The sequence below is a fragment of the Adiantum capillus-veneris genome, chromosome 25, assembly GCF_014529385.1.
Source record: "Adiantum capillus-veneris isolate H3 chromosome 25, ASM1452938v2, whole genome shotgun sequence".
Lineage (NCBI taxonomy): Eukaryota > Viridiplantae > Streptophyta > Polypodiopsida > Polypodiales > Pteridaceae > Adiantum > Adiantum capillus-veneris.
The window spans coordinates 70,907,861-70,979,949 of NC_140955.1; the positions used below are offsets into that span (position 1 = coordinate 70,907,861).

The 72,089-nt window shown below is 41.7% G+C and overlaps 1 protein-coding gene across 4 annotated transcripts; it reads left to right on the forward strand.

Annotated features, from left to right (window-relative positions):
• Positions 1-22,503: 22,503 nt before the first annotated feature.
• On the forward strand, positions 22,504-43,495 carry LOC147425078 (dynamin-2B-like). 4 transcript variants are annotated; one of them, XM_086500461.1, is made up of 6 exons: positions 22,566-22,910; positions 23,085-23,389; positions 23,553-23,616; positions 23,708-23,831; positions 37,113-37,287; positions 43,308-43,495. In XM_086500461.1, exons 3-6 carry the CDS (start codon positions 23,575-23,577, stop codon positions 43,309-43,311), a joined length of 345 nt encoding a protein of 114 aa, XP_086356587.1. In that variant the 5' UTR covers positions 22,566-22,910; positions 23,085-23,389; positions 23,553-23,574; the 3' UTR covers positions 43,312-43,495. The 4 variants fall into 4 exon arrangements, with proteins under 4 accessions (XP_086356584.1, XP_086356587.1, XP_086356588.1 ...); XM_086500462.1 differs by lacking the exon at positions 37,113-37,287 and having other exon boundaries at positions 22,586-22,910; XM_086500458.1 differs by lacking the exons at positions 23,553-23,616; positions 37,113-37,287; positions 43,308-43,495 and adding an exon at positions 25,030-26,347 and having other exon boundaries at positions 22,504-22,910.
• Positions 43,496-72,089: the final 28,594 nt, after the last annotated feature.

Consider the following 72,089-nt stretch of genomic DNA (forward strand, 5'->3'; position numbering starts at 1 on the left):
CCCAAGGGTGTAGAGGTCATGCTTAAGATGAGCATGGTGATTGCGGTGATGGTGATGGTGTGGGTGTGTGTGTGTGCACTAGGCACACACAGTGCATAGTGTACTCTTTGGTGATGGTGTGTGTCCTTAGTGTGATGGTGACCCCTCTTTATATAGGGGAGGAGGGGGGAGAAATTCTAGAATTTAGAAATGAAGAAATCATTATCTACATAGGCCATGTCACTGTGGGCCCCACTTGTCTGGTTGTGTGTATATGTGCCAGAACAGCAGTCTCATGAGAGAGAGACTAAGAGAGAGAGATGGGTTGATGAAAAAAGTGAGAGGTGACATGGAGAATAAAGTAATTACAAGAGGGGAGAGAGGGGAGTGTGTTCAGAGGTGAATCTGTGTGCAAATGTGTGTGAACACAAGAAAAATCAGGTAACCACCGGGTGGGGATGGGTCTGTGGGCACCTTTTTCAGTGAAACTGAGTGTGTGTGAGTGTGGGGGAGGTTATTTAGCTACAAGACAAGAGACATGGCGCCCTTTAGAGAGAAAGGGGGGTATTTGGGTCATGGGATATGATAGGAGAGAGAAAGAGGGGGTGGGGTATACTATTTTGGAAGATAGGGTAAGTTGCATGTGAGTTAGGGTGCATTATTGGTGAGCTATAATGCATTATTGGTGAGAGGTGGGGTAGCTTGAAGGGAGAGAGAAAGGAGAAAGGACAAGGGGAAGAGAGAGGGGGTTGACCTTTTGAGTGGAGGAGAGGAAAAGGGACACCCGGCGGGGCAACAGTGAAGAAAAAGGAGGCAAGGTGGGGATGGGCTACCCCGCAGGCATGAGGTGGCCTATTTTACCTTTTTTATATATTTACATAATCATACTTTATTTTTTTTCTTACTTTTTCCAATGCCTTTTATCACTCCCTCCCTAAGAGGGGGTTTTCATGGGGTGGGGACGAGAGAAGAGGGGTATGGGAGCTTGGCTTGTGAAAAGACCCCATCATTAGCCCTCCCCTTTTGGCTAGAGGCATTCATGTCTCTAGCTCATCTGTTTGATCATTATCGTCAGAGGTGGCGGCTGATCGTGTTTCCTCATCTGGAATGTCAATTGGTGGAGCCTGGTCAAATCGAAGAAAATAAGGTTTAAGTCGCCAACCATTTACCCTGGTTTTATGAAGTTTTCTATCAGCCTCCATAAGCTGGTAGATTCCATTGGCATACTTTTTCCTGATGATGAAAGGGCCTTCCCATCGGAGTAGGAGTTTCTTATCCTTGCACGTGTCGAAGCGATTGTCGTAGCGGAGCACCAACATTCCTTTCTTCAATTCTTTTTTCCGGAGATGCTCGTTAAAGCTAAGCCGTCTATGCTCTGCTTGTGCTGCATAATAATTTATTTCTTCTTCTCTGTCCAGATGCAGTCTTTCCAAGTTGATGATGTGATCTCTCAAATGCATGTTGGGTTGTTGAAGTTGGCTTGCCATTACTCTGAGACTTTGTAGTTGCACTTCAATGGGCAAGATTGCTTCCTTACCAAATACTAGATGATACGGTGTGAATCCCAAGGATGTACGAAATGAAGTTCTGTAGGCCCATAAAGCTGGTAGTAGATACTTATCTCAGTCTCCGGGATGATTGTTTACCTGCTTGGTAATAATTTTAGAAACCATTCCATTTACCTTTTCAACTAGGCCATTACATTGAGGGTAATATGGTGAAGAGTGCCTCCTTGTAATGCCCAGTTTTTGTATTAATTCTCCTACCAAGTCTGCTCTGAAACCTGGCCCTCTATCAGAGATGATCTCTAAAGGTGTGCCAAACCTACAGCATATGTGCTCGTAGATAAATTTAGCTACCTCTACCACTGTGATTCTAGTGGTGGCTGTAGCCTCTGCCCATCTAGTCATGTAGTCGACCCCCATGATAATGTAGAATTTTCCTGAGTTGGCCCTAGGTAATGGCCCAATGGCATCGATACCCCATTTTTCAAATGGGCCATATGAGAGAATAGGTGTCTGTGGCGGCATAAGTGACCTACTGCCGGCCTTTTGACACAACTTACACGTTTTGCACCAATGGTGTACATCACGGTTGAGGCTAGGCTATATGAAGCCTGCCTGCAAGATTTTCCTGCTTGTTATGTCTAGGGCAAAGTGACCACCACAAACCCCGTCGTGACAGCTAGCAATTACTCCCGTGATTTCGTGAGAGAGAGGGACCATTCTGAGTATTTGGTCCTTACCCTTACAGTACAAACCATCATTGATGAGTCGATACCTTGTGGCCTTCCTCGTCAACCATTGCTGCTGTCCCTTTGTTAAATCTGATGGGCATTCCCCTGTTTCCAAAAAATGCATGATGTCAGGCAAGGCATCACTGCCTTGAAATAGAGGGAGCTTTAGTTTTATTGCTCCAACCACCACTTCCTGTAGTCTTTCACTTGCTAGGGCATCTGCTTCTTGGTTTTGAGCCCTTGGGATATGGTGTATTTGAACTTCTTCAAACTTACCCAACAAGGTTTTACACCACTTAAGTGAGTCCTTAAACTAGGATTCTTGCATGTCCATGATCCATTTACTTGCCTTACCAGAAGTAGAGCATCCCCAAATACATTAAGGCGTTGTACACCTTGCGAAACGCACCATTGTAGACCCTTGGTTAGTGCTGCATACTCAGCTTCATTGTAAAAATGTGAATCTAACAATTGGCCCAACGAAAATACCTTTGTCCCTTTGTCATCAAAGACCACTATGCCTGCAACTGCTTTGTCAGGCGCTCGCTTGTAGGCTCCATCAAAGTAGAGAGAGTATGCTCCTTCTACCATCGGTGGTAGAAGGAGCATACTGGAGGTAATCGGACTTCTGCTTCCTTAGATTGCTTCTCCTTCCTTTCAAAGACTTGGTAGGTCATGAGTCCCCCCAAACTTGCCCTTGTCGTGCTTTCTACCTGTACCGTGTAGTCAAACTCTTGCAGACGAGCTAGCCATTTAGTAATTCTAGCAGACACATCCATGTGTTGTACAACATAGGGAAATATTTCATCCGTGGTTAGAATCACAAATTGCTTAGGCAGCAAATATGACCTAAACTTTGTAGTTGCAAATCTAAGAGCTAGGACTAAGTGTTCCACATGTGTGAAACCTTTCTCTCCTGCTGTCATCATTCGACTAGAGAAGTAGATTGGCCTCATGAAAGATGTCGTCGTATCCTTTTGGAGTAGCACAGCCCCCAATGAGTCATCACCAACACTTGAGGTGACATAGAATTTTTCATCCCACTTAGGTGGTGAGATAGTTGGCAGAGTGGCTAAGTCCTCCTTTACCTTGTTGTAGTGATGTTCGCTTTCCTCGTCCCAAGTGAAAGTTGATCTTTGAGTGAGTTGTTGCAGTGGTAGAACAAGTTGTGATATTAGATGTATGAATCTACTTAAGTACCTCACCTTCTGTAGAAAAGAGACCAGTTGACGTGCGATCGTTGGTGAAGGTAGGGCTATGAGTACGGACACCTTACTTGGGTCGGCGCTGATACCTTTTGCTGAAATTTCATGGCCTAGTAGAATGACTTTACTCTCCCTAATGTGGCATTTATCCACATTTAATTGCCCACCTAGGCTTTGCAACCTGGCCAAACCTTCAGTTACCTTTTCTAAATGTGAAATACGGGAGCTATATATACAAAAATCATCAATGAACACTCTTATGGATGTTCCAAAGAACGGTTGAAAAACATATGTGACATATCTTTGGAATGTGGCAGGTGCATTTGTGAGACCAAATGGCATAACCCTGTATGCAAAACAACCCCATGGCGTGATAAAAGTGGTTTTTAGCTGATCTTCCAAAGCTATGTGTATTTGAAAGTATCCAGAATAACCATCACAGACGGTATAGCATTCAAAACCCGCTACTTCATTCAGAATTTCATCCAAGAAAGGGAGAGGAAAGTGGTCTCTTTTTGTAGCTGCATTTAGTGGTTTGTAGTCAACACAGACCCTCCACTTACCATTCTTTTTAGGAGTCACCACTACGGGTGACACCCATTCTGAGTTTTCTACAGGATAGATGAATCCCGCCTCCAGCAGTTTCCTTACCTCGGCAAAGAGTGCCTTTTCTTGTATGACCCCCAGTCGTCGTAGCTTTTGCACAACTGGTTTTACCCCTTCCTTCAGCTTAATATGATGTTCCACCACTGTAATGCCTGTGATTCTTTCATAATTGTCAATGAACAGGTTAGGAAATCCCATCAACATTTGCAAAAAACTATCTTTCTCCTCAAGTGTTAATTTCGTAGACAACATACCCTTCAACCTACTTCCTCCTAGGCCAGGTGATTTGCTCTCTTCTTCATTGGGTTGCCCTTTTGGTGATGGATCACCAGTTGTGCTTACCCTTTGTGGATCCTTCATAATGATACCCATCACATCAATGGAACTGTCACTTTCGTCGGTGGATGTGGTCTCCTCCTCAGAACTGGAAGATTCACTAGTGGTTTCATCTGCCGATGTTTCCAGATTCATTTGCTTCTGCTTGCCAATCCTCATGTCGTAGTAGATTGTCTCCCCTTTCTTACCGGTCATGCATAGAAGGCCGGTACCCCAGTCCTGTTTTGCCTTCATGGCCATCAACCATGGCCTTCCCAAAATTAGTGGATAGCCCTCCCCCTTAGTAGGCATTACAAAAGCATCTACCTCTACCTCAGTGTTGAAATCTTTGATTTTCACGGCACTTACCACGCCCACACACTTTACTTTTGTGTTGTTTTCCATCTTTGCCTTGCATGGAGAAGGCCTGTCAACCTCGAGCCCTAAGCGAAGCATCATAGCTTCGCTCATTACACAGATTTGTGCACCTCCATCAATGTAGGTGTTTCCAACCCTCTTTCCTTTTATGTTTACGTCGACAATTGGAAGGATGTCATCCATGTTGCATCCCGAAATTGCTCCGGCTACCTTTGTTTTGGAGTGTCTTGTACTTACCATTTTAGACCATTGTCACCTTACTTTAGGTACAAGATGTAGCAGTTGTGGCCATGTAATCTTCGGTCCTTGCTCTGCCACATCCAATGTTAGATCATAGGGCTTAGAACTTTCCCCTAGCTGGAAGTCGGTGATGCCCAATTTCCGTCGTGGCCTGGATGGCCTCTTGCTAGTTTCTCCTCTCATGCTTCTCTCATCATCTGATTGTGTAGCCTTCTCCCTCCTAGCTCTTTTCACAGTCATGGCCTCAAGTGGTTCTAAAAAGGTTACCTTCTCCTTACCCTTGTCCCTCTCCTTTGCTCTGGGTGGATCCACTGCTACAGCTTTTCCTTTCTCTTCTGGCCTTATGATGTTTACAGGGCGATCAGGTGGTGGGGCTGGTGGAAGAGGTGGAATGGATGCTTGTAGTGGTGTCTGGGGTGGACGTAGAATTTGTGTTGGTGGGGTTGGTGCTCGGGGTGGGGGTGTTCTTTCTCTAGGGGGTGACAATTGGTTCCTCCTACCTCCTCTATTATAGTTTTGTCGTGGTTTGGAACAATAGTACATACCGTGACCGTCTTCTCCGCAGTTGTAGCAATGATACTCCCTGTTTTGTCGTCGTGCTCTTCCAGGGTCTTGATCTCTTTCTTGACTCCTCCCTTGTTGTATTAAGTGGACAGAAAAATTCTGCAGTTGGTCAGTAATATGGGCCAACATATCTTGTTGGTCATCTCTTACCCCAAGAGCCGGTGGTGGTGGTGGAATGGTGGTTGTCGTAGTTGCTGGTCGACGTGATGTTGCTGTTTCTGTTGACTCGGTTTCTTTGGCTTTCATTCGCAGCTTCTTGTCCTTAAGGCGAGCAATCTCAACGGCTAACTCGTACGTAGCCGGAAATCTACCTTTCACCTTCTCCTTGAGAAGCGGCCATAAGCCATGCGTGAACTGATCTTTTTTTAGGAAATTGGGTGCAGCTTCCCCCCTTGCCAATGACTCAACCCACCGTTCCCACAAATCCACAAATTTGGACTCATAGGTGGCATATTCTAAAAGACCCTCCTGCTTCAAGTCTCTCAACTTGTCCCACAACTTTTCTGAAGTGGTACCTCCCCCAAAGCGCCTCTTAAAAGCGGTTTTTAAGGGTTCCCAGTCATCCTTGGTTGCTTGTGGAAGTGCATTGTACCATGATTTAGCTTCTAGCTTCATGAGATGCTTAAAGATTCTAACCCGAGATTCATCTGTATCTTTGTTGCTCACTACACATGCTACTTCAAAGTCATCTAGGAAGTCTGTTACCAAATCCTCCCCCTTCTTTCCTTTAAATGTTGGAAATGCTACACTTGCCATGATTACTGAGAGAGAGCTACAAAGACACACTGCTTAACTTGCAAAAGTTTTTTTCTTCTTTACAAGGAGGTGTGTATACCCTCTTATACTAGGACATAGATTAAAACTTCAAACGGTACATTGCCTTGTACCAAAGGTAGGACAAATGGTTGATCTAATGCCAAAACCTCAAAAAATCGCTCCCCACCCAGCATGGTGTCAATGACGTGCTGGTAGTGAGCCTTCAAATCCAGTATTACCTTGATTGAGCGTACACGTGTTGGTATGTGTGATCTATCTTGAGGTAGGTTGTACTGATTCATGTGAAGCTTAGAGGTGCTTTGTCAATGTCCAAGCTTGTGGGAGAGGGTGGTGTTCTTTCCTAAAACAAACTCAGTAGATCCCTAGTTTCTCTAGTGAGAGTGTGAGCCAATGATTCCGTTATCTATGCTGCAGCATCAGGTGCGACTTGAAAACTGATTGTGATAATTACCTCAGTGACTTGAGTTACCCGATTCTCAAACTAGAATAGTGTTGATTCTCTATTGTGTAGAGCTCCTTCCATTTTGTTGTTGTGGGTTGGTTGTAGGTTGCGGACATGGTTTCGACCTTCTACTTCTTCTTCTTGGCACTTGGCCTATGTATATCCACTGGGTTTGGCGTGTTCGTTGACTCTCCCACTGCAAATCGATTACCGTTATGCCTGGCACTCGAGCTTCGATGGAGATGCGGAGATCGTCTAGTTGTGCTTGGAGCTCTTCTTGTTCTGTCGTCCAATTAGAAAATCCTGCTAGCCATTCATCCATTCACAATAGTTTAGGGGTTTCAGTCTTGTAAACTGAAGGGTTTCATGAAAAGATCCTCCGTGGGGGCACCAAATGACAGGAGCAAAGCGAACCCCGAACCCCGACGGCCTCTAAAACACCGAGGACCGAATGGCACGCCTCGAGCCTGTCATGGTAAAGCAAACAGGGGGCACCACCTAGCTTCAGCGGCTAGGACGCAAACAACACACCACCATAACAAAGTTTTCATCCAAGAGAGATGGATGCTTGGGAGCAATGATGAAGAGGAAAGGAAATAAGATCAAGTGAGTGAGAGAGAGAGAGAGAGAGAGAGAGAGAGAGTGAGGGAGGGGGTATAGCGGCTTAGTACTTAGGCACCACAAAAGGATGGCGAATCCGCACACCCTTCACACATACACAAGCTCACTTCAAACACAAGACTAGGTGGCGATTCCGCACACCTCACATGGGCAAAACATTGCAAGAAAAAAAATACTCACAAAACCTCAAGCTTTATTTAGAGAATAAGGCGATGAAATGGGGAGCATAGGGTAGGGGAATGAGAAGGGAGAGCGTGGTAGAGCACATGGCGGATAGGTGGGAGTTGATGGCGAAGACTCGCACGAGGGTTACGGCCATCATCCTTCATTTAGTTTCCCTTCATCTTCCATAGCCCAAGGGTGTAGAGGTCATGCTTAAGATGAGCATGGTGATTGCGGTGATGGTGATGGTGTGGGTGTGTGTGTGTGCACTAGGCACACACAGTGCATAGTGTACTCTTTGGTGATGGTGTGTGTCCTTAGTGTGATGGTGACCCCTCTTTATATAGGGGAGGAGGGGGGAGAAATTCTAGAATTTAGAAATGAAGAAATCATTATCTACATAGGCCATGTCACTGTGGGCCCCACTTGTCTGGTTGTGTGTATATGTGCCAGAACAACAGTCTCATGAGAGAGAGACTAAGAGAGAGAGATGGGTTGATGAAAAAAAGTGAGAGGTGACATGGAGAATAAAGTAATTACAAGAGGGGAGAGAGGGGAGTGTGTTCAGAGGTGAATCTGTGTGCAGATGTGTGTGAACACAAGAAAAATCAGGTAACCACCGGGTGGGGATGGGTCTGTGGGTACCTTTTTCAGTGAAACTGAGTGTGTGTGAGTGTGGGGGAGGTTATTTAGCTACAAGACAAGAGACATGGCGCCCTTTAGAAAGAGGGGGGGGTATTTGGGTCATGGGATATGATAGGAGAGAGAAAGAGGGGGTGGGGTATACTATTTTGGAAGATAGGGTAAGTTGCATGTGAGTTAGGGTGCATTATTGGTGAGTTATAATGCATTATTGGTGAGAGGTGGGGTAGCTTGAGGGGAGAGAGAAAGGAGAAAGGACAAGGGGAAGAGAGAGGGGGTTGACCTTTTGAGTGGAGGAGAGGAAAAGGGACACCCGGCGGGGCAATAGTGAAGAAAAAGGAGGCAAGGTGGGCATGGGCTACCCCGCAGGCATGAGGTGGCCTATTTTACCTTTCTTATATATTTACATAATCATACTTTATTTTTTTTCTTACTTTTTCCAATGCCTTTTATCACTCCCTCCCTAAGAGGGGGTTTTCATGGGGTGGGGACGAGAGAAGAGGGGTATGGGAGCTTGGCTTGTGAAAAGCCCCCATCAGCATTAACTTGGAACTTGAGACTCGACTTACAATATCGAAACAATCATGAAGCCGAAATTGGAAATCGATTGTCAATTAGTAGCCGATTTGCTGCCAATTGATGACCAAGAAAAATTTTGTTTGCAAATTTGACCAATTAAGTTTTGAATTACCACGAATCCTTGAACCTGGGAATTGCAAGTCGATGAATTGCAGTTTGAATTTTGTCGATTCGAGGAATTCCTTCTTGAGCTTGAAATCTAGTGCCAATTTTATCCTCGAGCCTGAAGCTCTGATACCATTGTTGGGAGAAGAGATGGGGAGACTGATTGCTTAGATTATTCAACACATGCTCAAAAACATCACCATCAACCTGTCCACCTCTTTTCCCAATTTCCAAGCAGACACACACATCCCTAGACTATGACACACACACATAGAGAACATAGAATTGACATAGACATGCTTGTAAGAGAGTATAAGAGAATTGTAAGAGATGGAAACTAGACAGTACACAACAAATATCACTTAGCATAAGAAAGTAGAGAAGAGAATCTACAAGAGAAAGGCCTAAATCTAACCCCAAACTCCACGGCATCGCTCTTGTGGAGTTGGTATTTAACATATTATTTTTGAGTTTAAGGTGCCAAAAATTGAGGCCCCTCTTTTTAAAACCACTTCACTTTTGTAAATGAGTGAAGCTCATTAGTTCTTACATGCCCATAAGGGGAGTTCCCACTACAATTATTTACAGAGCCATAGTGGCTTATTGAAATGAGATTCTAAAATATTGTGCAAATATAAAATGGCCAAGAGTAATCCCCGGCGCCTCTTCATCAACTCCCCACATTCCACTCTACAAAATCATCATCAACTCAATTAGAAAATAAATAGACAGCACAGAATTAACCATTACGCCAGCTATCTCAATTGCAGCTAACCACTACAACAGGAGGGTGCCCAGTCTTGTAACACGTTCACCACATCACTCCTAAAGGGATTTGTTACCATATTCAAGTGGTAGTGATGTGTGTGAATACACTTAGGACCGCCGGGGCATTTTTTGCCTCACTAGGAGGTTTTTCCCCCCATGCGTTGTATATATGCCCATCACTCTAGGGATATCTTATCTTTCTATTGTACACTAAGTAATACACTCTCTGTTGTGTGCCTTTGAGCTTCCTTTGTCTTCTCCAAGCTGTGTGTGTTTCCTTGCAACCCTAATTCCAATAAATTTGCTATTGGATTTGCATGTTGATGCATGAATGGATCATTGAGAGAAAGACCAAGTTTTCCATGGGTAGAGCATACACAGATAGTTTTAACAGATTTTATTTTGTTTGAACAAGAGATTGACACCCTCTTGGCATACCTCCCTGCCCTAGTCGAGTCATTTGTTTCCTAGGATTGACATTATAGTCTTGGTTCTATCTCTTAGTGGAGATGTGATAGGTGATAAACCCCTAGACATTGGCACCATTGGTGCAACCTAAGTTGGTCAATGCTGGGAAGTGTGATGTGCAAGGATATGCATGTTGATAGATGTAGGACAGAGTGCTAAAAAAGGTGTAAACGACCTAGGCAAACAAGTGATAGTGGAGATGTATGCTTGATGTGGTTTCATAGGCAAAAAGGGCTTTGGAATGGGCCAAATGGGATGATAGTTAAAGGTGTCTAGAGTGCTAGATTTCTGCTCGGGGATGTAGTTCTTGAGATGCTGTATGAGCCAGTCCAAATGACTCCCCAAACGGACCTATGGAGTGAAAGTTATGGTAGTTCAAAGATTGGAGTGGTTTGCAAATTCTCAACGGATAAGGTAGGTAGGGATAGGTGGTCAAAGTTGGTATGAGTGCATGTGCCTGAAGTACTCATCATATGGTGCATGTCAATATTTTTGAAACATTAATCGGAGCTCGAATGTGAAACATATTGCGAATTGAAGTTCAATTGGGGGCCAATTTTGTGCCAGTTTGGTCGCCTCAATTGGTGTGCCATCTGAGTTTTTTGTAGCCTTGCCAGGGTTTGTATGAGAAGTATGCGATAGGTGAACGCCATAAAAGTTGACAGCACATCAACGAAATCCGGATCGGCAAGATATTGCAAGTTGAAGTCGCAGGTATTTGCCAGTCGAACGGTGCTAGATGGATTTTCCCAGGTTTGGTCACATCGGTTGGAGTGCTTGACAAAGTCAAAAGAGAGATGGGTCCAGCATGGATTGAAGCTAATAAAGAGGGCTTTTGGTTGGAATTTGCATCTTGGTCGTTGCTTCACAGAGCACCAAATGGCAAGCAATGGAAATGGGGGGAATTTTCTTTTGGAGATTTTCAAGTGGTTTTTTTGTGGACTTTGGATGCCCTTGGAGGGGAATCAACCTAAGGTTTCCACATGGAATTTGGGAGTAGTCACATATGGGGAGTTTGGAGGCAACATAGAAGGGTATAAGGCCTAGACCGCAAGGCTCATAGGAAGCAACAAAGAGGAGAGAGAGAGAGAGAGAGAGAGAGAGAGAGAGAGAGAGAGAGAGAGAGAGAGAGAGAGAGAGAGAGCTTGGGAGCTCTCTCGTGGTGGCTATGGAGGTTGGCACACTATGGTGTTGCCTGTGGTGGTGATGGTTGAAGCCCATGGTGGCTTTGGTGGCCGACAACGGTGCACGATAGAGTGCGGTGACAATGGTGTTGTCCATGGTGATCACATGGCATGTAGGTTGCTCCCACGGCCCTTAGGGGCGCCTAATTTTTGAAGGTAAAGGGGGGGTTTCCAGGTTCCCAGCCATAGTGTCAGGTGTTGATTCCCTACATGGGGGACCCTCACACGCAACTTGAGGCTCAAGTAAAACCGAGCTTAGAAGGAGGTTTATATGCAAGAAAAGCAAGCTAAAAGTGGGAGTTTGACATATGGTTTACACACAGCCATATAGGGCCGAAGTTTTTCCGTTTTTGTGAGGAGTCTTTTGGGGTAGTGAAGGCTTCTACAGGAGTCTTTTGTGGCAGTGAAGGCTCTATTGATGGGCAAGCATGCACCTGCCTTCCTCTGTCTTACTCATAACAGAGCAGGCTTTCCTCCTACGGTAACCCTCTTCCCTTTCTGCAACATCACCTCCAATAAGTCTCTTGCACCAGGCACACAGAAGCTTGCAGCAGTGCACTTGTGCTTTTGAGCTATCAAGCATAATATTGTTGAAGATGGCGATTTTTTTGGTATTAGCGTTACACACTCTAATCCTTGAATAAATCACTTGGTGTTATTGACGTGCATCCGTTCTCTCACACATCGCATACACCCACACATAAGAAATTGAATTAGTACACCAAGATTCCTGCATGCAAGCACATGCATGTCAAGTGGAGATTGTTTAGCTTGCATGAACACCTTTATGCTACTTTGTGAACTGATCATTCCTTGCAGCTATGCAAAGCTCTAATTCTCAAGCTCCTACTTACAAAAAATGGGTAACTTATGCAATTTATGGATTTTTATGATGATGTTAGAGAAGTGTGTTGATGTTGTTTATTGAGAACAGATCATTTGAGTCCATGTCTACAAGCATACTGTTGTAGGGAGTAACTTCTATTGTCTACTCTTAATCATTTTAGCTTTAAACAAATAGACATACGGTCTAATTTATAGATATATGCCGTCTTTCTCATAGAATAGTCATTTGCACCTACACTGGGATTGTCTACAAGTCTTAATCTAGGATTGAATCTTACCAGTTTTTAATCCATGTTTGCATGCATCAGCATAGTTGTGCATCTAGCAAATAGAATAAGGAATGCTTTATGGAACATGCAATGGGCAGATAAGTCCTGTTAAATAGTGTGTATTGAAAGTAACCATCTCTTCTTGTATCCTCTCTTAGCTTGTTACAAATTGTTCTGCTTGCTCTGACTAGGATGTGAATTGTGAATTTCAAGCTCTCTTACCTTGTTGTCTTCTATTTTGCTCGCAATGTATAGTATGGTTCAAAAGGTTGTGAATTGCAAGATCTCTTACCTTTCTCCACATTTCAGTAAAGGCATCATTTAATTTTAGGGATTGACAGTTAATTTAAAACTCTTCACATAAGATTAGGTGAGTTTTATACAGATTCATAACCAAAAAGGCACTCATTCTCTACATGAAATAATAACTTATTTGATTGTTTACTACTGTACCATAAGCTAGCAAGGGTAAACTAGCATTTGTTCTGGGCACCTCCCATGCTCACAAATATTTTCAGTCCGTAGATCTTTCACAAATAAATTAAGATGTTCTGTTGCAAGTGTGTGGACTCTCTGTGCCATTAATGCCTTTGGAGTTGGTCCATCTATTGGTGCAATTTTGTTGGACTATTTCTTTGTATTGCCTAACAAAAGCTTGACATCTTGAGAGCAATTCTTGGTTCTTAGATTCTATTTACTGATCCTATGATTTGACAAGGGTAGGAATGCAAGTTTGATATTTTATTCACTATTGTCACCGATTGATAAACACACAGAACCCTTTTCACCTTAAAAAGTGTTAGTAGAAGGACCATCTGTCAAGCTCTATGTAATAGGATTTGTTCATGAATTAGTTTCAATATACGTAAACGCATGTTACTCATTTTAATACAAGTCACATACAAGTGGTACTTGTACATACTAGAATCTCTAAGTCCCACTTTACAAGCACTTGATTACTGTATACCACTTCCACTGTAGTACAGACTCGCCGATTGAGGCATTACTAGCTGGAGTACAGCCTCGCCAATTGAGGCAATACTCGCTGATACATAGAGTACAGACTCGCCTACTGAGGCAGTACTCCTTCCTAATGTAGACTCGCCGATTGAGACAGCATTAGAGGCATCTCCTAAAATCAAGGAAGCTCCAAAGACTTGGTCAACAAGTCCTATTGACTTGGTCAAGAGGCCCAGTGAAGTCTACATATGAGATTGAGGGTACCAAGAGCCTTGTTGGGCACCAAAAGAGACCACCCTAAATTATAGGGGTTAGACGCTACCCCGAGGCGGTCGCATCAATATCCCTATGATATGTCTAATTTATGTTTTTAATGTTTTTTTTATCAAGGTCGAGACTAAGCAAGACTTGATGGAGCCAAAGACCCTCGGGTTAGCGTCATTAATGACTCCAAATGGTTTTGTGTAAAAGTCTTTAGGTTTAGGACCCTTAGACAGGAAGCACGCGGTAGTGGGGATTGTCATCTTGAATCTCCTTGATTTTAGGAACATCTCCTAAAATCAAGGAAGCTCCAGAGACTTGGTCAACAAGTCCTATTGACTTGGTCAAGAGGCCCATTGAAGTCTACATATGAGACCGAGGGTACCAGGAGCCTGTCAGGCACCAAAAGGGTCCACCCTAAATTATAGGGGGTAGACGCTACCCCGAGACGATCGCATCAATATCCGTATGATATGTCTATTTTTTTTTTTTTTGAATGTTTTGTTTATCAAGGTCGAGACTATGGTTCTCTAAAAGACCATAGTGACCGGGTCAATGCCAGCTAGGCATGCCACATGGGATGGGCACACAGGCAAAACCTGGGAATTAATGCCTGGACATACCCAAGGTCTATGTCCAGATAGTAACTAAGGTCCTAATGTTTGTATACTCTCCAATAGGATTTAGGAATATCTAGTCTAGTCAATCATGCATACCTACTCTAGCTAAGGTACGTAAGAGGAGAAGGAGCCTTAGGCTACCAATTCTCAAGGTGGGAAAGGGGGAGGAAGGTGGGCTGCATTGACCATCTCTCTCTCTCTCTCTCTCTCTCTCTCTCTCTCTCTCTCTCTCTCTCTCTCTCTCTCTCTCTCTAAAGATTTGACACTCACTGTGTGTGTGAGTGAGTGAAGTCTCACCTCACACACCACACACACACACACACACACACACACACACACACACACACACACACACACACACACAAGCAAGACTGAGAACTGGTCTTTTCAGCTAGAGACCCTTTCCAAGGCTTGGTACGAGAGAGAGAGAGAGAGAGAGAGAGAGAGAGAGAGAGAGAGAGAGAGAGAGAGAGAGAGAGAGAGAGAGAGAGAGAGAGAGAGGAGTGAATCAAGTTGGGGGGGGGGGGGGGGGTGGGGGGGGGGGGGGGGGGGGGTTTTTTGAATGAGCACACTCTCTAGTATGTGTGGGAAAAAGTAAGCACACTCACATACTCCCACAACCTAGTCCTTGGATCAAAACTAACTCAAGCTAGTGTATTTTGGATCAATCTTCTCATTTGGCTTGGGCTAAGCTTGAATCAAGAGTAGCTCTCTCTTCCTCTCTCACACACTCTCTTGTGAGCAAGAAGCTTGAAAAGCCACCATCTCCTTCTCCAAGCTTGAGAAGCGAAGATGTGGCAACACAACTCTTGCGAATTGGAATGCAAATCCAAGCAAGATCATGCTCAAAGTGCTGGCACCTCTTCTCTATTAATCCTATTACTATGCTATGCTAAGATATGCTAATCAAAAGCTATGCTTTAAGTGATAAGGCGAGGACATACTTCTTTCTCGTAGTGTACTTCTTCTTCCTCTCAATCTCCCTTTGTCCCTGCTAGCTCTCTCCACGTGGAATGGGTGTTTGAGGTCTTGGGATGGAGGGTAATCTATACTATTATAATGGGGGAAGGGATTCCGGCCCCTCCCCCCGGACACATGGTGTTTCCTCATCAATCCGACGCCTTTGGACTGTGAACTGTGCGCAAAGAGAGAGAGAGAGAGAGAGAGAGAGAGAGAGAGAGCTAGCCCATTAGCCTATGTGTGGTCTGTCAGGGGGGGGGGGGTTGAGCTCACTGTGCACCGCCGGCGGTGGTCCGGAGAGGTGGATTGCAGGTTTAACACACCCTGCCCTGAATATTCTCATGCTAATTTCCATGTCGTACGTTGGCGCTGAGAGTGGTGCGACCTCTTCAATAGAAATGCTTGCAAGTCCCGACACTACTGTCACAAATAACGGTTGGGGGGGACTTAAAGGAGGAAGGAAGCGCAAAGCTGAGGAAGGCGGCAGGGGTGGTGCGAAGAGGGTTGTGTGTGTGTGTGTGTCTGACAGCGGCAAGCAGCTTGGTTTTTTGCACTCTAGAGCTTGGCTCTTGAATGCCTGAAAAGTTGAAAACGCACCAAGTCATTTCGGACCCTGCAGAGCCGTCGGGCCTTCAAGGAAGGCATTGGCTTGAAGTTGGTGTGCACCTCAAACTGGGTAGTGGCACTACAAACCTTTGTCAGTTATCGTCTCTCTCTCTCTCTCTCTCACACACACACACACACACACACACACACACACACACACACACACACATTGTCAGGTTGACGCCCAGTCCGCAAAGCAGCCACTTCACCATGTGGCACATGCATGCAGTAACTACTAATGGAGAAGAGCATTCTCGATCGCTTGCTAGCCGTCAATGTGCAGTTCTATTGCCGCCTCCTGAGTCCTCCCCCTTTGCCTCCGTCGACTGCTGCCCTATTTTCCCTCCCCTCCTTGAGCTCATGTAGGACTGCATACTCTCTCTCTCTCTCTCTCTCTCTCTCTTATACGATATCCTGTGCACAGCTCTTCTTCCTTATCACCTTTGAATCCAATGAATCCTCTCAACTTCCTCTTCTCTTAATTCTCTTAATTACAATGCTGATAAGTCCCACCTCCTCCAAGAGTTGTCGGTAGCAGTCGACGTCAGCAGGAGAAGTTGATCGACAGGGGCAAGTGAATCGCAGGTGGCGACATCAGCAGGTGTAATTGTCGGTAGTTAGACAGGGGCAAGAGGAGGGTCATCGGCAGCAGGGGAAAGAGTCAGGTCGTCGACAACAGGCATTCAGCAGGCGGGGGGTCGTCATCACCAGGCGGCTCAGGCAGTCGACGAAAGAGAGAGAGAGAGAGAGAGAGAGAGAGAGAGAGAGAGAGTCGTGATTTAGTTGGAGAAAATGCATTACTATGTGTGTGGGAGGCATTAATGCAATCATATGCATCTAACCTCCAAACTACTCTTGCAGCCATCCTCTCCAAGAAAGAGAAGTGGTAGGACCAGCTGCATCATGTTGAGAAACCTGTTTATGACCTTGAAACCTATAGGAATGTCCTGTCCCTGCCCGCCCCGCCTCCCTCCCCTCCCCTCGATGGAGAGTTGTTTCGATGGAGGGAAGAGGATGTATTGGCAATGACATAGGACAACCCAACATATGGCATTGACCATGCTTTTGAGGCCGGTTGGAATTGTAGCATGTGTGCACAATAAGAGAGACGTGCCGATACACACACACACACACACACACACACACACACACGCACACACACACACAGACACACAGAAAGAGAGAGAGAGGCCGCCGAATGCGGCCGGCCATACTAGTGTCTATTAAAGTTTATAATTGATTGATTGTGCAGAAGAAGGACAAGGAGTGCGTGAAGTTTTCCATCTTCATGACACTCAAAGTGAGATACAACAAAGATTGTATTGTATCAAGTCTCTCATTAAGAGAATAATACAAATGCCCATTGGAGGGGGGACTGACTCCAAGAAATGTGGTCCCCAATATTGTGTTCATTTTTCTATACTCTAGCTCTTAATTCAAGTATTGTTGTAGTCGCCGTCTAACTAAGAAGTGTGTATGCTAAGCGCTTGCTAGCTCTCTCTCTCTCTCTCTCTCTCTCTCTCTCTCTCTCTCTATATATATATATATATATATATATATATATATATATATATATATATATATATATATATATATTATATATATATATATATATATATATATATATATATATATATATATATATATATATATATATATATATATATATATATATATATATATATATATATATATATATAGATCTCTATAACTCTCTATAGTCTCTGTAGATCTTTACAATGTCCATCCAATTTCATAAACTTCCACTACGCCATAAAACTCTAAAAGTACCAAATAACTTACAACACGGTTGCCTTTTGTCCAAGAAATAGAGGGGGAGAGAGAGAGAAACTAATGGGGCATGGATTTGGGGCCTTGTTTTTAGCAGAAAGCACACAAGGGAGGGGGGGTACCCTTTTTCTTGGGCCCCATCCTCCTTGGCTTGAGTCCCAAGCTAACCCTTCTGAGCCTTATTCCCACCTCCTAAGCCTTATTCCTTGGCTTATGGCCCTTATCTCTCTTGCCAGACCTTAGAGTAGCCATGTTTGACTATAAATTTGAACCATCCAGGGCACATGTGACCTCATAATGAAGTGTCGTAAATTTCTCCTTGTGCTTGGAACGATTCCTTAGCCTCTTGTGAACTCCCAGCTTCCATGTTGGCCTTTCAGTCCTTTGAACCCGTGATTCTAGCCTCTTTGAAGCTTCTGTCATTTAACTGTTGTGATGAGAAACACAAGTAGAGTGACCAATTCTAGCAGTGTTTATCCATGTTAAAAGTATGCATTTCATCCAATATTCAATTTGATCACATACACACAACCACATGCAAACACACACAAGCGCATGTGTACAAAATAATTTCAACACAATGTGATTAGAGAAGCAATCGAAATTGGATACACTATATCCTTCTTTCTGAGGCTTGAGTGCTACCATCTCTTTTGGCTATTCACACGATATCATCTCACTTTGGTAAATCCCTCTCTCAGTGTCTCTTGGTTGAGCTTGGTGGGAAGCTGACATCTCTCTCTGTCTCTCTCTATCTCTTAGACCTGTGGCAACTCGCAAGGCCTCTCTCTCTCTCTCTCTCTCTCTCTCTCTCTCTCTCTCTCTCTCTCTCTCTCTCTCTCTCTCTCTCTCTCTCTCCGAATAACATGACGAAAGGAAGCCCTTTGTCACAACGGGGGTTTTAGGTCATCTCAGATAGGGGGCTAGAAGGCGAAGGTGAGATAGGGTGGGCAGGGAGACGTAGCAGCCTGCAGCACTTTGCGTGGAGAGCCGAGGGAGGGTCTTGTTCCTTTTCTTTAAGGGGTTGGGGGGGCAGTGGAGATCCTTTGGAATCTCCAAAAAAAGGGTGTTCTCGTCTTTTGAAGCCCCAGTAGGAGAATGATGGAAAGCATCACTCACTCAATTACTCACTATATCATGTGTGTGTCCTTGTTTGTATGCATGTATACGTGTGCATGTGTGCGTGAGAAAATTCTCTCTCTCTCTCTCTCTCTCTCTCTCTCTCTCTCTCTCTCTCTCTCTCTCTCTCTCTCTCTCAATGGTTAGCTCCATGTTGCTATGTGTGCACATCGTAGGTTTTAATTTATTAATAAAGAGATTCAAGGGGAAATGCAAACCTGAAGAGTAGGGGTAGGTGGAATTAATGGTAAGTTCCTCTCTCTCCCTCCCTTGCTATATGTCACACATGACGAGGCACTCTCTGTTCTCTCCGCATGGTCATGCCATGGCCAACATGCGGAGGTTCTCTCTCTCTCTCTCTCTCTCTCTCTCTCTCTCTCTCTCTCTCTCTCTCTCTCTCTCTCTCTCTCTCTCAACTGGACTGCAGCACAAGCATTGAAAGCTCGTCCCTCTCTCTATGTCTCTCTGGTTGAGCTTGGTGGGAGGGTGAACCCCGTCTCTCTCTTCCGCATTGTAGAAAGCATGGTGTCTCCTTCCCTCCCACACTCTCTCACTTTATCTCTGTCTGTCAGACCTGCAGAAACTCGCAAGGCCACTCTCTCTCTCTCTCTCTGACTGAATAGCATGACAGAAGGAAGCCCTTTTTTGCACAAGGTGTTTTAGGTCGTCTGCGGTAGGGGACTAGAAGGCGGAGGTGAGATAGGGTGGGCAACGAGACGTACTAGCGTGCAATGCTTTGGGTGTAGAGCAGAGGGAGGGTCTACTCCCTTTTCTTTAAGGGGATGCGGGGACAGTGGAGTTGGGACCCTGGGCAGTCAATCACAGACCAACACGCTAGCAGACTTGTTCACATCGAGGAGGCAGAAGAGCTGGAGTGGCATGCCACATAGTGGAAGCTTTCTTTTGGTTTTTCTTCCGACCCCTCCCCACCCCCCCCTCGTTGATAACTGACACGGGACACGGTCACAACTCGCGGGATCAACGGCAGGGGGAAGATCGGTCGTTGATCGCGCGCCCAGTTAAATAAAAAAGTAGCGTCCCCTGCTGCGCGTCCGCCCCCTTCGAACCCACGACCTCCCGCTTCGTAGCCCACAGTCTTAACCATTTGCCCTATCACAAGTTGCTGATAGCATTGCGACTTTGCGCAATCAAAAGCCTACCCCCCCTTGTTGCGTCGATCCGACGGCCCAAATCGCGCGCCCGGCCGTCCACTCGCCCCTGCCGTTGATCTCGCGAATTGGACTCCGTGTTATATATAAACGAGCCCCCCCCCCCCCCCCCCGAGTTGCCCATTGGAACTTCCACCCTCGACGTATGCAAAAGTGGAGGCCCTCACGTGCCACCTCCCAAAAGTCTCGCCCTTAGAAAAGCCTTCCACACACAAATTACCATCCACTCATGCAAAAGCAGATGCCACCCTTGGTTACTTTTCCAACTTTGGTGTGAACAGACGGGTGGTAGAAGAGACTGCCCTTTCTTTCTTCCACCTGGAGAGTCACTTTTGGGGATCATCTTCTGTTGCTTTGATGTGAACCCACCTAAGACTCAATAAGGGAACCAACATGGTTGAAGTTGGATATATTCATTAGCACTTTCTAAAACCAGAAGGGGGTACCAGCTGGAAACAATTTAAAAAAAACTCAAAATCTTAAGTGATGCAAGCACATGCCGAGATGTCACGTGAGAAATTGAAGGCGAAGGCAGTTGATGGGGGCCCATTTACCTCCTTCAAGTGTCTAGCCACACACGTGTGGAAGTGGTAGGTAGGCCGAGAGCACTCAGAGCAGACAAGCAAGTTCTCGAGAAGGCGGAGAGCAGCGAACGACGAGTGTGCCGTGGAGATGTGTAGGATTACCTTTTTTGTATTTATGTTGATGAATTGCAGACAACGAACTACATTGGGTGAAATGGGAAGTGCAGCGTCCATAGTTCAAAGAAATTTCCCGCAAGAGTTTGCACCCTCTCTGATCAGGGGAGTTTTTGGCTGGCACCCATACAAGGGCTGGTTGAGGCATGGAGCATTGGTTGAGGTGTGGAGCATCTACCAAGATTCCCCAATTGAAATAAACACGAGCCAGTAGGGGGTACCAACTGGAAACAATTCAAAAAAAACTCAGAATCTTAATTGATGCGAGCACATGCAGAGATGTCACGTGAGAAATTGAAGGCGAAGGTAGCTGATGGGGGCCCATTTACGTCCTTCAAGTGTCTAGCCACACACGTGTGGAAGTGGCAGGTAGGCCGAGAGCACTCAGAGCAGACAAGCGAGTTCTCGAGAGGGCGGAGAGCAGCGAACGACGAGTGTGCCGTGGAGATGTGTAGGATTACCTTTTTTATATTTATGTTGATGAATTGCAGACAACAAACTGCATTGGGTGAAATGGGTAGTGCAGCGTCCATAGTTCAAAGAACTTTCCCGTAAGAGTTCGCACCCTCTTTGATCAGGGGAGTTTTGGCTGGCACCCATACAAGGGCTGGTTGAGGCATGGAGCATTGGTTGAGGCGTGGAGCATCTACCAAGATTCCCCAATTGAAATAAACACGAGCCAGTAGTGTGTGTAGACAATGTTGGTTTTTAAAAAAATATTAAAGAGAATCTGACTACAAGAATTAATTAGGTTTAATAAGGTTGTATTAAACTTATAGAAGTGTGCCTTCCTTATAGTACGTGATGGCAAGGTGGCTGCTATTTCGAGCAGGCGAACTGCACAGGCCACACGTGGGACATGCATGGTCTCTCTCTCATGCATGCGAGCACCCAACTGAAGAGAGCTTCACATCTCTCTCTCTCTCTCTCTCTCTCTCTCTCTCTCTCTCTCTCCTCTAGCCTCAGAGTGATGCAAGGGGAAAGCTACACCTAGCTCTCTCTCGCCTTCTCTCACACAACATGTAGTATAGATGGTTACTCTCCCCTCAAAGTTAAGACGCCTTCTCTCACAGCTTGCATTAGGTAGAAGAAGTAAGTGGAGTGGGCAATAGACAGGCATGCGGGCGAGGTAGAGAGGTGAGAAAGATGCAGGAGGAGGGCGGGGAGATTAGCAAGGAAGATCCCAGTAGGGTTGGCGAGCAATTGCCAAAAAAAGAAAAAAACTTTTCCAGAGACAATAGGAACTTTGAAATTACAACACACACCCAACCCTCGTAGCTGGAGGCACACCAACTCGTAAGGTGGGATCATCCCGGCAAGAAGGCAGTCAACCATCATAAGGGAATAGCCCCTACGGGCTTAGAAAATGTCTTCCAGGTTGCCAAGGAGGGTTTGAACCCACAACCTTAGGCACATAGGCTATGACCCCTACTAACATACTACTACTACTCTCTCTCTCTCTCTCTCTCTCTCTCTCTCTCAAACTAGAATTCTTTTGATGATTCCTTAGAATTTGCCCCTCTCCTCTCACCTTAGCCTGTCATCACCAACCCCACGTGCTCATCCTCTCTCTCTCTCTCTCTCTCTCTCTCTCTCTCTCTCTCTCTCTCCCCCCCTGTGTGTGTGCGCGCCCGCGTGCGCGTCGCACTCAACCCATCGCTTCTTTGAGCCGATATCTCTCTCTCTCTCTCTCTCTCTCTCAATTGCCCACTACTCCACCCCCTTCGCCACTCCTTGGTAGCGCATTGTATCAATGATAGCAGACCTACTATTTATACACGAACTGAGTCGGTTATTAGCGCGAAGCTGTCTGAAGATTCTCGTTCCCCCACTGTTCTGCCACTTCTTTGAGACCCACCTGGTCGTCATCCGAGGGTTGAGGACTCCAACCCTCACTGGCGCGCTCCTAGGAATGGAAGATGCTTTCAACATCTCTCTTTATTCCCAATACTAAAAACAATAGCACCTAGGCCTACTCGAGTGGGGGAAGGGGGAGGGGAGATTTCCCAAGAAAGTCGTTTTCTTTAGAAAGGACCCACGCCTCTCTCGCAGTTGATTTATCTCGATCTCTCTCTCTCTCTTGCTGTGAGGCGTCTCTCCATCTTCACGACCGCCGCAGAGAGGTTCCCGTCCTTTTCTTTCGTTGGCCTGCTACCGGATCTTGTGAGCCTATTTCACCTTCTTCCACGTCGTCGGCGGGGGAGACTTCCCAACAGAGTCTTTTTCTTTAAAAAGGACCCAGGCCTCTCTTGCAGTTGAAGAAGCTCCATCGCTTTACCTCCTTGCTCTTGATCTCTTTCTTGATGTGAGGCGCCTCTCCATCTTCACGACAACAGACAGGTACCCTTCGTTTTCTTTTGTTGGCCTACTACCGGATCTTGTGAGCCTCTTTCACCTTCTTCCACGTCATCGCCGATTCTTTGACCTTGTTTTTGATGACGTCTTCTGACTAGTGATTGCTAACTGGTCTGATTGTTGCTCATCTTTTTTATTGTCTTCTTCTGCTGTCTTCAGGCACCGAGCATCAGGTGCCTTAGTCGGTGCTAGTCACTTCTCATTTGAGATCACCTTCAGGGACACGACATGTGTGCTAGGACTGCGTCTTTTGAGAAAATTGCAATTCCTTGCACTATTCAGCACATCCCGTGCTTGCTAATACAAACGGCAGCCTACAGTATCAACTTTCCAATTGTCATGGAGAATCTTACTCAGTTAGCTGAGTCGATTGGTAAGAAGCAACATTGTTATCAGATGAAGATCTTGATGACTCCTCACAACCGAGTTCTGGATTTCTTAGCGTGGTGGCTTTGGGAAATGTTGTGAGTTCTCAAACTATTTTTTATCTCAGTTGCTGCTTGAGGAGATGGTATATTAGTCTTGGGATCATCCTTTAGCTTTGATCTGAGTGAATCATTCACTATGTTCTTCGAGATGCTACCTCTTATTTTTAATTTCATAATTGTAAACTGTTTTCTTTGTCAGTATTCCTTGATAGGGTGCTGGGATGTCTGCTGTCTTGAGTAGCTTAACAAGTCATCCTGTCTTGGTATGTGCCATATAGTGCAAAAGGTGCATCGATGAAGCTTAAATCTGGTCCATCACAGCCTAAGTTAAGCACTTGTTCTATGATTTTTCAGCCCACTACTGGAGAAAGTGTTGCAACTAGGGTGCCTATTGTTGTTGATATGGAGCATGATGAAGGGATGGACAATGAGCAATTGGTTCTACAGATTGAGATTAACTCTCAACAAGTGATTGCATGTAAGTTTCCTATTTCTCACTCAAGTAATGGCTTCGTTATCTTTGCACATACGATTTTTTTTAATGTTCGAGGATCTAAATCATAAAGGCAGTCTATACTTAGCATAGAGACCTGTATATATCATCCATGCACTCACCACCCAAGCACACTGGCATACGCATTACATTTATCCCACATGGTCTTATTGCACATGTCCTTGTGTCTGATTTCTTCCATTTTTGATAAACTAAAGACAAACAAACTCTTCAATGAAGTAACTGCCATTCTTTATGTATAATAGTCGGAAAAATTCTTAGCTTGTTGGCAAGGTGGATCGGTTCTAGTTGGCCAAGCAACAAGCTTAATGCTTGCTGGCTGGATGCCATCCATGATCTTGGTCCATTTTTCAAAGTGGAACCCAAGTATTGTAGCATGCATGCTACTATGTAGTATACAAATGTATCTTGCTCTATATACGACAGCATTGAAATGTGTAGCTTTGGAAAAGTGATCTTTCACATTTACAAGGCATTGAGATGGTCAACATTTAATTGAGAAAGAGTACACGATGAAAAGGCAAATGAGGAATAACGTACAAAAATGTTATTTTTGGGACTTCACCCTCCCTGGATGCGAAAATTCCAGCAGTAGCCCAATACGTTGGCCTAACAACAACTTCTCTTTATTTGGCTGTGTGGTTTTTTTGGTTGAGTACAATGGGCTCTATACGTACTATACACAGCCTACAAAAATGATAAAATCTAGGGCTTAATTTGTTCATCCCTATATGTATATATTCCTGTCATGAAAATTAAATTCTCTTCAAAGTATTTTCCAACTTACTTTGGACAAATTAGTCTGGGGAATGTTGTTCAAAGCGTTTTTTCCGTACGCACTCTAGGTGCATCGTTTTTTTTTCTAGAGTTTTTATGCTTTTATATGTAGTTAATGTCTATAAAATGTTGAAAAAAGAAACCTCTTGGAAATTTTGTGTGTCACCCATTCATATAGTATCTCTTCTTCATTTATCTGTGTGTCTTTTGATTGTGTGTTTTATGTGAGTGTCTTAGCTCTTCCTATACTTTACAAGTTTGATCATGGCGACTTGTGTTTCACAACAAGAGGATGAAAAATCATGCCAGGAATACAAGAACTGGATGTGTTTGATGTCATAGATGCAATTGACCCACAACCTGATGATGACCAGTGTTGATTTAGGAGGCTCATCTCATCTAGAGATTACATTGAGGCATGTATCAAATCAGATGGGGATGAGGAAAAGGTCTGCTTGGATAGATCTGTGCCGTCAACAACAAGCTATATTCATTTCAACAAGGTGTACAAAATAGGATTTGCAAATAGAAGCATGATGGTCAATATGCCTCAGAATTATCTCCCGACAAAGGATAGCCCATGTGCCATGTTGAAGGCCATTCCAGCAATTCTGGAGTTAGCTCTTTACAGCGCACACCACCTAAAGACAACTTTCATGGACTCAACAGGAAGAGTGAAAGGATATGTTGGTTCAAGTTTTGTTGTATCCTCTTGCATTGGCGTAACTGCCAGACATTGTGTGCATAAGGATCACATGGCTCTCCAAAAAGTTCAGGAATGTGGAGGCTATTATGTCAAGACCAATACTTTTGACGGTATAGAAGGCTGGGAGGCTAGTTTGCTTGCAACATCCGGAAATTTGTCTTCAATGCAAGACATTGAGGGACTGTTTTTTGGAGGAGCCGATGTTGCTGTCCTTGCACTTACCAACCAACAAACATTTGCAACTTTTCTTTTGCCATGCTCACCTACCTTTGCTGTGATGATTGCACCTCTGGTTGTCCACTAGCTGATGTAAAGAAATCTGTGATTTTCTTCTTAGAGTGGATCTCTCTTGATGTCCTCAGCACGCTCTCTCTATGTCTACGCAGCTCAAGTAGAAACAATACGAGACATCTGTGATCCTCATATCGCATGACTCTAGAAGAGGGTCCAAAGTCCTCTCTGAACATACAATGGAAATGAGTCATAATCTCATAGTATACCGGGCAGTGACACATGTAGTGTAGCTCTATCTCTAGATCTATATGACATAATTGACATATCCTGGCCTCTTGGTACCTCAAAATCTGCTTGTCTTGACGTGAAGCTGATGCGTAGATGTGCGTATTTGACTAATAGCACACCGTATCCCATGAGATAAGTGTGTATCCATGTATCTGGGTCTCGTCACAAGGCCAACCTCTATAAGTTGGAGAAGATGCTCTTTATAGAAGGTCATCATTGTGCCCAACTCCAATGTTGCATGTATCCATGTGCTCTTGGTATCTAGCTCAATAAGATCTTGACGTATGAGTCTAGTGATCTCTGGTCGTGTAAGAGATAGGGAGGTGCATCCAAGGAATACTGGAACGGAGGCAATCTATCCATGATTGAAACCATGATGTCATCTGTCCATACCAACATGTTGTATCACCTTGCAACGCTAGGTGTCGAGATGACTCTAGGGCTAGCGGAGCATGACTATCTTTGGGAAGGTCCCATAAACTATGCACAAAGGATAGTGATCTAGTAAGTGCCTCGACTACAGAGGGGGCGGGTAGGGGGTGGGGGGGGCAGCTAGCTCGGCTTGAATAATCTCATGTGGTACTGAGGCCTTAGCCAAATCATCCAAGGGATCATAGACACTAGAGGTCTCTCCAGACATCTCCATCCATCAGGGCTACCATATTTGCCATGTCAGTCCACTGAAGGTCCCCATATATGAACTCCATAAAGCATAGTTGAAGCCACTAGAGTGTCAAAAAGCCATGGCTTTGTTCGGGGTTCCTGAAACTGAACCTGGGAGAAAATTCTCTCTAGTCCTCCCAAGGCTACATAGGCTCTTGTCAGTCTAGTCTCTGCTGCTCTCCTCAGAGAAAACACCGGTCCACTAAAGACTAACCCAAGATAGGTATATGCATCTTTCTACTCCACTATCTTGTGGCCATAAGTAAATGTGGGTACTGAACTCTTAACCCATTGCGGTGTGGTGTTAAACACCATGACCTTGGTTTTCCCAAGGTTAACAAACAATCCACTATCATGAGCAAATGTGTGCAAAGCATCCAAGTGACTCTGCATCCCCTCCAGAGACTCGAAAATCAACGTAATATCATCAACATGTAATAGTAGTGGGATCCATGTCCCCGCCAATTGTGCTCCTTTATCACCATCTCTCTCAATGTAGTCAGAAACCTCATCCACATACATGCCAAATATAGTAGGTGATAGTGGGCAGCCCTGTTTCACCCCGATAGTGGAAAAACCAACTCTAAAACTCCCTCTGAAGTGCGTACTTTCCCCATTACTAACCTGTGTAGAGCCATGATTCCCCAAATCAACTCTGTGGGTACTCCCATCTCTTGTTGTTTGACAATGACAATCCTCTCCAGTGGTTACGACTGTTGTGGACAAATGTAGATTTAAAACTCTACCATGCTACCAGATAAATTGTGTCCTCTCGTGCTAGGGGTGGAGTTTTTGGAGAACCTTGCTAAGCGTTTGAGGGTGCACTTTTGCGTACTGGTCCTCTCCATCGCCATAGTGGCCTACGAGGTTTGCATAGGATCAAGGACTTCACCCCTTGAGGCTGCGGTATCAGAGAACAAGCTAGACTATTGGCAAAGATAGTGCATTGTTCATTGTTCTTTGGTTGCATGTTGTCTAGTTGTTAGGTTATGTTTTGCTTAACTAGTCATATGTGACACGCAATTGGTGAGAGATATCTGCGCAGGCATGGCATACAAAGCAGCTATTGGTGTCATCATCTCACAATGATGGCATACATAGAAGCATAGTTATTGACATATTTATCATAAGTGGCACCAAAAAGATGTACGCGTTTAGCATTCATTTCTTGACTTTGTGTTGCACAAATGTAAGATGTTCTCTCAGCTAAGATGCGAGCCACTATTTGGAAAAAACTAGTACTAGACGCATAGTGGGAGTCATTTCATTGAATTGTGTTTGATCATAGGCTAACAGTTGGACGTGAGTGGTCAATAAGATGTTCTCTCAGCTAAGGTGTGAATCAACTCTTGGGAAGAAACTAGCACTAGGGGCTTTGTGGGAATCATCCCTCAATAGATGGCACTTGAGCTAGTCACCAGAGGTAGCAACGAGAGAGCATTTCATTCGGTCTGTGAACTTACGGCCAGACGATCTGACTTCACAATGAAAAGGAGTTACAAATCTTCTCACATCACCCACAACCCTAGTTAGCACTTCATCAAACTAACCAAAAAAAGCCAAATTATCCATTATATAAATAGACAAAACCAACTAATTTCTACCTTCTACTTGCGAGTTAACATCAACGATTTCTACAAGCAAATGCTATCTGATTGCAATCAAACTCAACATAGGAGATGTCTAGGATCTAAGGATCAAGTTTTTGGTCTGAGAATCTCATTAGAGCTAGAAAACATAGGGATGATTATTTGCTAACCCTAATTTTATTAAGGTCAATTCTGGCATCTAATGCTATTTAGAGCTTTGTCTAGTCGAGAGCTATCTAGCCCTATGCTTGAAATTTAGATACAATACCTAAAATGGTTAGAAACTCAATTTTAGCATCTAATGCTATCTAGAGATTTGTCTAGTGGAGAGCTATCTAGCCCTATGCTTGAAATTCGGATACAATTCCCAAAATGGTTAGAAACTCACCTTCTAGCTCTAAGATGAATGCACTACGCTCCAAATCATTCCAAGATGTTGTTGTTGATACAGAGAGCTCACTTTTGGGGTAGCACTTCTTGGTTAGTGAATGTTGCAAGCAGATGGAGATATATGAACTTCAGAGCTTGTAGGTAACACCTAAACCCTAAACCTTAAACCGTATATTTACAAGCTTAATGCAAAAATATACTTCACGTTATGGTTACCAGAAAAATATTTTATTTCCAAAAGACAAGATATTTTGGCGCAAATAGTGCCCTAGGGATAGTTGTAGCAATTTGTTGTCATCATCTGCAGAGCAGTCGCTATCCCTATCAATTCTCACTATCTAAATTCTTGTCATTTAAAGCCTTTGTTATCATCTTGAAACACTCCCTATCCCTATCATCTCTATCTAAATTATTCCCATCTAAAGCCCTTGTACCTAAATGGCCCATCTGAAATTAGTCGATATCTCTATATATGTTCTATATATGTGTGTCTATCTAGAAAACATATTTAGAACAAGTTTGCATGGCCTCTTTTGGATTTATATACATTATAAGGTTTCTACACATTATAATAATCAACAATAAACAAAGCGTGTGTTATTCTTGTTTCGTTCTCCTGTGTCGAGCTCTCTTTATCTCTCTCGTTTTTCTATGCACGCCCTACTCCAAGCCATGGCTATCCTCAGGCAGCATCCCCAATAGCTCCGTTGTGCCCAATTCCTGGTATCAGAGCTTGGTGCTCTCGGATTCTCGACCATTCCTTGTAGTGCAGATGAAGATGCAACCGTGGAACCGTCCCTTCCTAAGAAAACTTACCATGCTTTTACCTGCATCAAATCCCTGAGTTTCGGGCTCATCTGAAGCGCCCTGGGCTCATATGCCTTTTTTGTTTCTCCATCAAGCTTCGAATCCGCTCATGCAAGCTACTGTGTGCGCATCACAGTAGTGCAGGAAGATTATGCAGTGGTTTTTTGGAGTTTCCATGAAAGCCAGTTATTTCTTTTCATATCATATGTCTTATTTTAGCAATTGACCCACCCAATTTGGTCTTTAGTCTTTATACAAGCAGGTATTCCCACCTCAGGTATCCTCGACCCTGCAGTACGATACTCAGCATTGATAATCGGAAACATTTTTCAAACTGCTATTGCAAAGTATTGCTTCTACATGAGCAATTTCAAACACTTCCGACAAAGTAAGTTTTTTCGTTTTCTTTGGTGGTGAAATTGGTCGTTCAAGGCACAGCCTAGCAAAGTGTTGCTGGGAAACTGTGTAACGGATAACCAAGGAAATGTGCGGTGCTTTTGATGACTATCATACACAACAAAGAGTATCAAAATTATTGCAAAGACAATTGTTTGCAAAGCTTCTCGCTTCATGGTGATACCGAAGAAAGCAAAAGTATGACTCCAAAATCAAAGCAACAGAAGCAAGTTCGGATTGGTTTCTTCCAAACTCGATTTTTTGGCAGTATTCTTCAACTTCTTTTCAGTTTAATGATTCCAGCTAAAAGTCATGTTTTGTCATGTCGTCATAGGTCTGTCATGATTTTATCTATTGTCACTTATTATCATGCCAAACTTTTGTACGGGTTATAGACACTGCCACATATAAAGTGTTAAGACCACCCTTTCTTGTTTGGTCGAGTTCTGGTATGTCTCACACTGATAGTTGTTTGAGAGAAGTACACACACACACACACCTATGTTATTATCAAGGGGGGGAACTTCTACTCATGGTTTTAGGTGAATGAACTCTGGCATGGTCTGTCTGAAGTCCATTGTTAGTTGTTTGGACTTGAGCGGGGGTTGTTGGGTATTCAAGCCCAGTAGTGTCTTAGCTCATGGGTACAAGCCATAAAGCATGTAGGGAAAGTTCAGTTAGAGGTCAAGTTTGCATGGCCTCTTTTGGATTTATATACATTGTAAGGCTTCTACACATTATAATAATCAACAATATACAAAGTGTGTGTTATTCTTGTTTTGTTTTGCTGTGTCGAGCTCTCTTTGTCTCTCTCGTTTTTCAGTGCATGCCCTACTCCAAGCCATGGCTATCCTCGAGCAGCATCCCCCATCGCTCCGCTGTTCCCAACAAGGTATGGCCATAAGTTCAGAGACCGAATGAAATGCTCTCTCGTTGCTACCTATGGTGACTAGCTCCAAGTGCCATATCTACTGAGGGATGATTCCCACAAAGCCCCTAGTGCTAGTTTCTTCCCAAGAGTTGATTCACACCTTAGATGATAGAACATCTTATTGACCACTCACATCCAATTGTTAGCCTATGATCAAACACAATTCAATGAAATGACTCCCACAATGCATCTAGTACTAGTTTTTTCCAATCAGTTGCTCGCATCTTACATGAGAGAACATCTTACATTTGTGCAGCACAAAATCAAGCAATGAATGCTAAACTCGTACATATTTTTGGTGCCACTTATGATAAATATGTTTGAGAGGGCAGTGGTGCTAAGTCTCCGCCCAATCGTGCTATCTTATAGCCTCCCCCTAGTGTACACACTGTTCGGCCATGCCAGTGGCCTTGCCTGTAGGACCCATGTCCTTACATTCCCCCCTCCCCCCCCCTTGGAGAATCATTTTCGTCCTAAAAATGAGCGTAGGAAAATGTTTCTTAAGTGCACAGACATTCTCCCATGTAGAACCTTCTTCAGATCTATCTATCCATTTTACCAACACATGTCCTCTGACATGATGTATGGTGCAAAGCTCATGAGAATCTAAAATCTTTTCAGGGTCATGAGGAATGCTTGGTGGTTTGATAAGGTCAACTAACACACATGTGTCAATGACATTATCATTCTGTCCTAGCTGTTTTTGTAAATGGCTAACATGAAAAGCAGGATGAACTATGAGCGCTCTGGAAGAGCTAACTTATAGGCCACTTGACCTATGCATTTGAGAATGGTAAACGATCCACAATAGCATGGTGAAAAGCAACTCTTCCCATCTTCAGACTTTTTTAATGGTCCGAAACTTTGAGGAAAACCTTGTCTCCTTCTTCGAAAGTAGCAAGATGACGATGTTCATATGCGTACTTATTATATCGATCTTGAGCTTGCTTAACATTCTTCCGAGCAACTCGAAGCATGTCAAAATGGTCTTGGAGAAAATCCTTTGCTTGTTCTATCTTCTCCTTAGCCAACCCCACCGTAACGGGTGATCTAGGTTGAAATCCATATAAAAGCATAAATGGACTAAACCCTTTAGTCACATGCTTTGAAGTATTATAAGAAAATTCCAATATAGGTAAGTAGTCTTCCCAACTGGTTTGTTTCTTGCTAACGTACGCTCGTAGCATATCCTCTAGCACTTGATTAACTCTTTCGATTTGACCATCTGTTTTTGAATGATCAACCGTACTTAGATTAAGTTTAGTTTCCAACTTTTGGAACACCGCTCTCTAGAAGTGATTATCAAACTTTTAATCTGTGTCACTAATGATACTAGTTGGAAGACCGCAGAGTTTATATATATGCTCTACAAATAGCCGTGCTAAATTTGATGTCTTACTCGTAGTTTTAGTGGGAATGAATCGACCCATCTTTGTGAGACGGTCTACAATTACCCATATGGCATCATGGCCACGATTTGTAGTAGGTAGTCATACTACAAAATCCATAGAGATACTCTCCTCCCACTTACCTTGTGGAATCTCTAAAGGATGTAAAATGACACCTACCTTGAGGCTTTCTACGTTATTAACTTGGCACTATTGGCAATTTAGTACGTACTCTTGAGCATCATGATGTAAGCCCGGCCAATAAAATTATCGTCGAACTAAGGCATACGTCTTACAAATACCTAGATGACAGCACTTGGACTATCATGACACTCAAATAAGATTTGGTGCCTAGTGTCTGAATCCTTTGGCACACATACTCTACTCTTGTGGAGTAAGTAGCCATCATCAATGGAAAAATTCTTCCATTGCTTAAGCTCTTCGTAAGTAGGGGTGGAGCTCTGTGTGTTGGAGTTTTTATCTTCGTGTGTAGATACACATTGAGCTAGTTGTACAGAGACATGTGAGTGTAAGGGATCCCTTTTTAAAATTGCACTCCACACTTTAGCATATGATTGATCTTGTGCACACTTGCCACGTAATGACTCCAAAAATCAACTCTTTATTTTCGTGAAAGCAAGTGAATTAATCTGAGACATCCAACTTAGTGCATCCGCTACTACATTATGTCGCCCCTTGTGATATCATAGCTTACAATCATAATCTTGAAGGATTTTTGCCTATCTAGCTTTAAGGCCCTTCAAGTCCGTTTGAGTAGTAAACCATTTGATACTCTCATGGTAAAAAACTACTTCAAACTTGGCACCATATAAATATTGTCGCCACTTTCGTAAAGCGCGAATTATGGCGTAGAGCTCTCTCTCATAGACATAATAATTTTGTTGAGATCTATCTAACTTTTTACTTTTAAAGGCTATAGGTCTTCCCTCCTGGAGAAGTGCCGCACCAATTGCTTTATCACTAGCATCATTCTCTACCACAAACGGTTTAAGTGCGTCAACGATTTGTAGGATGGAAGCAGCGGCTATAGCTCCCTTGAGCTATTCAAAACTACGTTTTTGGGCTTCTTCCCAAGAAAAGGTCTTACCTTTTGCTTTAAGTTGATCTATCAAAGGAACAACAATTTTGGCATAATCACGGATATACTGTCGATAAAATCCAGCCATGCCTAAGAATATGTGAAGGTCCTCAACTGTGTTAGGATGTGGCCAAAGAATGGCAATGACCTTGTTAGTGTCCATTTTGATGCCAGAATAAGAGATCACCTGACCAAGATAATGTATCTATGTTTTAAAGAAATCACACTTTGCTTAGCATACAACATGTGAGCTCGTAGCTGTTCGAACACTAAGTTGTAAGTGTTCTATGTGTTCATCTTCAGTGTTACTGTAAATGAGAATGTCATAAAAAAAAATTCCAAGATAGGGATGTAAGACACAATCCATGAGTGTCATAAATGTAGCTCGAGCATTGGTTAAACCAAAAGGCATAACCAAAAATTCAAAATGCCCAAACCGTGTTCTAAAGGCAGTTTTGGAGATATCTTGCAAAAGGATACGCATATTGCATTGCTGGCAAGCATAATCAAGTAGCTAATGCACTCTCAAGACGGCCGAGAGTGAATGCGGTTTCCATAGCAACTCACAATGATCTATCTTCAATGATAGATGAGTATGCTATTGATCCCGATTTTAGAGATGTGATTTCAGCCCTTGCATTAGGGAAGAAAGAAGAACCATTTACCTTACAAGATGGTTATCTTCTCTATGGCAATAGACTATGCGTTACTAACTCACTACGTGAAAAAGTAATGTATGAATCTCATGCTCCACCTTATGCTGGGCATAGAGGGATTCAGTCTACCTTAAAGGGAATTGAAACATATTTCTATTGGCCTACCACGAAAGTGAACATACAAGAGTATGTTTCTAAATGTGTGGTATGCCAAAAGACAAAATTTGACAGAGGGAAGCAACTTGGATTGCTTCAACCCTTGCCAATCCCTAATTCACCATGGGAGAGCATATCCATGGATTTTATCTTTGGATTGCCTAAGTCTATCCATGGGAATACGGGAATATGGACGATAGTAGACAGGTTCAGCAAACAAGCTCATTTTATACCTTTCAAAAAGACTATCAAAGCCCATCAAATGGCAACCCTCTTCATTTCACAAATTTTCAAGTGCCATGGCTTGCCAATGTCCATAGTGTCGGATAGAGATCCTAGAATGACCAGTAATTTCTGGAAGGGTCTCTTTGAGAATTTAGGAACAAGGCTAAACTTCTCTTCGGCCTACCATCCACAAACGGATGGCCAAAGTGAAATAGCTAACCTAACAATTCTCGATCTACTAAAAACCTATGTAACGGAAGTAGATCAAAGATCCCAATGGGAGAAGTACTTACCCTTAGTGGAGTATGCTTACAATAACACTGTACATACTTCCACGGGAAAAGCACCTTTTGAGGTAATTGAGGGAAGATCAAAAAGTCGCTTGCTACTTAAGGTATATGGGAAGATCTTCGCTGCAGATGAGTATAGCGGAGACCTACACGAATATTTTCAAAAGATTAAGGATGCTATCTCTATCTCACAGCAAAGGCAAAAGGCTGCTGCTGACAAGCACAAAAGAGCCCAAGCCTTTAAAGAAAACAATTGGGTCTTGTTAAAGTTTCCCAAGGCTCGATTAAGGCACACAACGGGCAAGAATCCTACGGGCCACCAAAAGTACTATGCTAAACTAGCAAAAAGGTACTATGGTCCGTTTTAGATTCTTAGGCCAATCAATGAGATGGCCTATCAACTCAAGTTGCCCAATCATTGGCTCATACACAATGCTTTTCATGTGAGCCTATTAAAGCCTTACAAAGGAGAGCCACCTCAAGAACCAACTATTGAAGACCCACTGGAGATCGAGCACCAAGAGGAGGTGCTACAGCCCGAGTCCATTCTCTGACATGAAGACAAGGTACTAAGAGGCGGTAAGACTATCCGACGATATCTTATTAAGTTTAGGGTGAAAGCATGTTAACCTGTCGCGCTTTTTGTGCTAGTTAGCAGTTTCAAGTTAGCACATCTTCGAAAAGTTGGGCGTCCGGTAAATTTTTTACAAATAATATCAAAATTTGTCGGAGGTTGTACAATTGGATTCCTTGTTTCAAGTGCTTTTTATTGATATATCATATGTCATAGATCTTGGAGATGTAGCTCAAGTTATTGTACTAGTTAGCATATGTCAAAATTGTGCTAGTTAGCATTGTCCGGGACATGAAAAAGCATGACAGGTTAACATGCTTTCACCCTTTAAGAATTATCCTTTTGAAGATGCTAGATGGATGCAAGGCATATAATTAAAAGATAACCTAAACCTTGTCAATGCTTACAATGCTTCCCAATGAGTAAGCAAATGTACAAAATGTTAAAAATGAACAAAGTTTTTGTCTTATGAGACTCTCTTTTTCTTTATTGTGCACAAAAATGATGTAGTATGCTTGCTTAGATCAAGTTTGTGGAGACGACGTCTCCCAAACACCAAGTAGAGCTTGTCACTCTACTAAGGAAGATTGATAGGACGTATGTGCAACAATGGGCTAAAAAGACCCTAAGGTTTAGCCCATTAAGACTTCCAAAATGCTAAGGTTCCAAAATTCAAAGGTTGTGTCCAAATGGTTAAAGCTTAGGGGGAATTGGATGCTTTGTGTGCTCTCCAAAGTCAATGCATATCCCTACATGGGAGGGGGCGAGCCCTTCTTCTAGGGGATGAGAGAGAAAGCCACACACACACACACACACACAGAGGCTCCCTTTACACAAAGGGAATCAGGAACACATGTCAGCTCCCTAGGCCAGATGCCCACAAGGTGTGCCCAGTTTCTAGTTTCTATTGGATGACCCTTGAAGTGGACCAATGAGAATTAAGTTAGAGTAATTCTAGTTTAATTAATTTAAAAACATTTAATAAAAGAAACCAATGAGAATTAAGTCTCCTAGAAGACTATTGGGCAGTCTTCCAAGGGGTTCAATGAGCATTCAGGAGCCCAATGGCTTGCCTGATTCCTATTGGTCAAGAGGCAAAGGGGTCCAATGAGAGTTTAGTTTAATTATTTAATTACCTAAAGCTCTCACAAAAGGGGAAAGGGGAACACATGTCAGAAGGCTATCACTTATGCTGCTTAATTGTCATTGGCTTGACCTGGGGAGAGCCAATGAGGGCTCAGCAAGAGCAAATAGCAAGAGGGCTCGCCCAAGAGAGGGAGGGGGCTGATTTTTGCAAGGCATTATCACACACACACTCACACAATCTCATGTGTGAAGAAAGAGAAGACTATCTCTTCTCAAGCTTTAATGGAGAGCTCATCACCAACTCCAAGCTTGTGAGATAGAAGCCTACATCAACACACTTTTGGCTTGTGGATGCAAATCCAACCAAGACCCAAGCTTCAATGCATGCTCATCTCCTCTATCGCGGCTAATTACTAAGCTAAAGCTATCCTTATATGAGTGATTATGTGAGGAGAGGTACATCTTTCTCGTAAGATACTCCTTCTTCCTCTCAATCTACTCTCATACCCTGCTAGCTCTCACCATCTTCGAAGGTGTGTGAGGTCTTGGGTCTGAGAACGGGGATAATTAAAGTTGTGTTTGTTAAGTGTTTTGCTTAGTGCATGAAGCTTTCATCTTCATTGCACTAGCTAGTCTTGAAGGAACACAAAGAATTGTATTGTACAATGTCTCTCTTGATGGGAGAAACCATAATACAAAGCCTTTTGGAGGGGGGACCGGCTCCATGCAAATCCGGTCCTCAACTATTGTCAATAGCTTAATTTCTCTCTTTTGAAAGTATTGTTGATGCTATCTAACTAGGTGTTATGCTTTTTGTTTCTCTCTCCACCCAAGCACTCTTGTATTTCTCATTAGGAATCTATGCTAATGAAATGCCTACTATGTTCATGCTAATTTCCACTACACATAAGTGTTTAGACCATTAAATGTTACAGCACGTCTTCCCCCATCAGGAACTTCCCTGAATTTTAAACTTTGGTGATATTTCAGGTTACTTATACAAGCCCTTGTGGCAGAAGAACCTTGGTGATATTTCAGGTTACTTATACAAGCCCTTGTGGCAGAAGAACTCTCACCAAAGTAGATCCGGACAATGGATTCATCTACATACACTGTCTCTTTCACAATGTACTCCTCGATTGGATTCAACCAAAAAATATTTTTTGTGAGTGTTTTGATCTATTTTTTGGTAATCACAAATTACTCGACAATATACTCATAGGATGGAAGTATCAACATACCATAAAGAGGTTAATTTATAGTAATAACTTTCTTCGGCAGGATTCTGTTCCCCATTGTACATGCTTTCAATTTACCATCTTTTGCAAGAATTTTGAGGCTTATGGTAACCATGTTTGCACGTGTGATCTTAGCATTATTGAAAATACTAAAATACATAGAATTTTGATCAAAGAGCTCAATCATATACCTAACTTTCTCAAAAAACCCTACTTTGCTCTATCAGCTATACTAAGCTGTCTCATTGACCTTGTCAGTGCTCTCCAGCTAGAGATGACAGTCCTACCGGACTCAAGGGAAGTTGTGAAGAAATGCTTCCTTCAAAAAGTATCACAACCACCTAGAAAATGGTTATCCTCTCATGATTCCTGGCTTACATCTCAGCTAACTTTTAATTTTCAAAAGATCTCTGATAAATAGTTTGTTATCGGGCTTGACAAAAGATCTAACTGTCCCACTATTATATGCAAATACCTTGCTTGGAAGTCCGCTCGTAATTGAGTATCTGGTAAGGAATTCTGTAATATTAAATCTCCACTACAAACAGTTACCAATAAGATTGCTAAACACTTAGGGAATCTAGGCTACTCTGGTTTGAACACTAAGTTACCTGTATTATTTTCCACTTATAAAATTCATAAGCATAAGTTTAGAATATTACCAAGAATATTACATTTTGCCTTGACCTTATACTATCCGAATTTGAGCTTATTTGTCCCACTAAATAGAAAATCTGCCAGGACTTCTTACATATTTAATACAATCCCTTTTGGCTTACAAAAAACTCTACAGAAGTCTCGCTGAATCTTACTCATCAAATCTTCCACATTTTTACTGCTGACATTACACAATGTTACGAAAACATTCCCCTTAAAGGGAATCTTGGTCTTAACACTAGACTTGTAATGAGCCACAAAACTGGCTAAAGCCACAAAAATGGCTCACATCAGGATTCTAGTAAATGAAACATAACTTTTTTATATGACATCAAAAGTTCATGAAACTTATTGATTATGGGTTCAAGATATGAAAAAGATTTCTCAATACACAATTTACATGAAAATCTCAAAAATAAAAAATTTACTTTTCTAAAATTAGTAATTTCTATGTGAAACTGCACTTCAACACTTAACTTGGAGAAGAAAAAACGTTGGCAGTCTTTGTATATGGGTTAAAAAAGCTTGGTACATCTATCACATACCTATTGAGGGATTTTTCAAAGAAGTTTGGTCCTGCTTAACAATGATTTTTATTTACTTTCAAAAGAAAATAGAGAAATTTTGTCCATTTGTGCAAATTAGTTGTAGAAGATGGCAATGGAAAGACACCTTTAGACCTTCAATTAGTGCTGTACTATTTTTTAGCAACTGATATTGAGTGTTGGTCATAACTTTTTGAAACCATTTTCTATTTAGATAACTAACATTGTGTTGAGAATTTTTTTACAAAAGTCTCTAAAAGCCACAAAAGTGACTGATTTTTTTGCAGGACTAGTGTTAAGACTATTCTTGCCAAGGTGATTAAAATGGCTTTCTCTAATGCTAAAAAGAAGAAAATCTTTTACATCTCTTTCCAAAAAACCCATGTGGATAAACATATCTCACTCCTTATACTCCTTACACTTTAATGAAGCTAAGCTTTGCCCTTACATCTCTTGGCTGTCATGTAACTTCATTATAGTTTCAGGTAGTGTTTGCTTTAACCAATCCCTAGGCATCCCCATGGGATTCTCATGCTCTCCACATATGTGTAATATTTACCTTGCTTTTTTTAAAAATACAAGTGGTGTCTCAAAACTATGGAATCATACAAAAATAAGCTTTCACAGTTCAGACATACCTATAGATATACGGATGACTTACTTAGTGTCAACAATAGAGGCTTCCTCAAAGAAACTTGTCTGACTTACCCTCACTGCCTTAAAATTGAACCCACTTCTCTCCACGAGATCAACACACCCAATGGGGCTTTTTGCACATTAGTCCAATTCCTTAACCTTTCTATCTCCCTTCATATCCCATCTGAGGACCTAAGGTTTGTGTGGAAAAGGAATCTCTTGAAACTACCACTTGTAGAATTCATAAAAAAGAATAGCAATAGGCTTCAAAAGACTGCTATTAGTGATGTATCAATGTATTACACTTAATTTGCTACTCTTGCTCTAACTCTTTTCTTGCTTGGGAGGAGGTTTATCTACTAATCAAAAAGCATTGCCTTAACGGGTTTACTAGAAATCAGATCTGTAACACTATTACACAGGCTCTCACCCAGCATAGTTGGCCTAGGTTACACTTTAAACAAGAGAATCTCATTTCTCTAATTAGGTACTAGGCCCATACACAATGGGCCTACTACCAATCCATTGTGTATGGCGCCTAGGTTAGGGAGGATACACACACACACACACATAGACTCATTGTGTTACTTTAGTACTCTTGGTCCTTTTTTAGCTTAATTTTTAAAAAAGGGGGACCACACATAAACCTAGCCCTTCGATCGAGACCTGTTAGGGATGGTTTTTGTATGGCAATGATAATTACACACACACACACACACACACACACACACACACACACTCTGGGTTATTGAATTAGTTCTTGACCTATTTTCTCTTATATAAAGAGAGCTTCAAAATATTTTTTAAGCCTCCACTATGAGATTTAAAACCCTTCATTAAAAATAAAAAGCCTGAAAAGGCGTTGGCTAGATGGACTACACACACTCCACCTCACTTTTGAGGGAGCTCCCGAGCTTACCTCCTAGGTCTTTTACTAAAAACCACATCCTATAGGTGCTACTACCGGGTATAGCCCGTTGGTACAGCCAAATGCTGTCGACGGTAGAAGATGGCCCATGCAGTGATATATATGCAAGTTGGTGCATGGTATGGTGGTAGTGCGGCTATGAAGTGTGGCTGCAGCGAGGTGGATGTGGAAATGTATGTTTGATGTGGCTTTTTAGGTCGATGGTACGCTGACAAGTGCTAAATTGGATGGTGTCCTCATGTGTCCAAAGTGATGGTTTTGTGTGCCGAAATGTGATGCTTGATGTGCTCTAGAAGCTGGTCCAAACGGCTCGTCAAACGGGGCCCGGATGTGCGAGATATGGCAAGTTGAAGTGGGATGCATTTGCAGATTCTCGTTGAATTGGGCGGGCACAGGTGGTTGGTCAAGGCGGGTGTGAAATGATACACGAGAAGTGCTCCAGTTGTGAAGCATGCCGGTCTTTTCGGATTGCCATTCGGAGCTCAGACGAGCAAGTTATGGCCTGAGGAATATTTGTCGGGGTCGGATATGTGCTCATCGATAGGCGTGCCGACATGAGTTTTTTGAGCTTGCTAGAGTTCTAGAAAGTGGCATGCGATATGGAAATTCAACCGGAGTTTAAGGCTCGCTGATTGGAGTTATGGGCATTGAGATGGGCCCAGTTCAAGTTGGCAGGCGGTTACGATGAGAAGAGATCGGATGTTTTTTTTCCATGTTTGGACATGTTTTTCGAGGCTAGCGTGACATCGAGTGGTGGACAAGGGTTGGAATTCCGAATCAGCACGATGAAATTCTCATGTGGCGTGACTGGAAGAAACTCATATGACGAATTTGAGCACGCGAAGCACCGCATCATGGAAAACTTATGTCAAAACTCTACCTTGGTTATCAATTGTAAAGTTAAAGAGTGATGGCTGGAGTTTGGGGAAAAGAAAAGGGCAAGACTCAAAAGATAAGGGGGAGAAAGAAAAGTTTTTTTGGAAAAAAGAAAGCCAAGAAGCAGTGAAGGCGGAGCTACTGCTGGTTTTTCGTTTTTTAGTAAGTGGGGAAAAGGAAGAGAAGAGGAGAGGCAACGGGCTTCGAGAGAGGGAGGGTTTTTTTTCGTCTTGCTTGGGGGAATTGAGAAGGAGGAAGAAGGAGACCTTCATGTGCATGTACTCGGCGATCAAAGCCGGCACGCAAGGTGTGGTCTGTGAAGCGGCTCGAAAGAGCAAAGGCCTTGCAGGAGAGGTAGCTGGTGAAGGCTACGAAGATGAAAAGCTGCGGCCGAAGTGAAGCCAAAGGTGAATTTTCTCATCGAGGCGTGTGCTGACGAATTCATTTTGTCGAGGGAGGTGTGTTCCCCTCTGTATGAAGTGGCGATGGCCATGGTGTAGCCTTGAGCACGGTTCATGGAGTTTGTACATGGTTTCTGGTTTGAAGGAGAAGCTGTCATTGTCGATTTTGGCGTCGTCTTTCCCCCCGTCCCCCCTTTCTTCTTTGCTCGTCTCCAAGGTGTGCAGTGCCGGTGTGTGAGCGTCTCCCTAACGTGTAGATATTTGCGTGATTTGGAGTTATGGCGACCTCCCTCCCTGGTTTATTTAAAGGTGAGGGTGCATCTCTGGCCCTCACTTAGTTTTGGCTGTACTCTGCTTGAAACTAGTTACTGCATTTCTAATGCAAATCATGGAGCTCTCTACTCAAGTTACTGAGGTCGGTCAATGGTATTTCTTGCTTTACTTATTGCATACTTAGGATTTTTTTCCGCATGGGTTTAACACTCTGTAAAGAAGATGCTTTGTTAGAAAATATGGTGGTCTTCTCCTGCAAACTTTATGGGGGTTATTCCGCGTTGTGTGATTACCAAAAGGTGCACTAAAATAACTGTTTATGCTAAAAAATCCACTCTATGGCCGGTGGTCAGAGCATGTGGATGATTAGGAGTGTTGTTTTTTTCTACCCTAGTAACCACTAGAAATTGGGATATTTATTACTTGTCTTGCTTACTAATCTCTATTGCAATGGTAGGCGATATTGTGCCTTGATTAAGTATTACTGTGTTGGGTTTTAAAAAAAAAAAACACTTGATGATAAAAAAAGGGTGGTGTGTGGTGCTCTACCCTCCGCACACCAGTTTATTAGTTGTTTTGGCCGAATTGCTTATTGTCATGATTTTGGAACCTGGCTCATAATGGCCGCAATGGCGTAATCATGACGTAACTTAGTGGCTATGGCAATATAGCGGTTATTGTTTGAATGAAAGGGTTTTTTGGTTGCATATCATATTTTTTGTTGGTATCTTCTGGTTGCATATAATATAGTTCTCACTGAGGACTTGACAATATGGGATGCTGCTGTCTGCGTTTGACTGGTTTTATAAAAAAACAGAATGGGGTTATATATTACTTTTGCTTCACCTTGGTAAGCTAAGCTACGGAAAATGCATTAGGTTACGACCGTTTGTGATTGTTCCCTAACTCGGGCCAATATACTGTGTTTTGCATTGGCATGTAGTTTTGTAAATGCAAAGAGATAAGAAATTCACCCTATGGGTTTTGGAAGGTTCTTTTCTTTTGGGTATCCAGGTTACACACTATGGTTGTTCATGGTCTTTTCTTCAGAAATGAAGAGATATACATTACAGTTATTTTGCATGTACTCAGGAGGATGTTACTCATGTGATAGCTTTGGATATTATTATGGAACTAGCACTTTAAACATAGTTTAACATTTTCTCTAAAAACTTCAAGGTTCGGAGTATGGCTTGGTTTTTTTTAGCAACATTCCTTGTTACTTGGATTGATCAAAGAGATGTATATGGTAAAAGATGGATGTTTTGGAATCCATTTCACTATGATAGATATCTAACCTAAAAACGAGTTTTAACAAGCTTGTTATTGTAAATTGGAAATTTTTCCTTTGGTGGAGCTTTCAGAACTGATAAAATTGTTAGAAATAGATGAAGGGGAGATTCAGACACTTGGATTAGAAGGGGTGATGGCCTTCTAATCAAAATGATACTCTTTTACTAAAATCTTTGGGATTCCTAAAAAATAAGCGAAATCACAATTTTTTGGACTAAATTTGTAAAGGTTTTAAAACGTTTGTAAGATGGACATGGATAACAACTGGAATAGTCCATTGATACTTGTAAAATACATCCAAAGCTAATTGGATTGTTGTTTTGTTTGGATGGATGCAGGTAAGGACTCTATCTTATCTTGGAAGGTTTTTTTTTACTTTGACAAGCCGTCCTACACTGGATAGAACACTCACTTATGATTTGGGAAGTTCTTTTACTATCTATATACTGAAAGGGGATCTCTTTCTTACAAACATTGTACTTAAATGATTCTAATACTGAGTTATTTTTGTACTTGTTTATTCTTTGTTCCATTGCCAGCTGTCTTTTGAATGCAAAAGTTCAATTATGTCTTATAATCTAAGGTTTAACACACACACACACACACACACACACACACACACACACACACTGGTTAGTGATAGAATCAAGCTCACTTAGAGTGTAATTAAGAATACATAATCACTCTCCCTTCCATCTCCATCCTCGTGACAAAGAGACACCAATTGGAGCTTCCATTAAATCTTGGAGGAGGTGACAACCACTCGGTAATAGCCCATTATCCACACTACGAAGTAGAGAGTCAATTCTAATCAAATTCAAGAAGGTAAGCTCCCATCCATGGCCGATTGAAAGCTTTCCATTGAAGCTAGAATAAGTAGGAATGGAAAATTGTATAAATAGCCATGATCAATAGGTTAGGGATGACCAAACTTATCATATGCATTGCAATTGATCATTCCTTTGTCATGGGCATGCTTAATTCGTAGAAGGAAATCAATTAGAGGAAGAATTAAAAATAGACTAGAGAAAAATTAGTGAGACCTAACCGGTTAAATCATGATGTATCTCATAATCTATTAAAATCCGCTGAAACCCTTTTAGGTCATGATCCCTTATAACATTAGCTACAATCCTCATGTTCAAATCTTGGCCAAATTCCCATCGAATTTTCGATTAGAGACTAATTTCTAAATTCTGTAATTTTCTGCAGAATTTTTGAAAGTGTCAATTTAATCTCAAATTCAAGGGGTTGTATTAGGAGAACCATTGACCACTGTAGGGGTACCATATGAGGGTTTAAAACCCCACTATATGGCCTAACAGGGCGTATAAAGATAGCAAGAAAGAAATGAAATGATATTAACGTCTTCAAAAGGCTAAAAGCCCTATGAGACCAAACTGTTACATAATTGTGAAGATAGAGAGAAAGAGATGAGATGAGATGAAATGTTATACTAACGTTTTTAAAAGGCCAAAATGATCTATGAGACTAATCTGTTACAAAATTGTAAATGTTTTGACCTGAACTTAGGTAAATTAGGTTAATTGGTTAATGAAATGAAATTAAATTAGGTTAATGAATTGAAATGATATAAACGTCTTTAAAAGGCTAAAATGACCTATGAGACTGGTCAAACTGTTACAAAATTGTGAATGTTTTGGTTAACTAAATATTTCAATTTAATTATTTGATTTATTAATTAATTGATTGGTTTGTTTATTCACACACACACACACACACAGATAAAATGAAATGAACTGTTTTGTTAAGTTAATTATATGGTAAAAACTAATTCATAAAAATAGAAGATAGAGAGAAAGAAATGAATGATATTATCGTCTTCATAAGGCAAAAATAACCTATGAGAAATGTGAAGAGAGAGAGAGGGAACGAATTCGAATGAAATGAGATGTTATATTAACGTCTTCAAAAGGCCAAAGTCAACTATGAGTCCAAATGGTTACAAAACTGTGAATCTGATACCATGTCTGGGTGCTAAAAGACTATAACCAAAATACTAGAAGATAGAGAGAGAAATGAAATGATATTATTGTCTTCATAAGGGCAAAATAACCTATGAGACCAAACTGTTACAAAAAATGTGAGATAGAGATAGAGAGAATGAAGTCGAATGAAATGAGATGTTATATTGACGTCTTCAAAAGGCCAAAATCAACTATGAGTCCAAATTGTTACAAAACTGTGAATCTGATACCATGTCTGGGTGCTAAAAGACTAGGACAAAAATACTAATACTACTACTACAATCCATCCTTATTTGCACTCTAGATATCGAGAATGGCTCAAATCCTTTGTTGTACTCCCTGTTGATGCTATGTAACCCCATAGCTACATAGCCGTTTGGATCTCCATAGCTCCTGTGCTTGACCGAGAGAGAAATAAAATGTTATATTAACGTCTTCAAAAGGCCAAAATGACCTATGAGACCAAAGGGTTACAATGTGATGAATTTGATGCAAAGTCAGAGTAACAAACTGAAATGACAAAATGATAAGAAAAAAGTACTATGGGATCCTAAACTGGTAAGTGTGAACTAAGCGCGCGCACGCGCGCGCGCGCACACACACACACAGAGAGAGAGAGAGAGAGAGAGAGAGAGAGAAAAACACACATAGAGAGACAAAGGGTTGAAAATGAACTGAGTTTGAAGGGTACTTACACACATACACTCGTGCATGCTACACAACCACACAAAAAGAGAGAGAGAGAGAGAGAGCACACAACAAACACACATAGAGAGACAGCGTTGAAAATGAACTGAGTTTGAAGGGTACTTACACACATACACTCGTGCATGCTACACAAGCACACACAAAGAGAGAGAGAGAGAGAGAGAGAGAGAGAGAGAGAGAGAGAGAGAGAAGAAGAAGAAGAAGATAAAATAATAGGTGAGTGAGAGAAAGAGAGAGACGACAATGAAATGAGTAATGGTAATGTGCTCAAAAGAGTACATCCATGTGCCCCTAGACTAGATTAAAGAGAGAGGGAGAGAGAGACATAGGGAGAGTTAAATGTGAGTAACAATTCCATCCAAAGATGTAGATTTTAATGTCATAGAGAGACTTTCCAAAGATCTCAGGCTTGATGTAAATGCCTAGAGCAATTCCAGTAGAGCTTTGAGATTCTTGCGTAGTCTTGAAAATCAAGGCATGATACTCAAAAGGCAATCCCAAGAGAGCCTTCATACTGAACCAAGACGGGATCTTTGTCTTCACCCTAATAAGGAAGAGGTTTTTAGGGTCCTGTCTATGGAATTATTGAAAGATCTATCTAATGATAGGGCTCCCAATCTAGCTATTCTATTTCAGTGATAATTAACATAACCAATTGGTCACTCTCATACGAATAGTTTCAAAAGATCCCAAGGATATTCTAAGTGCCTTGACACTAGCATTTATATTCATAAAGAACTCTCATGTATAAAATTCAAGGGGGCATTTGGATAATCAACATCTTATTCTCAACAATAAGATAAAACACCTGATTGTTCTATACATCATGCTGAGTAGATGAGATGTGGGAGGAGATGATGCCCCAAAGAGGCAAGGACTGATCTATTTTCCATATGATGCAAAGTGAGGGCTTCTGTCCTGCTGCAATTACATGCATTACAGTTCAAAATAAACCTTAGTTTGATCACCAGCAGGTGACCACATGGATAGAACATCACATGAAACCATTATAGATTTCAAAAAGGGTTAGATAGAGAGAATAACACGTTGTGAGGAGGTTTTTGGAGCAAGGGATTGTGCATATGTACATACCTATGCATGGTGCATCAAATGAAGAATTGCCCATTTTTCAGAGCTAGGTGGTTACGTGGGGCCCACATGTGTACAGGTAGGACAACATGTACATAGTGCATCGATTTTCACTATTACCAGTACTAGTGTGTTTTTTCTACAATAATGAGGAGTTGGTAGCGTGTAAAACTTCTTGAGTAAGCTATCCGCGGGCCGATGACATAGGTGCGTCAAATGGCATCTAGTGGCGTCAGGACGTCGAATGGGGTCAATATTTGCACGTGGATGAGTACGGACACAACGTGGATGTTTCCTTGTGATAATTATGCAGAAAGGTCATCATGAGGACCATATTTTGGGGCCACATGTGGTGGCGGGATGCATTATTGAAAAAAGTCGAGTGCCAGGTGTGCGTATGGATGCAGCAGGGTGACAACTATGCCACTGAAAGGTCAGGTTTTGGCCTGTTCGGGGTCCGTTTGAGGTCATCTAAAAGGTGCCCAACTAATAAAGATGAAAAACAAGAGAGAAGACCAGAAAAAACGTGGAGAGAAGAGGAGGAACAGCCCAACTGTGTTTTTGCTCATTTTGGAGTCTGTTTTGGCCGTAAACTGCTCATCCGAGGTTGGATTTGAGCACTTTGACATTGTAGACTGGGGTTTTGGGATGTTCCGAATGCGATGGCACTGTCCATTTTTCCAAATTCCTCACTCTTTTTCTGTTGTTTTGGCTGTGTAATTTTCTCCTATGAGCGAAGCTTCTGCTCCAATTTGTGATTGTATCTGATACATTTTATCCATATTGTGTGAGCTATTTGCTCCATTGGTGTTGTCCCAAGCTCTATTGTATCTAAACATTATAAATTCTCCTCTTTTGAGCTGAGTTTTTGGGTATGTGTGTGTGTGTCTCTCTCTCTCTGTGTGGAGTGGGTAAACGGATAGTCTCTCTCCTCTCGCTCCATCGGTGTGTTCCCTGTCTCGGCCAGGTGGGTTGTGTAAGCCGAGTGGTGTCCCATAGTGTGTGTGTGTGTGTGTGTGTGTGTGTATCATCCCAAGAGTGTGTATCGGGGCGTTATAGAGGCGTTCTGTGTGTTTCCATCCCGCTCACAACGTGTGATTGAAAGATCCAGTACTGCTTCCAAACCTTATAAATTTTAGATATAGAGTGAAGAGAGAGAGAGGGATGGGAAACAGAGCTAAAAATCTATACTGCTTTGAGCACTTATCTAAAGAGACATATTGTAAAGTCAAGTTTTGTGGATGAAGTCCTAGAGCAACTACACTTAAAATGTCTCTTTTTTTTAATAGAAACTTTATGGCACCTAGGGTATCTGTTAAATGTTTTGGTCATGGATTGGAAGCGATTGGAAAACAAAGCTAACTTCTTTCAAAGCATTGTTCGAGGTTTCTTTCCGAGTGTTACTATAGAAGAATCTTGGAGAACCTATGATCGCACTTCCATGACTTGCGATGGGACACCCTTTCACAAGGTGTTTGTTAGAATCCAAAATGATCCCAGTGAATGGTTTTGCAACCTACGCATTTTGCAAATTTGAGTAAAGTTGGGATACTCAGATACCCTCTACCTTGATTCTGAGTTAGATTGTTGTTCTATGTTTGAAGTTTATATCAAAATTAATGCGCTAAAGAGCTTTGTAGAACCTGATAACATAGAGAATCATAAGGAGCCTATTTTCAAGCGTCCGAGCACTAAACGCTCTTTTCCCATTTTCAAATGTAGATGGGGTTGATCATGTATTGAGCAAAACTTTTATCTACTAACAAAAGTGATTCATGAGCATTTTGGTTTGTTTTCCACTTCTCATGCAATCCTTTGTTGTTTTCCACATCTAGTAGAGATTATGTTTTTTTTAAATTCTAAAATAGAAAGCACTTAAAAAGTGAATATTTTATGAGGTTTATTTTTTAATTTACAAGCATTCAAACCTTCTCTTTGCTTGTCACATTTCTCTTTGCAACCAGTGCAGGTTTTTGTGTATAGCAAAATGGAGATTAGTTGTGCCATTCCATTGGCTATTGCAACCAACGGCTTGATATCTTCTGGAATAGCTGTAAGTGCATCAATGGGTGAAGAGGAGATAGTGTCATCTCTTCCTACTATTCGCAATGTGCGTGCAGCAAAGAGAGCGGCTCCAAATGTCGAGAGGAATAGTGCATGAGCTAATGAACGGGAGATACTTTCATCTCTTCGTGTTCGAAATGTGCGTGCGGCAAAGAGAGCAGCTCAAAATGTTAGGTGAAATTCTAAGAAGCAAATTATGGAAACCTTGCTAGAGATCAAAGCCTCCTGCGACGATAGGATGAAGACAATGCAAACCAATGTCTCGGATGTGTTTGAAACTTTAAGCTCTCCATTGGAGATTGAAAGTGGGATACTATGGAAATTTGCAAGACGAAACAAAAGCATCAAACTTGCAGAGACTAGAGAGTGAGGCATACATGAGAGAGAAACTTTCCAAAGTTGAGGATTCTCAAAAGATGATATTGGTATCTATTGAGAATCTTCGAAAAGAGGCTTTGTGGAGTCAATGTGAATCAAAAGGATGAATGCAAGACAATACTCTACGACAAATCTTGCCAGGATTGAGAAGTATCGTCAACAAGCTGGGTGCTTTGACAAAGGTTCAAGGTTCAAGACTTTTAGATATCTGAGCTACCTCAAATAAATTAAGTGCTTTGGCTAGATTTGTTTTACCAAATCCTACTAATCCTACTAATGGAAGAAATATGTAATGCTATGTTGTATCTTCATCAAACTGTACTTTTTAATTGAGTCACTATCAATGTGTTAAATGTATTTAGTTTAGAGGATATAATTAGATGTTCCTTTTTATATCGATTTTCTATTATGCATAAGAATGTCCTTTTAGTGGCTGATCAAAATTAAGCAAGTATATTATAAATTTATATGAGATCTATTTGCACTTGATTTCATAGATGGTATTTGGACCACGCATATTATCACCTGGTCATGCACAACGTAGCGAACTGTGTGATGATTCACGAAAGGCGAGACGCCAAATAGCACGAGAGAGAACAAGGCATTCACTACAAAGTACTATTGGAACTTTATTGGAATGCAATGAAAGGCAGAGCATGCATGATGTACATGAAGGAAACTCTGAAGCCAAGGATGTTGGGACAACAATGAACATAGTAGAAGGAAACTATTTTAAAGTAGAAAAGCATTGTTTGTCCATCGCTTTGAATATCCAACGTCTCTTCTTTTACATCACAAGTCTATGGCATCAGTTCTATCCAAAAAGTGTGTGTTGCACAACTTAGGAAGCTAGATTTTGTTTGCTCCAAATGTGGAGCAAAGGCCTGGAAGGACGAAGGAAAGACTATCCAAACATTTGTGGGTAAATATTGCTGCTCTAATGGAAGAGTTCAATTACTTCCTTTGAATGAGCCACCAAATGTATTGAAAGATTTGATGAGCTCAACCGCCACAAGAAGTAGATAGTTTTTACAAAACATTCGGGGATATAATAATGCATTGGCATTTGTGTCTCTTGGTGCCCATATCGATGAGACTATTAATTATGGTGGGAGAGGTGTCTACACTTTTAAGGTTCATGGATCTCTCTATCATAGCATTGGTTCTTTAGCGCCAGCAGAGCTGAAGGACAAAATGAAGTTTCACGCTTTGCACAATTATATTTTTTTTGATACCGAACATGAGTTGAGCAACAAATTGCATCATGTTTCAAATTTAGATTGTAGTATTCTAGAGTGTTTACAATTGATGATGCATAGAGTAAATCCCTATGCAAATTCTCTACGATCTGCTGCTTCTTTGTCTAGATATGCTATTGTACCCAATATGAGGATGGTTATTGCGGAGCATCGTTGTGATGGTTGGCAATATCTTGCTCCAAGGGGTTTGGAAGTTGCTACAATTATGCCAGAAGAAGGGGATGATCAAAATATTGGCTATCGCGACATTGTACTGAATTTTTGACACGGGGGCTTGAAAAGAATCTCCACCATGCATCGAGCTTACATGTCCTTACTGTATGTTTTATTGTTTCCAAGTGGAGAGGATGGGTGGCATTTTTATTTATAGACTATAGATGGAAAAAAAATGAGTCAAAAGCAACATTATGTCTTTCACTTACAAATAAGAGATAATACAGTAGAGTGTCTTCTTTGAGGGGGCAGGCTATTACAACAGTATGTCATGGATACTTTTAGTACTTTAGAGAAGTCACGGATTTTGTGGATGCAAAATAACCAAAAAACACTTCGTGGTGAACTGTGCCAAGGATTGATTGACATGGTTGAGGATAGAGATGGCTTAGAGAGGACTGAAGGTCAAAATGTTGGTCGTAGAATTGTTTGCCTTCATCTTTTATTGGAGGTCCAAGATATATGTGCCAACTATTTCAAGATGCAATGGCAATTGTTTGTAGTAGGGGTAAACCAGATCTCTTCATCACATTCACATGTAATCCACGATGGAAGGAAATAGATGATGTATTACTGCCTGGACAAAGTGCTGTTGATCGTCCTGATGTGACTATACAAGTGTTTTATCAGAAGTTCCAAGATATGATGCATTTACTTATCAAGCAAGTCGTATTTGGGGAGGTGATTGGACATATTTCAGTGATTGAGTTTCAAAAGAGAGGTCTTCCTCATGCTCATATATTGTTGATACTTGCATCCAAATATAAACCCATAGATACATTACACTATGACAAGTTGGTTTGTGTAGAGCTCCCTGACAATGTGTTTCCAGAATTATTTGATGTAGTGAGTTGTTGTAAAGTTCATGCGCCATGTGGTCCTTTGAACCCAAGTTCTCCATGTATGGTTGATGGCAAGTGTAGACTCAATTTTCCACAAACATTTTCTACGTCTACAAATGTAAACGAGAGTGGATATATTGTGTATATGAGACGAGATGATGGAAGGTTTGTTCCCGGGGCGATCACTTTTTAGAATGTGTATGCTATCACGTGAGTTAACCGGAGAGGATTGTTTAAAGATCAAAATGTATCAAAATGTATACATACATAGGGGGGTGGGGTTTTTTATAATAGGCACGTAGTGTAAATATAGTATGTATATTGAGGTATTATTAATAACCTCTTGAACGCACGTGATATAGGAAGCTTTTGATAAGTGACCGCCCCGGGGGTTTGTTCCGACTAAAAAATACAATTTAGATAATTGTTGGGTTGTTCCTTATAGCCCTCTCTTATCACTAAGATACCAAGCCCATATTAATGTGGAGATCTGCTCAACTGTCACTTTCGTGAAATATCTTTATAAATATGTCTATAAGGGACATGATCGATCCAGTGTTGTTCTTCAAGATTGTGAAGGAGCTACTGATGAGATCAAGAGTTATTTCAATGCACGTTATGTTTCTGCATCTGAGGCTATGTGGAGAATATTTGGCTTTGACATGCATAGTGAAAGGCGAGCTATTCAACAATTGCAAGTACACCTTCCATTGCAGAATATGGTTACATTTCAAGATGGTGATGATGTATCACATTTGCTGGATAATGAGAAAAATAAAAAAACTAGCTTGACAGAATGGTTTGTTGCAAATCAAAACTATCTAGAAGCAAATAGCTTCACATATACTGATTTTCCAAATGGTTGGGTATGGAATAAAAGTTGAAAGACATGGTCTTGATGACAACAGGGTGTTTCTATTGGAAGAAGGTATAATATTGTCTCTCTTGCTAGTGAGGTTTATTACCTACGAATGCTTCTCAATATTTGCAAGGGATGTAAGTATTTTGAAGACTTGCGGATGTATGATGGTCACATTTATGATACATACAAGGAGGCATGTATAGCTAGAGGATTATTGCAAGTGATGAAGAATGGTCATTTTGCCTCCAAGAGGCATATTTTTTTTCAAAATGGAATGCAGTTGAGACAATTTTTTGCAAACATTTAGTCTTTTGTGAGCCACTTCATCTGACTGCTCTTTGGGACAGGTTCTGTATCAAATTTTGTGAGGACTATGTTTATGCCCTAAGGATGCGTATTTTAGATGCAAGTGTGCAATTTGATGTGGCAAAAAATCAAGCTTTGCTTCATATAGAAAGATTTTTGCAACAACATGGCAAGAGGCTTTGCGATTATATGTTGCTTGCGATAGACTCAACAATGGTATCCTTAAGTGAAAATGGTGCTATGGCTGAAGAAACAATGTTCAACATTGATGAACAATGTAGTATAGCAGATTGTATGGAGACTTCCTTGAATGAGGATCAACGAGATGCTTACCACCAAGTGCTACAAGCTGTTGACACACATTCAGGGAAGGTATTTTTCCTAGATGGTCCTGGTGGCTCATGAAAAAACAACTTATATAATGCACTTCTTTCATGAATGTGAGGAAGTTGTAGAGTTGTTCTTGCATGTGCATCCTCGGGTATTGCATCTTTGCTTTTGAGTAATGGAAGGACTGCTCATTCTAGGTTTAAGATACCTTTGGAGCTTCACTCTGAAGAAACTTGCAATATAAAGGTAAATAGTCAACTTGTAGAACTTCTAAGGAATGCATCTTTACTTATATGGGATGAAGCTCCCATGACACATCGCTATCCATTTGAAGCAATGGACAAAACTTTAAGAGATATTATGCAACGAGATACTTTGTTTGGTGGAAAAGTCATTTTGCTTGGAGGCGACTTTCGACAAATAGTACCTGTCGTACCAAAAGGTAGTCGTAACAGACATTGTAAATGCTTCGTTGTGTCATTCTCAAATATGGAAATATATGAACATACTAAGGCTTATACATTGGCTTACTCTGTTGAAGATTGGCTTATACATTGACTTACTCTGTTGAAGATCCACTGCAATGGAGGGGAAGAGTTCCTGCTATGTTTTTGGTGATCTTATTTGATACAACTCATATTATATTGTAAGAGTTTTATATATGGTATATTGGGGGGATAATAAATTTGTAAGCTTTTAGTTTATAGCGTTTTTCAAACATTTAGAGCTTTTTTCATTGCATGCTCGAATAAGCTGATTGTTTATGAGTGGGAGGGGATTTTAATGTAGTTTAAGTGAGACTATAATGAAAATTTCAACAAAATAATGTTATGCATATAATCATGTCATCTTTTTCTCTTGTTCAAATTTTTTGCCTACTTTTGTCATATCCAATGCCTTAGTTTGGGCTTGGGTTCTGCAATGTGTAGAGAGTAATGCTAGCTCCACTTTTACTGACTTTGTAGGTGTTGTAGTCACTCCTATAGGTTTGGCTTATCCAATGTCTCAGTTTGGGCTTGGGTTGTGCAGTGTACAACCCAATGTCTCAGTTTGGGCTTGGGTTGTACAGTGTACAAAGAGCAATGTTAACTCCATTATTGATGGCCTTGTGGGTGTTGCACTCACTCCTGCAAGTTCATATAATGCCTCTTTTTGGGCAAGTGAGGGGTTTCCTCACCTTCAAGGTGTGCTCTTGGTATCACTTTTGGATCCCTCAATGGGGTTTGCCTTGTCTAGGCTTACACTTCTTTGCTAAGCTATGGTCTCTTTGGGTTCCACGCTTGCATGCCATGGTTTTTTTGGTTTTCCACTTTCCCATTTATTGTAAGAATATGGCATTCATAGGCATTTGGGAACGCTTATTGATTGAGGAAATAATTGATTGGTGAATACGGCCAAGAGAAGGTGAATGTGGAAAATTTTATTATTTGATCTTGATGTGTGTGCAGGTCTATGCGAACTAATACTTGAACTAATAACTTTTAGCAAATGTGTGTTGGATCTCAATGGTGTGGATCCGCATGTGAAGGTATTAGCAGGTTGTATGTGTCTTAGATCATGATGCTCATTTGAGAAGACTCTCGTTAAGAGGCTCAACATGTCACAAAACCATTCATCATTAGTCAAAACATGTGAAGGGTTTTTAGATTGGAGGACAATTTGGTATTGGACAAAACAAGCACAAATCATCCATGGAGTCTCAAAAAGTGGAAACCACGGAGACAAATCCTTGAAGAAGCATTCTAGCTCTACGATAGAATGTGTGTGCGTGTGTGTACGAATCAATGATTGAGTAGAAAAGATGGTCAACTACTTGTTAGGTAATACAATGGATGTGGGCTTGAATGCTTATCCTTGTGTTGAAGCTAACCATGCTTATGATAGTTATTTTCCCTCAACATGCATTTTTGCTGGAATATTAGATACATGTAGAACAAGACTACTAAAGTTTTTGTAGCAGATGATAGGTATTGCTAGATATAATATGGCATGTCAAGCATGAAATTAGATGAGAATTGGACATCCCCATGAACTCATCTACTAGGATGTTAGAACAAGAGGGATGCCAAAAACAATCCAAAAGATTGGCAATGTCAAGTCTTATCATGGTAATAGCTAAATGGTTACCTGGGCATCCTTTATGGCCTCTCTCAAAAGGTATAAGGAACTAAATATAGCTTTGTCTTTGGACCTCCAAAGAGCCCCATTTCATTGGATGAACGCCAACCAAGAACCTCTCAGGATTGAGCTTATGAGGTACTTCCCACTAACTTTCATCTCTCCCAATTTCTCTCACAGTCACAAAAAGGTGGGTATTTCTCGGAAAGGAAAAGCCAACAATCCCAACCTGAGCCCTCACCAAATGCGGTAGTAGCAATGGCACTGGTGAGTGTAGCCTCAAAAAAATTTAATGAATGCTTTCAAGTATGCCATGCTATAAAAATGTTACTCCACTTGTTGTACATGTGCACTTATTTCCTCTTACAACTTAATAGCTTTGATTTTGGGGCACACAATAGCTCTATCATCACCCACTCCGCAGATACCATTGTGGTATTCATACTTCCAGTTAAAATTTTGTGCACAACTATGAAAGAAACATTGTTTCCTTTAAACCTAAGAGCTGCCCAAGTCTTCTCATGCTAATGTTTTGTGGCCAAGAAGGGTTGAAAGCTTGACTTGAGTGGAGAACCAATTTTTTTTTTGACCGAGCCTAGGGTGTACCAAAGAAAACACTCAACTCAATAATCCATGTCAATAATGAAGAAGAATTTGCAAAAGATTTCATGGGCACAATCACTCATAGCAATAACAAAATCACATGGACTCCCACACATGGTGATGATGATGAGGGTAGGTTCAAAGAGTTGTGGATGATCAAGTGTTCTTATCCACACCAAGAAGGCCGTTCCCTATTACCACATCCTCTGACCCACTGAGTAGCACGTAGCTCAACCTCTTGTAGCTCCCCATCACCACTGGTTCGGAAGATCTGTAATCCGCACCTCATGAGTGCATCCACTCTTTGAGGCCTTCCTTGCCGATGCATATGTGGGCTGATTTTCTATGTAAACTATCTCCTATATAGCTCTCAAAGTTTGTTCATATTTAATGAAGGTCTTCAACTTACGTTGGCCACGAATGTAGTGTCAGGAGTGCTATGACATCCACCCTGTTGTAAAAGGAGCTTGAGCCATCGCTACTCTGCGTTGAAGTAGAGGATTGAGTCATGGACAGGAACATCTTCTCGAATACACAGGGATGACGGACTACTCTAACAGTTTTGACTGATTCGGCTGCAAGAAGAAGTCGAAGGTTATTTAGAGGAAAACATTGCGCTGACGGAGTGGACTAACATTAATAATGCTAACGGAGTGGCTGCAAGAAGAAGCCAAATGATTTGAAGGACCGCCACAGCTTCTCCCCACTTCTGTTGCCTGACGACCCTTCCTCTTCCATGGCGCTTCCTTGTGGCAACGACAGAGGCCGGTTCTAGTTGTGGTTTGAGCACTCAAGAAAAGGGGGAATAGGGTTTAGTTGGTGGATATAGGTGAACAACACCATGAATGATCTCCCCATACTCTATAAGTTATTTTATGGATGCGGGGAGCTTCATTTCAGCCGCCAGCAGCAAGGGTAATGGGGCATGCATGGGGAATTAGACGTCTCTAGAGGATGGCGGTGGGGTTTGTGTTGTCAAAAATAGCTCCCTTCCGTTCATCACCACCCTGCCATCTGTCAACCATGTCGATATCTCTCTGTCTTATCATCCTGGTAGCAAAACAGAGTGAGTGCATCAAAGAGGTGAAGTGAAGCTCATTCCAAAGGTAGAAGATTCAACAGATCATGTGAAGTGATGATTAGAGGTAGACATGCCATGATCTACACACATCTACACAATCAAAAGAAGTTAAGCTCATTAAAGAGGATCCGCAAGGCAATGTTCAGATCATGCCGCAACTCCTAGAGATTAGAGGTAGTGATTAGAGGTAGAGTATTAGTGCATGACAGGATCTGCACACATCCCGTGAACTGATCATAGGTAAAAGATTTGTGATCAAAGGTATTTAGCTTGACATAATAGCTAGCTGTACTGAGGTACAAAAAATGCAGCTTCCGATCATAACTTGTTTGAACACAGGGGTGGAGGAGTTTGTGAGAGCGGCAATTCGATCACTATCCAGCTCTCTCTCTCTCTCTCCCCCCCCCCTCCCCCACATGGAGAGTTCAAGGTATATAATATCATGCCACAGTTTGTGTAGGGCTCACGACATAGTACTGCGAGACAGGGCATGGCGAGCTCACGACGCTGATAGCTCATCACCAGCCTGCCGCGGCTTCCGCCATCTCTCATCATTGTAGCGATAGTAGGCACCCGCAACATCTTGAGTCTCTAGTTGCTAACTGCATCAGCACCTCCGCATGAGCTCATAGTTCGTCTGCACGCGTGCAGACGGTGGTCTGCGAGCTCTTGATAAGCGTCCATTTGCTATCAAATAATTTTACCCAAATACCCTTAACAATTGAAGATTTTCTAGGGGGGATCTCATGTTTCCTATGGATTGTGTCCATTTGCTATCAAATGGTCACCAAAATACCCTTAGAAACTGAAGATTATGTAGAGGAAGAGCTCACAATCCGTCTACGCGCGCGTAGACGAACTGTGAGCTCTCAATGATGCACTGACTGAAAACTTTTTCAAGATTGTGAGAGTTATTGCTAGAAGACCAACAAAAACATTTTATTATAACATTTGGGGACTTATTTTGCAAAGGGAAAACTCCCAAAATACCCCTCAAAAATTTCAAAAATTCTCACAATATCCCTAGTATTTTTCAAAAAACTCTCAAAATACCCCCAAGAGCTCCCAAATTTTCCACATTACCCCCTGTAATTCTCATAAACATCTCTGAACACTCTTTTCTTTGGAGCTCTCATAAGTTACCCCTCAACCTAAAATGACAAAACTACAATTTGGATGGCATTGTGGGCTCTTAGACTAAAATGAGTTATTATGAGTAGATGCAAATACCAGCTCACTCATGAAAATTTATATAAATATAACACAAAATTTGGAGCAATGCATTAAAATTAATCATAATTGAAAATTTTTGAATTTTGAGAGATATTTAAGGAATTTTTCCTTTGTTGATTTTTTTTCCTTTGTTAGAAAAATTCCTTAAGTCCCACATTGTTAGAAAAAAATGCCTTCACATGTTCTATTGCAATAAGTCCCATAACTTTGGAAGAATATTTTTTCACTCAGTATGCCATTGAGAGCTGACCCCACGACTCTATACAGTCTTCAATTTTGAGGCTGATATGTTAGATAATGATTTTACCAAATTTAGCACAATTTGAATATATTTTTTACCCTGCAAACCTTGAGGAAAGGGGTTGATACTTTGGAGTGGGAAGATTTGACAATGTGGAAGATGATTGAGGTCCAAGAGCCCCTTCATCATCCTCATATTCATATAATTTTGGGGATTCTTGAGTCTTACAATATTGCCTTAGGTTAAAGGAATATGTAAAGGCCAATCCAACAAGCATGGAATGCATAATGAGAACGTAACTATAGAGGTCACTTTAGCATGTCCATCCAAATGGAGAATAATAGAAGAAAGTTACGCTTGCTAAGTTAGAGAAAGATAGCTACCACACATCTTATTTGCCACCACTTTCTATACAAATGCTTCTAAATAAAGGATCGTGTGTTGATGGCAACCACCAGTATCATAAAATTTTGTCTTTTCCATGACTCCTAAGACCGTCTTAGTATAAATTAAGAAATTCAACTACATGCATTTATAAACAAATACTGGTACCACCATGCAAGTCAAGTTTAAATACACACAAATAGAGAGAAGAAGATGTGGAATGCTTCCCTTATGGACCCTTTGATTGAGCCAATGTTATCACTATGGTCTTGTTATAATTGAGGTAAACTTGAACCCCACTTCAAATAGTAGAGTTTAATATTTTAAAAGAAGTCCGCTAGCTCCTTCTCATTTTTAGATTAGTTTCTTAGTGAAATAGTTGGCAACACATTGCATCCCATTCAAAGATGCACTCGATCTCTGCTACTCTTGGTTCTTTGCTATTGCATATGTTCCTATAGCTTGTAACCCCTCTCTCGTGGAAATTATGTAATCACAAAGAAACATGCCTTAACTATATTTTCAATATAATCTCTAAAAATCATACATGCAGAGAAATAGGTTTAGAAGAGCCACTAACTATGGCACATTTCCAAATACATGCATCAAAAAGGTTCTTTGTTATTTCATGTCCCTATAGCTTGTAACCCCTCTCTCATGACAAGTATGTAATCACATAACAACATGCCCTAACCATATTTTTAATCTAAGCAATAAGAAATTATACATGCAAACAATTATGTCAGAAGAGCCACTAACTATGGCACATTTCTAGAACACATGCAGTATAGCTTATAGCACCAAAAGTGATCCATGAGAGTGCATTAGCTATAGCTATTCTAGGCTTGTACCTTAATCCTTGAAACTTGTTTCTGCTGCTTTATCAAGGTTGACTTTAGTTATTATTACTATCTAGGCTCGGTTCTTTAATGTAATATCGAGGTGGAAGCTAGAGGTAATGGGGTTAAGTCTGTAGAGTCTCCAACAGCAACCATTGGCACACTATCACCTTTGTCTAGTCATGAGGAAAATTTTCACAGTGTCTAATTATTTCCCTAATCTTTGCTATCAATATACTATCACACATCAATCCTTGATATCCAAGTCTATGATTGAGGATTGTGTAATGTTGAAGATCGACTTATATCTCGAATGATTTGTAGAGACATAGAGGAGGGATATCAACCTCTCCTCTTGATGGGTCTATAGAACCCTAGTACCTCAAGTTCCCTAGTTTTTGAAGAATATGTTCTTCTTTGAAGCATGGAGTCTTGAACTCAGTACACCCAAACGTTCCTTTGATCTTTCTCTTATGTCTTCATCTGATCACCCACCAAGAATCAATCCTTGGTAGTTATTTACTTTATTTCACCCATTTAGTCCTCCATTTTCCTAACAAATACATTCTCTTTGATGCTAGCTCTATTGCCTAGATAATCACACTCACTTTACCACCCACCACCATAAAAATTATCACCCTATCTTTCTCCACTTTTTATTTCTTGGTATCAACTCGATTTGCAAGGTTATATCATCAGAAAGATATATACTAAGAATGCCCCTAGCTAAACTTTACACTACCTACACATCTAAAGAGTCATCTTACCACCTCTATCGAGCTGTTTGATTTGTGTGTGTTCGTTCTTGTACAAGGTGTGACCTTACAAGGTAAGTTGTGGCTAGATTACATCCACAACTAAATCATTCTTCTATGGTAGATCCAAAACCCTTTCTGATGTCTACATATTCAGATGAAGACCCAAGGATATTGTTTTAGGATTTTCTAATTGAATATATCTAAACAATGACTAAATATTCTCAATAGTGGATTTGAATGTGAGGTACATTAGTAACATACAAACTTTTATTTAGGTATTTAAGATACTATAATGCAGTAGAATTTGCTCTAAATGACACCAAATTATATCTCTAAAAAGTAACAAAAAAATTGAGACCCACATCCAACTAGAAAGGATCTTGAACTCAAAATAAAATCTAAGCATTTTTCCACTATCTACTAATGTAAAACACACCTCTTATCCTTAGTGCCTCCCCTTTCATCTTTTGGATACCTCTTAATACTTGGATAGCTAGTAGTTTTTTAAATATGCTCACCAAGATATTGATTTACCATAAGCATGATAATCTGAAGTCATGTAGATCCTAACATTCTCTCTACCATTAAGAGATTTTTCTAAAATAGATTACCTTAAATTTCTTTATTGATATTTACTAGATTGGCCATCCTAGCGCACAAAATATAGGTGTGAAACTTCAATAAATATTATATTCACAATGATGCATGTTTCCATGTAGCCATGTTAGACCAAGCATAATAAAAAAGTCTACAAATTAAGCTCAAAACCAAGAAAAACGTACTTTTTTGCAAAAAGCTCTAAATCACAAGCTCTCCAATAAAAAGCAGTCTTATATTGGTAGTTTTAAGCTTTTATTGCACTACATAATTCATGGATGCCTTTGCAGAGATCACTCTCATCGAGGATTTATCATCGTAGGTGTTTATGAAATGCTATACTTAGGTAGAGATATGTCTATGGAAAGTTCTTTGGATACTACCATGTTGCCTTTTCTTCGGACCATGAGCATCGTCAAATTCAAGTTAATGTTTGGTTTGTGAGTGACGAGAGGCCAGTCAATGCACAGTAGGTGGGGGTTGCTGGAAACCGCACTATACCATATTGATTGAGAATATTTACTCAAGTCGAAACACCACCCCGTATCTTGCAAAATGTATATAACATAGGTCTTTAGACTTATAGAATCCCTAATGTGGTCTCTCAAAGGCTACATTTTGAATAACTGTTTTGTATTGTCTTTGCTATATTCTAAATATTAAAATAATCTTTGTGAAGTTGTGAAATCTCAAAGTCTTTTGAATTACTTTCATTCCTCTCTCTCTCTCTCTCTCTCTCTCTCTCTCTCTCTCTCTCTCTCTTAAATCCTTCACTAAAACAAAAGAAAGATGGACTTGATTCTCTACAACATGATCGTCAAAGTCTTCTTTATTCTATTTCATCTCTGTTCCTCTTAAACTTCTAAATCTCCGCTGTTAGAGCAGATAAAGAATGGCTTGATACATCATGGTTTTGTACACCCTCAATGATGTACCTACTTATATTAAAGGTATGTAAATGTAGAATCTTATCTTTGATACTTACTTTTACCATGAATGAGAACTTTGTGGCCTTTATTTTGTATGTTTACACGTGCTACTTTTTCCTAGATCCTCCATTGTGGAGGGGTCCTACACATGCTGAGGATATTGTTCATATTATTTAGGATTTTGAGATCCTTTGGTGCGTATAGCTTGAACTTGAATCCATATGACGTTAAATGTATTGTTTCTTTTTATGTCTGAATAGTTGGTTGTTATGTTCATTAGAGGCTTTGATATTATTACAGACATTCTATCTTGGCATTATATGAAGCACGATATTTTAGAAGTGTCATAGGTTATTATCACATAGAGTTTGATATAGATGATATGCGAATCACTGTACGAGAGTTAGCCTTATGCAATGGCCTCTCAATTGCAAATTTTCATACGGTCCCTATGGTGTGAATGAATGGATTTTTATAATCTATTCTTTGGGTGAATCACCTTGACGCCTCGGTCGCAGTGTTCGACGTGTCGGACCTTGGATCTTGAGAGTTCTAAGTAGAGTGTATCGTAGGCTCAACTTCTCTAGATGATCGAACACTTTGATCCATTGTCTATGCATTCTAAGTACCAAATTTTTTTAGTTATTGTTGTCTTATTGAAGTGGGTTTTATCTACTACATAGATTAATGAGTGAGAGAGAGAGAGAGAGAGAGAGAGAGAGAGAGAGAGAGAGAGAGAGAGAGAGAGAGAGAGAATAGATTTGCTAATTGCTAATGTAGGTTAACATGGGTCATGATGTATTGGCTATTCTCCCAATACATATAAAGATGATTATATATTTGCAAGTTAAGGAAGAGTACATTTGTCAAGGATATGGTACATGGTGTTGGTGGCATCATTGGGTGTATTCATATGCTGATGGGTGGTATGGAAATTGTGGACGCTTAAGCATTCACTATGAAAAGGGTCACAAATATTGAGCGAAATAAACTGATGAGAGTCCTACAAGAACTACACATGGTTGATATTTATTATGTCAATGTTTGTGGTTGTGATATTCAGTTTTGTGAAAGATACATCACAATCACAAATCTTATATTTCAGATAAAGAGTTTGAAATTTTGAAATTAATTGTGAAGTTTATCAATGGGTTATATTGGAGTGATCCTCAACCATCCAATTATTAGAGTAGAATATTGTTGGACGGATACGTCGCGACGGACTTCAGCACATCGAGAACTCACCTAACATGTAATGTCAGCTAAGGACGAAGATCGACCCGCAGGCGCGTGGAAGCAAGCATAAGGTGTCAACCTACACTCGACTGACTCCTAACTAATTCCTACAGATGTCCCTACCAATTGTCTAAGTCACAGCCTTAAAGTGCAAAAGAAGAAACTTCCTACAACGCTTGCTAGAGCCGAACACCCATCAAACACTTTCGAAACACCATAGAACTTGAAGGAGACCCTATTAATACCTATAGGCCGCTCTCCCTAAGGTCTATGAACCAAAATCACGACCCAAAACACCCGCTGTAGAAACACGTAGGATGTCTGGCCGAAATGTGCAGGTCTTCGTTTCCAAAATCTAAAGTGCCTAATGTGTAGTTCTACTCAATGTGAACGCGTGGATATGGTGCAATGCAAAATCGGACAACGTATGCTCACCCAAACAACCGATGAAGCTCGTAGAAGGAGCTCCCAAAGTCGGACCGTATGCACGCAATGTTGGTATCGACGTGTAGCTCTAGTCGGGGGCAGCGCGCTGCACTTCTCCGCACTCGATTCCGACCACCGTAGCACACATAGCGTCAAGACAAGCTCACACACTCTCTCTCTCGTACACAGTACGCTCACTCACAGACTTTAAACTTGGTTTTTAAAAATGAAAAAAGGTTTTTTCATTAAGGTCAAAAAGTGATATATATACCTTACAACTTCTCAAACCCTAAAGTTCCAAAATCAACCAATCTACTCAATCCAACTATCAAAACTGGGATACAATCTCGAAACTTCTATAAGTCCCAATATTTACAAGGTGAAAAATCGGGTTTTCCTCAATGAATGAATAATTACAAGAATAATAGTCCATCGAGTAGTTAGATGCCATGGGGTGTGTCCAGCTTCTAACATCCCCCCCCTCCTTGTTCATGTCATCCCCGACATGGCCTGGATCAGCTGCTTGATCTTATGGTTTCTAGCATCTTTAGCAGTGATTCGTACCTTGCATGTAGGTTCAACATTGTTGGGCCAAAGATATCTGTGTGCATGGTAAAGAATCCCGTATAAAATGCCTCTTCAAAAGCCTGGAGGTGATAGGATGGTAGAAACATGATTCTTTGGTACATCGCATGTATCACCTCCTTGGAAGGCTGACCTGACAGATCGTAAGCACATCTGTATGTATCTTGAAAGAAGAATATGCTGTTGGTCACCTGGCCCGTCTTGAAGGTCTCGAACACTGCTAGGATGGTTCTGCAGATTTTTCTCATCATAATGCATGTAAGGTCAGGTGAGCCAGTGAACAACTTTATGGCGCCCGTGAGGGTTTTCACCATGTATTGGACACTTACTCTGTCACCTGCCTTCACGCCCGGCAGCTTTGGGTAGTTGAGCCAAGTGGGTTGGTTTCTTAGCAAGATTTCTTGTGCCTTCCACGTCCTAACCCTTGGTAGAGGACAGAAGCTGAGGTTGTCTTTGATATGTTTAGGTGCCTCTACAAAGTGGATTAGGTATTGTGGGTACTTGGTAAGCCAAGCCTTCCTCCACTTTGGCTGAGAATCCACTATGAGCTTAACTCCTTCTGGCCTCGAGGTATCTGCATTGTAGAGAGGGACTGTTGGCTCTTCTCTCATTTGCCTGTTTATTGTTGTTGCCTCATATTTCAACAATGGATATGGGAGAGAGGGCTGAAGCCACTCGCGCTTGAGATTGCTGGCGTCGATCTTCTGTATTGTCATGGATTTGAAGACCCTCTGCTCCCATTCCAAGGCTTCCTTAGTGCTTTCTCTTAGCTCTGCCTCTATTGCCTTACGCAATTCTTCCTCCTCTTCTTGTGTTAGATCCTGCGGCTCTTGAGAGGATCCTGCTATGCTTTCCTCTTGCATGGGTGTGTCCACGAGATCTGCCACATTTTCGAGGTCGATGCCCTCGGCGGCTGGCCCCGAGCTTTCTGCCTCTGCTTGTTGCTGGCCTTTCAACTCCTCAATTTGCCTAAGGAGTGTCTGCTTTTCCGCTTTAGCTTCTCCGCCCATATTCACGAGGAGGTCATTAAGTTCAGCGTTTACTCTTTTCGCCTCCTCGAGCTTTATCTTTATGCTCTCCACTTCTTCTTGTAGGGCTTTTTGGTTGTCCTCCATTCTTGTTTGCATTGCTATAGAACCTTCAGCCATCATTAACCTCTGCTTTTTCTCGAGAGTCAGCTCCTTTTGAAGTTCTTGCATCTGCTCTTCCTATATTTGACTCTCGGAAATGATTTGAGTCGAGCTCGTAGCTCTAACTCCAGCAGATGATGCTCGCAGCCTCTAGATGGTTTGATCTTTGACTTTTAATTGGTCCTTGAGCTCAAGGACTTCATCCAGGCTTGCTTCTTGTTCTATCTCTTCTTTTTCCTTGGCATTTCTCATGGCCTCTACTTATTTTGTTTCTTCTGCCAGCTGTAGTGTCAGATTATCCCGTTCTTTTTCAGCATCTCGTAATGACTTGCTGAGCTGCAGACACTCTCCTTCAGCTGCTTGTATTCTTTTTGCTGCTGCCTCATTTGCTTCTTCCTTTGCTTGGCAGTTTTGTAGAGCCGTTGCCAAGCTGGCTTGGAGGTCAGCTTCTCTCTCTTTTTGCCCTTGGCTTTGTGCCTGCAGAGAATCCCTTTCCATCTTGGTCTTTTCTTCGGTGGCCTTTAGAGTTATCATTTCTTTCTCTGATTCCATAGATTGTGCTCGTATTCTAGCTAGCTTTGTCATCACCACGTCCCAGTCATCAGAGGGCGTGCAGGTCTACCGTGTCGGTAGCAATTTCCTTTAGCTCCACTAGCCGGATGCCTGGCATCTGTTCTTTACTCCCTGTCCTCGCCAAGCCGAATGCGACTGTGGCGGCTTCTTCCCTTGTATAGCCTGTAGCTAGCAGGTCCAAAAATACATAATAGGCCTCATCTAGTCCTTTTTGTTCAGACTCAGGCTTGGCCTCTTTCTTTGGCTCAGGTTCTTGCCTTTGCTCTTGCTCCTCAGCTTGGTTTTCTTCTTGTTTGTCCTCAGCCTCCTTATCTTCTGGTGGAGGGCTGCTAGGCGGTGGTGATGGCTGTGGGTTGGGTTTAGGGCTATCTGGTAAAACTGCTGGTTTTCCCTTTAAGTCCCTGTCTGCTTTTGTTTTCCTTTCCCTTTCTTGGCTTTCTTGTTCATCTAACAGTGTCTACCTTATCTGCTCCACTTCCTCCTCGGCGAAAGGGACATGGGGAATGTTTTCCACTGCAGCATCAAGAATCTCGAAATTCTTGATATAATCTTCAAAGCGGTCCCTCTGCACTCTTCTTGATGATCCGGACATAGACTCGAGAGATGGCTTCCAGAGTTAGTTTAAATCACCCTTGAGGGCTCTTTCTGCTCGGAAACTCTCCATCAGCTTCTCGAGTCTTGCCGCTTTCTGAGACCTGGTTTCTTTGGCCAGCACTTGAGCAGACTCCTTCTTTCCTTTCTTTTGCTCGGGTTGCTCCTCTTCAACTGGCTCTAGCCGTCTTTTCAACCTCGTAGCCACCCTTGGTGCTCTTTGTGGCTCATCTTCCTTGTCTTCTTTTACCCTTAGCCAATCATTCTGAGATGGGAGATCAGGCCACCTTCCTTTAGCGTGTAGTGCTGCATAAACCACCTTGGTTATCATTTCTCCTGGCACTATGTAGGTTGGCTTTTTGTTGCCCATCTTTACCAAGCTGTCATGTATGTATGCTGCATAGTTGATTATCTTTGGGGTGCCCTTTGTCATTGCACAAGTAAACGTTGTGGCAATTGCACCTGGTGGCATCCTGTACTTCTGTGGCCTCTTCGTGCACATGTGGAAGTACTGGTTGTACAATTGGCTCATGATTGCCACCTTTGGGTTGGCAATGTCTTCAAAGGTGTAATTTGCCTTTTTCTCTTTGTACACCTTGAATTCATCCCTTCTTTTTGTCACACTGTCTCCCTGATTGTGGAGATCTAGTGCATGGGCTACAACCCGCTCCGTGATTATGATCTCTGTATCGGGTCTGCCTTGCAAATCTGTCACCTTGGCCACTCCATCCTCTTTGATGCTTGTTACAAACTCCCATACTCTTTTGATGTCCACCCCTGCTGGTATTGCTTCGAAATAGTTATGGAGGTCAATTTTCTCCAAGTAGCCAGCCATTTTGCTTCGTCCAAATTCATTGAGCTCTCTTGGCAGCATTGGTAGCTCTATTACATTGCCTTCATTGTCTTTGAACACTCCCTGGTAGATCTTTAGGTCGTTTGACTCTAACAGATCTTCTTGTATCCAGGTGCTGGTGGGCTTTAGTGTTCCCTCTGGAATGACAAAAGGTTCCACCTCGTCCAGATAATCTTTGATTGCCATTCTTTTCTTCTTTGCCGGTGACTTCGAGGCTGCCATAGATCCTGTTGCACTCAGTAATCCAAAGTTAGCGTTTTTTCCATATTAGCTGCGAAACTGAGTTTTACTTATCCAAATGACTTGAAATTGAAATTATAGCTTAAAAGGAACTTGTGAAGCTGTGCATGTGCTCATAGTGCAAATCTGGCCAAGAATTTTCATTTAGACATCCTACGCGTAGGATGTCTTTTTTCTTTAGAATTGGTTCATACTTGACATGCAGGTAGTGTCAGGTTCATGGAGCATGGCTATAGGCTTGGATTTGAATTTGGATATCAAAAAGTGGATTTTTGGGCTGATTCAGGCTTTAGGTCACAAATTGTGTAGAATGTCCATCATAGGTAGCAATTGATGTCCAAATGGGTTGAAAATTGGTATATGGGCTCATTGCACCATGGTATTGGCTCCTATGATGTCATTTCTTGCACAGAAAGCTAAATTTATGCTGAAGACATCCTACGCGTAGTATGATTTTTCATCAGAATTGCATGAAACTTGTTCTGTGGGTTGTCCTTGGCCTATGGAACATGGCCATGTTCTTGGATTTGAATTTGGATAAGATTTGATGCTTGTAGGGCTCTGTGAGGTGTTTTTGGGCTCAAAAAGTGTATCTTGAAGGTGTTGGGGGTCAAGAGTGATTAGAATGGCTTCAAACTTGACATATGGGCTCTTGATGGTGAGGTAATTAGATCTGGAATAACAAAACATCCCTTCCATGCCAAAAAGGTCCATTAGACATCCTACGCATAGGATGTCTTTTTCATCATTTTGACTCCCTGACCACACAGATTGTTTGTTGATGTGTATGTGAATGTGTTGTGCAAGCTTCATGAGATTTGGACAAGATTCGGTAGGTCAATGGTCCATTATTGCCTCTATGCCCTAAGTTTGCGTTTTTCCATGCATATGAGATCAAATCTGGTCCAAATGTGATGAAACTTGGTGTATGGCTTGTAAATGTAATTCAGAACATGTGCATGACAAAAATTGATGAGGTTTGTGCCAAAATGTGTCCTTGAGACATCCTACGCGTAGGATGTCTCCTGGTGATTTTTTTTTAGTGCTAGTGCTCCCAGTGCTTGCCCTTTGCCCTCCTAAGTCCCTTTTGAGCCTAATTTCAACAAAAAAGTCAAATGGATAGAGTATAACTCCTTGTGTGGACTTCAGAGCCTCCGAGCCGTTTTCTGACTTTTGGAGTGCTTTTTGGCGATGAAATTTCTCGATGTTGGTATCCATAGCTTCCCAATCCCTTGGGGATCCTTGCCGTATGGTTTTTGTCGACTTTGGCTTCACCGGAGCTCTATTTGGCAATTTGCTGCTCTAGAAGCACCCGTGGTTGCGTTTACATACCTTTGATGATTTGTGGTAATCTTCCACCATAGGATTTGGTTGTTGATGGTCTAGGAAAGCCTCTCGTGAAGTTTGGTAGCAAACGGACTTGCGGTTTGGCCGCAAGTGCATTTTGACACTTTGTGTGTCTGATGTCGTTTCTGAGGTTTAGTGCCGCTTCGGGTCACTTTTTTGTCATGCGGGTCATATGGACTTGTCGAGCATGTCGAGAGGCTTCTACTCATGAATTTTGGTAGCATTTGGTCGCTGTTTCGCCGATTTCCCATTTGGTGGCCTCTTGCGGGTTTCTGGGAATTAGGGTTTTTCTCGATGGTTTCCCACTGCCTTTGGCTATCCAGGACTGGTCTCCTAGACTAGGGTAAGCTGCCGATGAAGTCTTGTTGCTTTCGGGTTAGCCGTTAGGCCACCATCTCTACTTGCAGGTCTCTACCGCTCGCTTTGTGTGTGACCTCTACGCTAGTTTTCGCGACATAATGACAAACATGCGTGAAAAGCTCAAGGTGGTGAGCCTACCTCTCATGTCTGGAGCTGGTTGGGTAGACGTACGCGTCGTAGAAGCTGCTGGAAGGTCGATCCGCTCTAGGTGGCAGAAGCTCTCTCCACAAAGTCAATAGTGAGAATGAGCTAAAAATGGGATGAAAATTTCTTATAATGGAGGTCTCCGAACCACTTTTCATGAAATTTGACATGTGCTCTTATCTTCTTGCAAGATGCGGTTTAGGCTCAAAAATTTCTTGATTTGGACTCCGTTTGCTCTATTTACTAGAGATTTGGCATTTCGGTCAAAACCTGGCCAAAACACGCTTTCCACTCCAGTCTCATAATTGCACCCCCAATGTACCATAGGTTGTCCTTTAGTCACTGGTCATCCCCATATTTTTTGTTTTTCATTACGACTTTTTTTCACCTGCTTTTTGTATTTTTGAAGTTTTTCTGCCGAAAATTAGCAAAATTAAAAGAAAAATAACAAATCAAACCTAGAAAATCCCCAAAAATCATAATAGATCACAAACATCACCGCCACACATTATTTACACTCACATGCAATTTTTATGGCCGGATTTCTCCGTTTTACCAATATTTTGCCTGAAAAATGGCTATTTCTACTTATATACACACACCTAGGGGCTTGATTTGGCGTTTGGCCCCCTATACCTGTAGCTTCATGCTGTATAAGGGCATATATACTTGGTTACTCCAGAAAATTTCACAATCAAACGTCAACCCTTAAAATAGTCGAAAATCATGCCCTTTTTTTGTTGTTTCTGTTATTGGTTCTGCATTTGAGAATGCCTCCCCCCCTCCTAGCCGGAGTCCTCCCGGACGACAAGGTTTTGCCTTGGAGTATGTGCTAATGCCTGGCCGATTAATGTGGCTCTATTTTATGCATACTCGGTCAATGCATGGAAAAAATTAATGCTGTGCAAGAGAAGGGAATAAGCAAGATGCTTATTGGCATTCGTCTTCGAGGCTTCCTGCTTTCTTTGCAAGTAGCAGATGTAACTCTACTGCTCTCTGCTTAATTGTCTTTTTGGCAAGAGGCAATTTCTTTTCCGACACTGTTGATGGAGTCGTAGCTGTTGTTGAGGATAGAATTGGCCGGGATGTAATAGCTATGGGCCTTATGGCCTTGGCTTTCCATTGGTATTTTGTTGCTGCCGACTTTTGTAGATGGTTTGGCACTTTCTTGTTTGCCGTTGGTTTGTCTTTCATCGGCATCCACATATATCGGTTCTTCTTGTTGACATGCAGATGTCTGCTTTCCATTGTTGCTTGTACCGTAGGGAGTTCCTTTGGCTTTTGCTTTGGTATCCAAATGTGAGTGACATTTGGGTTATGGCTAAGCATTTTCTTTGGGATCCATATCTGTTTTATGACCTTGGTTTTGGGTTGAACCGTCTGCTTTGTTGGAATCCGGTTGTTACATTGTTTTTTTCCCGCTATTGCATTTCTATCCTTCCGCATCCATTCTTGTTTACCTTGTTTTGGTAGCCTAGATTTTTGCATTGTGGCCGGTGACTTCAGCTATCTGTAATTAGCATGGTTGGATTTTACCTGGTTGTTGGTCTTAGGTTTCATGTTGTTCTTTAATGGCATGTGTGCTTTTGTCTTTATTGCCAGTGATTTCATGGCTTGCAGTTGATCATGATGGTATTGCTGAGCAAAAGCTATCACCTGTTGTTCATGTTCATGTTGAATTTTGACCGCTTTTGCTTTCCAATCTATCTGGACATTGTATGCTTTTTGCCAAGGTTGCCCTAGCATCATTGGGTGTTGTGTGCTTTCATCTGTCACCACATAGAATTTGTGTGGATAAATATATTGATGTGGCTGTACATGCAATATAGTCCATCCTAATGTTTTCAATGGGTGTGATGTGCTACTTTCCAGCACTTGGGGAGTAGGATGAAGTTGATCTGTGACTTTGAGCTGTTGGTATAATCCGTAAGAGATCAAATTTGCTTGAGCACCCGAATCAAGCAAAGCTGTTGATTCAACTTGATTGTTGCCTACTTTGACTGTAATTATTTGCTCCACTGTTTCCTCCTCCAACTTTGTCAATCGAATGGCATTGATTCTCAATGGTGGTCCACTTTGTTGTTGTTGTCGCAGAAACCGTCTTTTTGCAATGCGTTCTTGTGCTTCGGCTTGAGCTTCCTCCCGTACTCTCTCTTTTTCCTTCATTCTTTGCTTTCCTTGATGAATTTGTTGGAGCATCTCTTGTGTGAGTGGTAGATGATATCTCCTCAGTCCACACCCACTAATCCAGTTTGGCATTTCTTGACCTGCTAACGTAGCAAGCTTGACAGCTCCACTTTGTGATAGAGCATTAATCACAAATGGTCCCATCCCTCGCTTTTTAAGTTTCTTGGCATGTTGCTTCAAGGTATAAACAAGTACGTAATCACCTGTTTTGAACTCTTTGGTACGCACATGTTTGTTAAAAAATTCCTTTTGTTTTCTCTTTTTAGCATAGATTGAAGCGACAGCTCGCAAGCGGAGCTCATCTAGCTTTTCAAGATCATCAATCCTTGAAGAGAGTTCATGCCCTGTCCATTCCAAGCTTGTTGCTACTCGTAGAGTTGGGATTAAAAACTCTATGGGTAGCATAGCATTTAGGGAAAACACCATGTTGTATGGTGTTTAAGTTCCTATTGATGTTTTGTAAGCTACCCTGTATGCCCATAGTGTTGAGTGTAGTTGCTGATCCCAATTTGTTCTTGATTCTGACACTATTTTAGTGAGAACTGTGCATAGTGTTTTATTTGTGGCCTCAGCTTGCCTATTGGCCTGTGGATGGTATGGTGCTGATTTCCTATGTATGACCATGA